This window comes from Taudactylus pleione, unplaced genomic scaffold (genome assembly GCF_031769625.1).
Source record: "Taudactylus pleione unplaced genomic scaffold, aTauple2 ptg000305l, whole genome shotgun sequence".
Lineage (NCBI taxonomy): Eukaryota > Metazoa > Chordata > Amphibia > Anura > Myobatrachidae > Taudactylus > Taudactylus pleione.
The window spans coordinates 7,708,822-7,780,910 of record NW_028284706.1 but is presented as its reverse complement, the minus strand read 5'-3'; the positions used below and the strand labels follow the sequence as shown (position 1 = coordinate 7,780,910).

The following is a 72,089-nucleotide window of genomic DNA, read 5'->3' as shown; positions in this document are numbered from 1 at the left end:
GTTACATTTCTGTGCCTCAGGATCATTTCAAACAACGGTGGGAATAGTGGCGGGCATCTCACAATCCTCCTTTTCCCGGATCCTGAGGGCAGTGATGGAGGCACTTTTCAAGCACCTCCATCATTTTATTAAAATGCCTTTGGATGTGGGTGCCCTTAGTGTGGCCAAGGCCAATTTTTACCAAATAGCTGGCTTCCCACACATCATAGGGTTTGTGGATGGTACTCACATACCACTTCAGCCTCCAGCACAGCTGGAGGCCATATTTCGCAACCGGAAACACTATCACTCCCTGAATGTAATGGTGGTATGTGATGCCTCCCTCCAGATCCTGACCCTGAATGCAAAATTACCAGGAAGTGCACATGACTCCTTCGTCATCCGGCAATCAGGGATATGGCACAAATTAACCAACCTACAAGCTGGTGATGCATGGCTTCTGGGTAAGTGGAGACCTTTAGTACATAACAATGTTAAGCTTGGTACACAGTGATCCTGATGTTGTCTATTCTTTTTCACAGGAGACAATGGCTACCCTTGCACGCCCTGGCTGCTCACTCCTTATTTGGCTCCCACACCAGGGCCACAAAGTGAGTTTAATGCCGCACTTACAGCCACCAGGCAAGTGGTGGAGTGCTGTATTGGCCTTTTAAAAGGCCGATTCAGATGCCTCCACCGCTCTGGTGGCGAGCTCATGTATTTGCCGGATATGGTTTCAAAAATTGTGGATCTGTGTGGGATATTTCACAACATCGCCATAAGGAGTGGTGTCCCAATGCAGCCAGAGGATGCCTTACCTGAGGATGGCCCCCCCGAGGTTGGTCGGAGGTCAGTATGTGGGGGGGCCATACGCGATGATGTGGTGGCCAGATATTTTAGGTAATTATTGTCAAAACAACAGTGTTTAGACCCAATGTGGTACAGTTTGTTTGAGAACATCTAATTAATTGGTTTTTTTTTCTCCATCTTCTGTTTTTTTGCATAATCTCCACTCCAACAATGACTACTTCCTGCTACACTTAAAAAACCTTTATGTGGAAACTTGGGGAATATAATATGGAACCCATATTGCAATGCCATATTTGTGGAATCATGTTGGCATGGTCCTTCATCAACCAGTTCTTGATTTGTTGTGTGTTTTTTTATAGTTTTTGGTATGTGTTGTATTTCTGATTATCACTGTGTGTTTTGTTTGTGAGTGACCACTTTGTTTTTGGAGTTATGTTGTGAATAAATGTCTTGAGAGTGTAATTTTGTTCCTTTTTTTGCACGTAACAAGCAAGTGTAACCAGGTTCACACACGTTACATTTGCCTAAGGGGTAATCCAGTAACGACGCAAGTTGAGCTAAAATTAATATGTTTTCTGGGTCCAAACCAACACCCAAAGGAATCCTGTACAATCAGTTGGCTTCGTAATATCGGCCTAAGCAGCTTGCCCCCCAAATAGGAACATGTAAAATGTAGTAATATATAATTTTGACAACACCAAAAAAGGGAAATGAGATTGTTACTGTTAGGTGTTTTTTGTGCCTGTTTTCCTTAAAAATACAACACAAAATCTTAGTGACAAAAATTGCAAATCCTTGCTGGAAGAGTCTACTTATGTCAGTGTAAACAATCTCTGATTTTGAAACAACGAATGAGACAGAACGTTAAGTTGAAAATATTAATTTATTTACATTTTAAAAACAAAAAACAAAAAACTAGTTCCTAAGGAGGACCGACATATGGTCAAGGACCACCAGCAGACCGATGATGTGTTCCCGCATACGGCCCACACAGCCGGCTAATTCAGCCCTACGCCTCTGTTCCTCTGTGGGTTAGAAAAGTGTGGGGATTAATACATCAATAATGAAACAACATTAAAAAACAGGCCAAAACAAGCAAACCAAAAATGAAAATATTTGTCAACAAAGCATAATTACACCATTAAAACACAGCCCCCCAAAATGGTCTAGGCCAAAAATACAAGTCCAAAAAACAGATTCCGACAGGTGTGATATGTGTATGGTGAAATCAGCAGTAACAGGTAAAGGCAACCCGAAAATTCCCCAAAAGTCTACCAAAAAACACAAAAAAAGGGAACGACACATGATTACATACAAACAGTTTGTGGCGCAAAAAAACCTAAATCAAAAACATACCGTTCGAAAAAACGGCAGCTCCAGAAGGCACTCCCTCGTCCTCCTCGGAGGTGCCTCCATTCCCCAAAGATCTGGGCGGGGTGATTTCTGTTTCCGGGGAGGGGGTAGTTCGAAGAGGGGTGGTTGGAGGAGAGGGGGAATTGGGATGGAGGGGAAGGAGCCCCGAAATATCCACCACAGGGTCTTGGCAGGCTGGGGAGGAGGGGGAAATAGGGGAATTTGGGGTTGTGGAGGGTTGGCTGGGGATTGGGGAGAGTGGGCGTGAGCGCCGCCTTGGATGACGATGACGCCGTAGTCTTCGCTGTGCCCCTAAAAGATGTGAAACAAATTGTGGTTAGTTTCAACCAAAATCCGAGAAAAACACTATTTTATGACCAAAAAAAACAGAAAACATGGCCATGCAGATATGAGTACAATGAATAAATAGGACATACATGAAAACATGGCCATGCAGATATGAGTACAATGAATACATAGGACATACATGAAAACAAGGCCATGCAGATATGAGTACAATGAATAAATAGGACATACATGAAAACATGGCCATGCAGATATGAGTACAATGAATAAATAGGACATACATGAAAACATGGCCATGCAGATATGAGTACAATGAATAAATAGGACATACATGAAAACATGGCCATGCAGATATGAGTACAATGAATACATAGGACATACATGAAAACATGGCCATGCAGATATGAGTACAATGAATACATAGGACATACATGAAAACATGGCCATGCAGATATGAGTACAATGAATAAATAGGACATACATGAAAACATGGCCATGCAGATATGAGTACAATGAATAAATAGGACATACATGAAAACATGGCCATGTAGATATGAGTACAATGAATAAATAGGACATACATGAAAACATGCCCATGCAGATATGAGTACAATGAATAAATAGGACATACATGAAAACATGGCCATGCAGATATAAGTACAATGAATAAATAGGACATACATGAAAACATGGCCATGCAGATATGAGTACAATGAATAAATAGGACATACATGAAAACATGGCCATGCAGATATGAGTACAATGAATACATAGGACATACATGAAAACATGGCCATGCAGATATGAGTACAATGAATAAATAGGACATACATGAAAACATGGCCATGCAGATATGAGTACAATGAATACATAGGACATACATGAAAACATGGCCATGCAGATATGAGTACAATGAATAAATAGGACATACATGAAAACATGGCCATGCAGATATGAGTACAATGAATAAATAGGACATACATGAAAACATGGCCATGCAGATATGAGTACAATGAATACATAGGACATACATGAAAACATGCACACGCAGTTAGGGCCACAAAGATAAACATGAAAACCACAGTCCCTAAAACTTACTTTCAGCGATCTGCATGCGAAAGCATGCCAGCAAGAGGGGTGTCCGCCGTTGCAGGTCCGACCACCTGCGCTCCAGCTGGCCGATCTGGCAGCGTGAGCCGAAGGAGCGCAGGCGGAGACCGTACCTCCGCATATGCGGAACGTTTTTTGCGATTGGTGATGGGTGGAGGCTGGCTGGTGATCCGCCTATCCATCACCTCCGTTAGCACCAGCAGCTCGCGCCTGGTGAATGCCGAGGCTCTCATGATGGCAATGGTGTATTTGTTAAAAATCATTTTTAATAAAGACCAGAAAATAATTTTGATTGGCTAATGTATTTGGGTAATTAACAGGACCAATTCTATTGGTAAGTGTATGAGTCATGTGTTCGACAGGGCCAGAAATCTCTTGAGAGTTATGATAGGCTTGATGCAGTGACATGCGTAAGCAAATTTAAATAAAGAAATGAACCCCGGGAAATATGCGGGGATAAAAACAAATAGAACAATTGTTTAATTGGGGCTAACATGTATTTTGACAAATAAAAGCGAATGTTTAAGCCGTACGTATTCTGCGGGTAAACACAAACACGGACAAGATTAAAGTTTATTGCATTGTGTTAAAAAAAAAAACAATTAAGGTAATTGATATATTGATTGGCATGATACGATTGAGGGAGGTAGGCAGAATAAACGAGCAGTTAATCGAAATCTGTCAGTCCCACTTCCGGTTTGTACTTGTGCGTGCGTTCCCTTCAAGCCATTTCGGGGATGTACGCTCGCTATTTGGCACGCTCGTTAGTTAGAGGAGGGGTCGGTTGAGTTTGGGGAGGATGTTTGTCTGCGTTCGAAAATACGAGCGAGTGCTTGAATTTAGATATTTTTTTACGTACGCCGAACGTACGAACGGCCACTTGCGTCCGGGTCTGAATGAGAGCCTAAGGCCCAAACACAAAAAATAATATTGAGATATAGCAATCCAAGAATGATCAGCTCATATACAAATGAACATATTAGAACAAGCAGATACTTATCATAAGTGTCCATGAATGTTTTCTTTAATCTATGATCCACAAACCTAAACACTGCTGACCATTCCATGGATATTCCATAATTATCTCTTTACATGTAGACTTGAAGGAATTCAGTACTAATGCACCCCAAACTACCATAACATTAAAACCACTGACAGATGAAGTGAATAAAATTATAAAGGCACCTGTCAATGGGTGGATATATTAGGCAGCAAGTGAACAGTCAGTTTTTGAAGTTCTTAAAGTTGATGTGTTGAAAGTAGGAGAAATGGTCAAGCCTGAGGTTCTGTTCAAGTTTAACAAGGGCCAAATTGTGAAACAGTAACTAGGTGACTGGGTCATAGCATCTCCAAAATCACAGGTCTTATTGGGTGTTCCCAGTATGTAGTACTTAGTACTTTCCAGAAGTGGTCCAAGGAAATAAATCCAGTGACAGTGTCATGGGGCCCTAAGGATCATTGATGTGTAGGGGGGAGCAGAGGCTAGCCCTTCTGGTCCAATCCCACAGATGAGCTACTGTAGCACAAATTACTGAAAAAGTTAATGTTAGCTATGATAGAAAGGTGTCAGAACACACAGTACATTGCGGCTTGCTGCATATGGGGCTGTGTAGCAGCAAACTAGTTAGAGTGCTCATGCTGGCCCTTCTCCTTCAGCAATGGGCCTGTGAGCATCAGACCTGGACCTTGGAGCAATGGAAAAAGGTGGCCTGGTCTGATGAATCATATTTTCTTTTGCATCATGTGGACAATTATGTATTATTTACCTGATGGCACCAGGATGCACTATGGGATGAAGGAACTCTGGCAGAGGCAGTGTGATGCTCTGGCCAATATTCTGCTGGGAAACCTTGGGTCCTATCATTCATGTGGATGTCTCTTTGACATGTACCACCTACCTATTGTAAACATTGTTGCACAACAAGTACACCCCTTCATGGCAACAGTATTCCCTGAAGGCAGTGGCCACTTTCAGCAGGTTAATGTGACCTGCCACACTCCACAAATTGTTCATGAATGGTCTGAGGAACCTGACAAAGAGTTCAAGCTGTTGACTTGGTCTACAAATTTTCCATATCTCAATCTGATTGAGCATCTGTGGGATGTGCCGAAAAAGTCAGAGACATGGAGGTCAAACCTTGGAGTTGAAGAATCTGCTGCTAACGTCTTGGTGCAAGATACCACAGGACACTTTCAGAGGTCTTGAGGAGTGCATGCCTCAACAAGTCACGGCTGTTTTGGTGGCTCAAGGTGGATCTACACAATATTAGAGGTAATGTTCTGGCTGAATGGTGTATATATATGTACATAAAAACAGCATTGCGCTCTGCTTATTAGTATAAAAAAAGATTATCTAAAAATATGTCAATATATGAATACTGGCTTTTCAAAGCACATAAAGTGCTTTTTATAGAGTGACTTTATGAAATGTTGGTATTCATGTTTTGACATTCATTTTAAATAAATATTTTTTAAATGCACAGAGGCCCTCATTCAGAGCCACTCGCTATTTGCGGTCGTTCGTTCTAAAACTAGGGGTGGCTATTCAAATGAACCGTTCGCTGTTTGCGGTCTGTTCACGCCTCGAGCGAACAAAACGAGCGAACAAAACTTGCGTTCGCTTTTTGGGAAAATACGCCCCCTGGCCGCTCGCATCCTACGTCATGTCCACTATTTATTAGATTAATCGAGTACATCGACAAGGGTATGAACTGCTCGCTATTCTTGGGGTTGGTGTTTGCTACCACAATTTTGCGAGCAGTTCTGACTATAAAATAACCCAGTGACGTGGTCCATGACGCTGCTGTTTTAAATATGCACACCCATAAAACGCCCGTTTTGACCTTAAAGCACGCCTGCGTTCTGATTTCCACTCCCCATTTTCAAGCACCTTCCCCTGTTACCACCCACATACGCCTCTTTCTGTCACTCAAAATAGCAGGCATTCGCTATTTTGCGAGCACATGAATTTCGGCCGCACTGACTGGTTAGCGCATGCGTATAACGATCCGTACGCATGCGCAGTTGGGCTAACATCGCTCGGAACGAACGAGCGGCCGCTTACGAGCGGCTCTGAATCAGGCCCAGAGTCCGGCACTCCCCACTTGTAAAAAGTGTACATGCTCGGGTGCCCTCCCTAGGAGGTAACTTGGTCCCCAGAGCCATCCCTAGCCAAATTAGTGCCCTAGGCAAGATTTTGGGTGGTGCCCCCCATGGGATCCTGAATAGGGATGTGGCCACAGAAGAGGCATGGGTGGGGCCCTTCTCCCATTGTGCTATGCTCCCAGCACCCCTCTCAAAGCACAGATCACAGCACAGCACCCCTCACCCCTCTCCCAGCACCCCTTTCCCAGCAAGGGTCACAGCACAGCACCCCTCACCTAGCACAGCACAGATCACAGCACCCCTCACCCCTCTCCCAGCACAGCACCCTTCAACCCTCTCCCAGCACCCCTCTCCCAGAACAGCACAGATCACAGCACCAATCACTCTGGCCCTCACCCAGCACATCACCCTCCTCTCCCAGCACAGCATGGTGTCAGCACCCTTCATCAGTCCCAGTACAGTGCCCCCCCATCACCCAGCACAACACCCCTCACCCAACATGCCAGCGCTCACCCAGCACAGCACCCCTCTCCCAGCACAGCACAGATCACAGCACCCATCTCCCCTCTCCCAGCACAGCACCCTGGCCCTCACCTAGCACAGCACCTCCCTCTCCCAGCACAATCTGGTGGCACCCCTCATCTGACCCAGCAACCCTATCTCAAAACAGCACCTCCCCAGCACAACACAGTTCACAGCACTCATCACCCAACACAGCACACCACCCATCACCCCTCTCCCAGCATAGCACAGATCACAGCACCAATCACCCTGGCCTTTACCCAGAACAACACCCTCCTTTCCCAGCACAGCATGGTGTCAGCACCCCTCATCTGACCCAGCACACCTATCCCAGCCCAGCACTCCTCTCCCAGCACAGCACAGATAACAGCACCCATCACCCCTCTCCCAGCACAGCACCTTGGTCCTCACCTAGCACAGCACTTCCCTCTCCCAGCACAGTCTGGTGGCACCCATCCAAAAACAGCACCCCCCACCCAGCACCTGGAGACCACCCAGCACAGCACGGTGTCATCACCCACCCTCACCCAGCACACCTACCCCAGCAGAGCACCCCTCTCCCAGCAGTGAGCAGCACAACACCCCGACCATCTCAGGGGCAAACGCAGGATTTTTAGGGGAGGGGTCCATAATATATATATATAAATAATAAATGTGAGATACACCCCCGTTTTTAGTCATGCTGGGGAGAGCCCAGCACATTGAAAATACAGGCCAGGTCCACATAAAATATACTGAAATAAGCCAGATCCCCATAAAATACACTGAAACGAGTCAGATCCACATAAAATACACTGAAAAAGTAACTTCAGCATAAAATACACTGCAACAAGCCACTTCCACATAAAATACATTGAAAAAGCCACAGCCAAATAAAATGTGTTTTAAAAACCACATCCACATAAAATACATTTTGAAATCCAGAACCACATAAAATACATTGAAAAAGCAAGATTCACATAATACTTCACATACTTCAGTTCCTGCATGTGTCACTCCAGCCCCCTCCCTTGCCATTCCAACTCACATGTTTCATTGCAGCCCCCCCCATGCCACTGCAGCGGCCCCCCATGTGTCACTCCCGCCACCCCCACCCCCCCTGAGTTATCTCAACAGCCCCACTCTGCCCTGATAAGCATGGAAGCAGGCATCATCCACCCAGCTCTCAGGCTGACCCCCCCACTGTCTCTAAGGCAATAGTGCTTATTATGCTCTGACTCCTGTAGTTGTTTCCCATATGCAGTGCCCCCTGTATATGTTGCCTTTATGCAGTGCCCCCTGTATTTGTGCCCCTTATCCAGTGCCCCCTGTAGTTTGCCACTTATCCAGTGCCCCCTGTAGTTGTGTGCTTTATGCAGTGCCCCCTATAGTTTTGCCCACTTATCCAGTCTACCTGTATTTGTGCCCCTTATTAAGTGCCCCCTGTATTTGTGACCCATATGCAGTGCCTCCTGTATTTGTGCCCCATATGCAGTGCCCCCTGAAGTTTTGCCCCATATGCAGGGCCCCCTAAAGTAGTGCCCCTTATGCATGGCCCCCTAAAGTAGTGCCCCATATGCAGGGTCCCTAAAGTAGTGCCCCTTATGCAGTACTCCCTAAAGTAGTGCCCCAGATACAGGGCCCCTAATGTAGGTCCCCTTATGCAGTGTCCCCTAAACTTACCATGCTGGCTCCCGTTGGCTGGCTCACATTCCCGCTGGCTGCTGATCCTGCAGCACTGCTGCCTCTGCTCTGTCTGGATCTTTCTAGATCCAGCAGGCTCCTCAAATCGCTGGTGACGTCATGACAGTGCTTCACTGGGAACGCTGGCCTCTGAAGTGATCGGAGACTTCTTTAGCCTCCAAACACTTCAGAGGCCAGCGTTCACAGCTGCAAGGAACAGCATTAGTAAGCAGGTGTCAGGGTTAGTAAGGGGGGGTTTCCTGGGTACTCAGAAACCCCCCTCTGCATGCGCTACTGCACCTCCCAGTCCAGACTGACTTTAATTGACTGTAGTCGGCAGAAAGGCCCAACTTGAGGTACAGCAATCAACAGGCGGTGGATCCGATTTTCCCGGCTTAGGCTGGCAGGCCACAGCTGTGTGTGATGATTGGTGGAGATGGAACATGGAGTCGTGAGGTGTGACTCACTACTCTGATCTCCGCAAAGTTCCATGGGAGGAGCTGCTTCCCTGGCCATTTACTTATACTTCTGAATGAGCCTCTGCCCTCGCACAGAAGCTCATTTTGATTGTGGTAGCCTATGCCACCATCCGCCAACCCAGTGCTTGCCGCCCCAGAGCTGGTCCGGTGCTAACCACTAGTCGCCATCCAGGTGCCCCACCCCCGCAAACCGCTGCCATCTGTTCCACCGTTGCCCGCTCACTGTTTGCTGTTGCCTGGCCTGATCGGAGCTGTCAGTTGTGCTTCGATCGTGGACGTTGCACAGCGGCAGTAGCAGCTGCCAGAGTTTCTGCCCAGCCAGCATCAGGTGCTCTGGACGTGCCTGTAGCAAACCTCCGCCAGCCCTTATTGGGCTTAGATGCCCCTAGGCATTTGCTTAGTTTGTCTTTGCCTAGGGCCAGCTCTGTTGGTCCCCAATAATTCAGCATACAAATGAGGCAGCACCCACACATGGCAAATGAACGAAAAGCAGTTGACGTTTATTACGATGTTTCGGGGGATCACAGCCCCTTCATCAGGACACACAAAATTAACAACCACATAAGCTCACCTCATATCCCCACCAGGTAATCAGCTCAGGTGTGTAGCTGCAAGGATACCAGTACTGGTATGCACAGACGGGACGATTGACAATGATAACAATATCATTGCTCGATCTCCCGGTTGTGCTGGTTTATTGATATCGATCAACCAGCACACCACCAACTCACCAATGACGATCAACGATTGCGGGTCCCTATAGTAACCTGGTCAATATCGACCAGGTTGAGCTGCATGCACGGTCGATGGACGATATCGTTATCGTCCATATGTACCTGCGCATCGCAGGTTGATGTGCACCAAAAAATGCATGATATGAATGATAACGATATGATTGATATCGTTATTATGCATATTGTCCATTTTAATCGTACGTGTGTACGCACATTACCTCCCAATACATCCCTGAATAACTATCATATCCAGAAATGTCCAAGCTGCACCCTCAATCATGCCCTTAAAACAGTCCCATAGCATTCAGTTTGTGCACAACATTTTGCTCACAGATAGTTAGCTGCTCAGTGCCACTCTATTCAAACTTCCCAGGGACAAAACACTAGAGATGAGCGGGTTTGGGTCTCTGGGAACCGGACCCACCTAAATTTTGGGGATCCGGGGAGATCCGAGACCCAGCTTGGATATCCCTGCCTGCCCCAGATCCCTAATCGAGGCAAAAACCTTGCGATCCCGCTGTCGGATCGTGAGGTTTTGCCTTGAGCGGGCTTAACGCTTATTGGCTGAGAGAGCCGTCTGTCACAGCTCTCATCCAATCAGTGTTAAGACCACTGAGCATGGGCACAGGATGTTTGGAAAATGCTGCCCATCCTCCTTGCCTGACACTGCCGGCACTGCCGGCACTCCCACACTGAGGACACCACTGGCACCCCTGCACTGCCGACACTGTCAGCATTTACTGGGAACACAATGGGCACCCCCACTTTGCTGACACCACCGAAACCCTGCACTAAGGACACTGCCAGCACCCCCACACTACTGCCCCACGTATTGAGGCTGCCATCGGCGACCCCACACTGCCACTTCTCCCACACCAAGGGCATCCCTGCACAGCCGACACTGTCAGCACTCCTGCACTGAGGACACTGCTGGCTCCCCCGCTCTGCCGACACTGCCAGCACTATGACTCAGGACATTGCCAGGACCCCCACTCTGCCAACACCGCCACACTGCCAACACCGCCAGCACTTCAGCATTGAGGACACCACTGGCACTCTCACATTGAGGACACCGTCAGCACCCGCACTACCGACACTACCATCACAGTAAGTGCACTATTGGTGTATCCAACCCACACTGTATAACACACTGTATCCATGTTGGAAGCTGAACTGCCACATGTTAGTGGCGCCCACTGCTGTTGCTTAGCTTAGTTAGCCAGCTATCTATATTGTGAGGTGGTCAAAATTGATTGGAAATTACTGGAAATAAATGTTATTGAGGTTAATAATACTGTAGGAGCTGTATTACGATTTTTTGAAAGAAAAAATACAGATCCCAAACCAAAACCTAAAACAAAACACACAAGGGCGGTTTTGGCAAAACCAAACCAGATCCAATACACGAGGAGATACAGATCAAAAAACAAAACACGGGTGTCAGCACACATCTCTACAAAACACTAATGCCTAGTACACACTAGAATGATATCGGGGGCGACTAGCTGTATTGGAACAACAAATATCATCTAGTGTGTACGCACAATTGCGTGCTCTAGTGGATGACATACGAGATTGTTTGATTGACCGCGTTGCAAACAAAATCGTGTGTGGCAGTGCATTATAATAAACAATGGAACGAGGTATCGCTCCGTTGATCATTAAATCGCGTAGTATGTATCTGCAATCTGTGATGGTCCGGGGTGAAGGGAAATTGCCCCGACCATCTGCACAATTGCTGGTCGTTTTAATATGTACCCACCCTAAGACCAGCGGGATGTATTGCAGTCACCATCCTGGCACAGACAATGCCGATGGACAGAATCAATTATATGGAAAAGGTAAACTATAATTTTGAAAAGCAAAATTTGTACTTCATCACGATCATCTTTGTTCTTTGAATGTATAGTTTATTATGAACTGCGATTTAAGGGTTGCTATTTGAGAGCAGGGCAACTACGCCAGTTTAACCCAATCAATCAAATTATAAATTAATTTAAAAACGTTGTCTATAATGAAATATAATGTACCTCTGTTCTTATTACACTACATATGTAGGTCACCCTAGGAAAAGCTACTGTACATAGCGTAAAAGGCAACATTCCTTCAAGTATAATCAGAAACCTGTTCGTACAGTTTTTCATTTCTTTTTGGGACATAGATCATTTTATATTGTGTCATTCCGCTCTAATAATTCCATATAGCAAAACGTAAAACCCATTACTAGGCATCAAAGCATCAATCTAATTTCCAGTCTGATTTTTTTTAAGATATATTCAAATTGTATATGTTATTTGTAGACATCATTTTACCACTGATATCATGAAGTAACTACTACATATTGAATGGTAACTAGACTACACTAAATGGGCTCACCCAATCATCTGTATGTACTAATATTATAAAATTTGTGTTCCTGTGCCAAATCACTTGAGTTAAAGTTTAGTTTGTACTATATTTAACTTTAAACCAGCTCAAAGTCATGTCCTCTCAATTATCAAAAGAGGTGCTGAAATCTTATAAAAGATACCTTAGTCAAGAATGGCTGCATGCAAAGGTCATTGAATGTCATATTTTGAGGTGTGTTATTGCTCAAAGCATGGTAATATGCATCATGTGTTTGCTATTTGCTTAAATTGGTCATTCCTTCAGGGGCTAATACCTTCTTAGAATAGAACAATGAAGTTAAGCAGGCATTTTGTGTTTTCCATCCTTTAACATTTCTCAAATGTTTTGAGTGCACGGGAAGGGTGTAGTAACAAATGAAATATTAAGCACAACTAGTGTGCGCAGAATAAAAGCTGGGGTAAATTCTATTCAGTAGCACATGCAAAAAATGTTCCAATAGAGACACTAAATTAATGTCACAGAAATAGCCATGTCAAGGACACAAAGTACTAATTATATTTTTTTGTACTAAAGCATGCATTGCGTGAATGTGGTTTCCAAATGTCAGTTGTCAATGTCAGATTGAACGCAATAACCTACTAACAGAATTAACCATTTTTCAGAATTGTCTTGACCTTTGATAGCCTTTGTCTGATTTTAGTTAGTGACATGTGGGTCTAATTAACTAGAAGCTTTGTGTAATATTGCCCATCTTTGTGACTTTGCCCAGTATTTTCATAATATATGTGGTATAGAACTATGGGCCTGATTCAGAGCCAGACGCTCTGAACGAGCGCTCGCTCTGAATCAGGGCGTTTTTTTTTTTTTCTTGTGCGGCCTCCTGGCCACTCTCATAGCAGTGGGTAACCACCCACAGATATTGCGAGCGGCCAAGTTGAAGGTCGCGATGGTCAAGACGATCGCGACCATCGGGCTTGCGACGAGACACTTGTGGTAGGGTCTCATGGCCGCAAGCCCCAGAGAGCTTCTGGCTCTAATAGAGCCTGAAGCTCTCCCACTGACATCACTGGTGATGTCAGTGGGACCGCCCTCAAATGGCAGGCGTTCCTTCGGGAATCCCTCCGTTTGGCCAGCCACCCCCCTGCCCGCCTACCAAATCACCATCGACAGCTCGCCCCCTTTGGTGCGAGACCTGGAGTGACAGAGCACCCATCGCTATCCGGGTCTTGTGCATGCCCAGTGGGAAAACATCGACCTGGTTGCGAGGGCTCAGTGCTTGCGACCGGGTCTGAATCAGGCCCTATGTGTGCACTATTGGCAGTCTTCATATGTTTAATTAACTGAACAGCCTGTTGTTTATTTATAGTTGTGTAATATAGATCTGTATATACAATATATTAGATATGTGTGCTGACCCACGTGTTTTGGTTTTGGTTCTAATTTGTCGCCATGTTTGGTTTTGGATCTTTATTTTTTCAAAATTTGATCAAACAACTAAAATCACATAATTTGGGCCTGTTTTTGTTCTTACAGTATTATTAACCTCAATAACATTAATTTCCAGTCAATTTTGACCACCTCACAGCTCACAATATTGTTTTCATTCAGTTTAGGCTAAAGGTTGGACTGAGTTAGCTGGCTGACTAATATCCCTTCTCCACTAGCCTCAAAATCCTGGGTTATTGTACGTGCATCAACCTGGAATTGTGGTAAGTGGAAATGGCTCCACCCTTCTCCAGTTACCTAGGAAGCCAACACTGCTAGCGAGCTGGGTTATTCCTGGGAAGGACCCGGGTAAGGCTTAGTGTAAATGTGTAACCTGAGTCATCCGACATGGGACCCGTTTACAGCAAAAAGAGATCCACATTCCAGCACAAGGAGATGATGTTACCTTTCAGCGCTGGCACTGACCCATGTGCAGTGTGAACAATGCCGATCCGGGAATAACCCGGATCGGCACCGCAGTGGAAAAGGGATATGTCCTGGGTCTGACCTGGTTTTGAACTATGTTCCAAATCTTGGGTCAGACCCAGGACTCAAGTGGAAAAGTGGTATAAGCTAAGCGACAGCACGAACATGTGGTAGTTCAACTTCAAACATGGCACATCTAGGAAACAGAGTGGCACTGCAGTGGCAGACAGGATGGCAATTTAATGTAAACTATATGATGCTATATGTTTTCATTAATCAAGAACTAGATCAGAGGCCTGAGGGCAGTATAAGTAAATGGAGTATGTAGTGGAAGATAGAGAGATTGATTGATTAATCATTATTTTGTTAGTGCTATAAAAAAACAAAGTGGAAAATTTTATTAAAAACAAGCACCCACAATAGATTAAATGGTGCATTAATTAACTGATTCATTGATTCATTAATTATAATTGATTGATTAAGAAAATTTAATTTAATTCCATAAAATATTACATTGTCAATAGACAAAAATTCCTGACAAGAGTTGAAAGAGAAGGCAAGAAAATTAATAGTTGCTCTGTAGAGCAGCTAACTCCAAATGAGCCTATCTACCCCCCCCCACCCTTGATTGGGTAACACACCCATGCAGTACTTTTATGAGGTGCACCAGAGAGCCTGAGTATGAGGGATAATACACACAAAAAATAGATTTTTATTTTATTTTGCTAATTGTAAGGCAAATAAAAAAACTGGCCACCAACTGCAACACACTATGCAGATATTACGTCTGTGGCCCTTGACCTACTGACCATTAGTGTTTTTAAACACTTCTTTATCATGACCTGAATTTTATAGAATACAACACAAAAAACACAGCGTTTTTATATGTACGTGACCAAACGCACGGGGGAACATTTAGGGTGCGGGGAGGTTAGGTTTAGGCACTAGGGGGAGGTTAAGTTTAGGAACCGGGGAGGGAGGGTTAGGGGTATGGGTAAGACTTACCTTATTTCTTTATGGGTGTCAGGATTCTGACTGTCGGGATGCTGCTGTTGGTATTCTAACCAGCGGCATCCTGATTGCCGGGATTTCATACCCAACCCGATCTGTACACATAAACATATACAGCTGCCAGACATACTGTATTTCTTTCGGGTACTGAGGGGCCAGTGCAAAGAAGCAGAATGAAGATAATCATTAGCAGTACTAGTTGGCTCCTGGTAATTGGCTGCCTCCACTGATAATAATTAATGTGGCTGCTATATTATATGAAGTAGCAGTGGTCTATTTGCATTACTTCATTAATATTTCCATTTGGACTTCAGCGAAACATTCACTATTAAAGTTGAATATAAAATATGTTTATGTTTTTTTATTATACTTTATATTGTACAGTAAATGCTATTTTCACACTAACTGCATTCATGAAATGGTACAGACGTCATTCTCTTTGGTCTATATAACAACTCATTACATTATTATATTAGGTACAAATAGGTTGATGCAATATTAGCATTTACTACTGACATTTCAAGCCACATTCTTATGATACAGTATCCCTACGATTTCATTATGTCATCGTGGGGCATAAGTATGCATTGCATGTTTGTTACGCTTAACATAAACAAAGCAAAGTGGAAGCTGCTTCCACTTTGATTTGTTTGTTGTTTTGAGAGGCATAGATGGAACCAGCATTTGGAGGGCATGCTGGTTCTTATAGTGCTAATTGGAGGTCCCAGGGGTGACTCCCAGGTAAGCTGACTCTCAATTTGGATGTATTTCTGTATGTTCCTTTACCATGATGCTTTACAATAGACAATTACATGGCCCAGAGTTGGTACTGTTACAGTGTAGGGACCGCCAGCAGAATTTCTATTACCATATAATTTTCAAGTATTGTTGCAGGTACAATTTAGTGTGCTGGGGACATCTGGGGGACACCCCCTTTCTGTTTTTTCTGTTTACACTTGACATAAACCTGACATATATGCTTATAATGTACTGCTGGATTCATCTTGAGATGTGCCAGAATATATGCACATAAGACATCCATTGGATTATTGCTAATTAACCGTCTAAAACACCTTCAATTACTTAACACTAAACTTAAACTAATAAGACACAGACACAAAACAGCTTGGCTAAAATGTCACATATTTTATTTTTAAATAATTAACCTAACTGAGGCGGCCAGGAGACTGCAATCTGATTTCTAGCCTTCTATATCCGAAACGACTAAAATGTTCCCCCGTTATCGACGCACTTACGATGCGAAGGACTCACTTCCCTCATGGGCACAGTCCAAACGCTCCGCACAAGAAGCACTGCACAGAGTAGGAGAAACTCGGCATGTAAATAGAGGGCAAGCGCCCTCACAATGCTTTCTTGCACCATATAAAGCCACTGAGATGCAGCAAAAGCAAGTTCCCTAAGGAAAAACTGGCCTGCCACCTATAAAAAAAGAACCGAGTCCCATATAAAAGAACAAATCCTTAATAAATAGGCCTAAACCCAATGTATTAAGATGAACACCATCAGGCCGAAGAAATCTAGAGAGGTTTGGACTAGGGGTGTGCACCGGCCACTTTTCGTGTTTTGTGTTTTGGTTTTGGATCTGGATCTTTCTTCGTGTTTTGGAACTGGATTGGTTTTGCCAAAACCACCCGTCCGTGTTTTGTGTTCTGGGTTTTGTGTTTTGGATCTGTATTTTTTTTTAAAAAAGCATAAAAACAGCTAAAATCACAGAATTTGATGTTTTTTTCTGCACCAATGCTATTATTAACCTCAATAACATTCATTTCCACTCATTTCCTGTCTATTCTGAACACCTCACACCTCACAATAGTGTTTTATGTGGAAAAAAGGTTGCACCGAGGTAGCTGGATGACTATGCTAAGCGACACGAGTGGACGGCCAAACACATGGCCCATCTAGGAGTGACACTGCAGTGGCAGAAAAACTAGGCCCAAAAAACAGTACATAATGCAAAGAAAAAAGAGGTGCAAGATGGAATTGTCCTTGGACCCTCCCACCCACCCTTATGTTGTATAAACAGGATATGCATACTTTAACAAACCAATCATTTCAGTGCCAGGGTCTCCCACACGACTGTGGCTGAAATGATTGGTTCGTTTGGCCCCCCACAAAACAAGCTGGCAATTAATCTGTCCCTGCACAAACTGGCTTTACGTCGGCAAGATGTCGTCCTCATCCTCCTCATCCACCGATTCCTCACCCTCTTCAGTGTTGTGTACATCCTCATCCTCACAGAGTATTAATTCGTCCCCGCTGGAATCCACCACCACAGGTCCCTCTGTACGTTCTGGAGGCTGGTCTCCCTGGAAGAGTTGATAATTCATTTTTATGAAAATCATCTTCTCCACATTTTGTGGAAGCAACCTCCTACGCCTTTCGCTGACAAGGTTCCCGGCTGCACTAAACACTCTTTCGGAGTACACACTCAGGTAAAATAGAGCCAGTTTGTACAGGGGCCTCCAAATTGCCTCTTTTTCCTGCCAGTATAGGTATGGACTGTCTGACATGCCTACTTGGATGCTGTCACCGATGTATTCCTCCACCATTCTGTCAATGGTGACAGTATCATATGTAGTGACAGTAGACATGTCAGAAATTGTTGCCAGGTCTTTCAGTCCGGACCAGATGTCCAAACTTGGTCCTGCCTGCCCTGCATCATAGCCAGTGGGTTGCTTAGGATACCTAAGTTTTTTCCTGGCAGCCCCAGTTGTGGGAGAAAATGAAGAAGGAGCTGTTGACGTGTCACGTTCCATTTCAGCTGACAGTGTTTTCACCAGCAGGTCTTTCCACCTCTGCAGGTGTGTCGGCCGGAAAAAGAGACACCACATAGGCTTTAAACCTAGGATCGAGCATGGTGGCCAAAATGTAGTGGTCTGATTTCAACAGATTGACCACCCTGGAATCCTGGCAAAGCGAATGAAGGGCTTCATCCACAAGTTCCACATGCCGAGCAGAATTGCTCCGTCTTAGCTCCTCCTTCAATTTCTCCAGCTGCTTCTGCAAATGAGGGGAATGACCTGACTCAAGCTGGCAGTGCCTGAACTGACTTCACGTGTGGCAAGTTCGAAGGGCTGGAGAACCTTGCACAACATGGAAATCATTCTCCACTGCGCTTGAGTCAGGTGCATACCCCCCTCCTTTGCCTATGTCATAGGTGGATGTATAGGCTTGAATGCTGCTCCTAAATCCTCTGAAGCATATAGAGGGTTGAGTTCCAGCGCGTCACAACCTCTTGCTTCAGGTGATGGCGGGGCAGGTTCAAGAGTGTTTGCTGATGCTCCAGTCTTCGACACGCAGTCGCTGAATGGCAAAAGTGGGCAGAAATTTTTCGGGCCACCCAAAGTGTCTCCAGCATGCCCCTGTCGCTTTTCAGAAAATTCTGCACCACCAAGTTTATTGCATGAGCAAAACATGGGACGTGCTGGAATTTGCCCAGATGTAATGCCCGCACAATATTGGTGGCATTGTCAGATATCACAAATCCCCAGGAGAGTCTAAGTGGGGTAAGCCACTGGGAGATGATTTCCCTCAGTTTCTCTAAGAGGTTGTCGGCGTTGTGCCTCTTACTGAAACCAGTGATACACAGTGTAGCCTGCCTTGGAGCGAGCTGGCGTTTCTGAGATGCTGCTACTGGTGACGCTGCTGTTGTTGCTGCGTAGGGTGATACATCTACCCAGTGGGCTGTCACAGTCATATAATCCTTAGTCTGCCCTGTTCCACTTGTCCACATGTCCGTGGTTAAGTGGACATTGGGTACTACCGCATTTTTCAGGACACTGAGGACACTTTTTCTGACGTTTCTGTACAGTCTCGGTATCGCCTGCCTAGTGAAGTGGAATCTAGATGGGATTTGGAACTGGGGACACACTACCTCCTTCAATTGTCTAAATCCCACTGCACTAATGGCAGATACCGGATGCATGTCTAACACCAACATAGCAGTCAAGGCCTCAGTTATACATTTTGCTTCAGGATGACTGCTGTCGTACTTCATCCTCTTCACTAAGGACTGTTGGAGTTTCAATTGTTTAGTAAAAGTAGTGGTGTTCCTAATTCCTCTCTGGGATGATGAATGACTCCCAGCAACAACAGCAGCAGCAGTAGCAGTAGGCGTAGCAATGCAGGATCCTCCGGAGGAATCCCGGATAGGAGAGTCAGTCATGCCAGTGACTTGGCCTGCAGGACTACTTCCGATCCTGACTAAGGAGGAAATTGACAAGGAGGGAGTTGACGGTGTGGTTTGCAGGTGCTTGGATACAACAGGACAAAGGGATTTAGGTGTTCCTGGACTGCTTACGGTCTTAGCCAAAGTTTCTGAATTTGACAGTAACTTTTTATGAATGCGCTGCAGGTGACGTATAAGGGAGGATGTTCCTAGGTGGTTAACGTCCCTCCCCCTACTTATTTCACCTTTACATATGGTACATATGGCAAGACAGTTGTTGTCCGGATTTGGATAGAAATATTGCCAGACCAAAGAGGTGGAATGTTTGGTCTTCTGCCCAGGCATGACCGTGATGGGCTTTTTCATCCCACGGACAACAACTGTCTCCCCCGGAGCCTGATTTAAACAAACCACATCACCATCAGAATCCTCCTTGCCAACTTCCTCCTCAGTGCCAGCTACACCAGTATCCTCATCCTGTTGTACTTCAACAGTGACATCTTCAATTTGCATATCAGCAAGTGGACTGTGGGTGCTCCTTTCAGCACTTGCAGAGGGCGTGCAAATGGTGGAAAGAGCCACCTCTTCCTGTCCAGTGCTGGGAAGGTCAGGCATCGCAACCGCCACCACACTTGGACTCTCCTTGGGGATTTGTGATATTTTCTTAGAATGCACAGTTCTTCACTGTGCTTTTGCCAGCTTAACTCGTTTGATTTTTTTAGCGGGATGAGGGCTTCCATCGTCATGTGAAGCTGAACCACTAGTCATGAACATAGGGAAAGACCTTAGCCATTCCTTGCCACTCCGTGTCGTAAATGGCATATTGGCAAGTTTACGTTTCTCTTCAGATGATTTAAATGTTTTTTTTAAGGTCATTTTCCTGAACTTTGTCATTTGGGATTGTATATGCCCTCTACTATGACATTGGGCATCGGCCTTGGCAGACGGCGTTGATGGCATGTTATCGTCTATGTCTTGACTAGTGGCAGCAGCTTCAGCACTAGGAGGAAGTGGTTCCACAGTGCACACAATTCACAAACACAGAAAATCTTTTTTATTTTGTTTGGAGTGCACTTTGGGGGTTACACCACCCTTTAACACATGAGCCAGCCGGCCCTTTACTTATGACACAGGCACATGCTTGGCTCTACTTTGTTGATGCACGTGCGGCCACAGTGCACACAATTCACAAACACAGAAAATAATTTTTTATTTTGTTTGGAGTGCACTTTGGGGGTTTCAGCATCCTTTAACGGTCATGACACAGGCGCATGCTTGACGCTACTTTTTTGATTCACATGCGGCTACTGTGCACACAATTCACAAACATAAAAAAATATATTTTTTTATTTTGTTTGGAGTGTACTTTGGGGGTTACACCACCCTTTAACAGACGAGCCAGCTGGCCCTTTACTAATGACACAGGCGCACGCTTGGCGCTACTTTGTTAATGCACATGTGGCTACTGCGCACACAATTCACAAACACAGAAAATAATTTGTTATTTTGTTTGGAGTGCACTTTGGGGGTTACACCACCCTTTAACAGACGAGCCAGTCAGCCCTTTACTTATGACACAGGCGCACGCTTGGCTCTACTTTGTTGATGCACGTGCAGCCACAGTGCACACAATTCACAAACACAGAAAATATTTTTTTATTTTGTTTGGAGTGCACTTTGGGGGTTACAGCACCCTTTAATGGACAAGCCAGCCGACCCTTTACTTATGGGACACAGGCGCATGCTTTGCGCTGCTCCTTTGTTGATGCATGTGCAGCCACAGTGCACACAATTCTCAAACACAGAAAATATTTTTTTATTTTGTTTGGAGTGCACTTTGGGGGAGCACCCCTGATGCACAGATCACCCCCTGGACAACACTACAACACCCCTCTAGAACTACAGCCTTTATGGGACACTGCACAACACAGTGCAGCCAGCCCCTATAGACTTTGGAGTGGACACAGACCTTATGGACAACTGACTGCACATCACAGCCCAGCCAGCCCCAATGACAGCAGCACAACACAGCCCAGCCAGCCCTAGCTCTCACCCTCTCTCTTCACTGTCCACAGCCAGAGTGAGAAATGGCGCCAATGCAGGGACCTTTTATAGAATCCAAAACCCGTGAGATTCGGAAGGCGGGATGATGACGTTTTGCCTCGATTTCAGTTCCGAGTCAGGCGGGAAAAGTCGAGCCTGAGTCAGATACGACTCGGATCCTGGGGGCTCGGGGGGGTTCGGATTTCAGAAATCCGAACCTGCTCATCCCTAGTTTGGACCTAAAAGGCTATGCCTACTACCAAGCCACCCAATGATATCACATGGTTGCCTAAAGCTTTTTCCTTGCCTTGTCCAAAGCCTTATAATTACGAGCACCCTGCTACACCAAACGGGGAACTATCTTAGACCAAACAATGCGTACATTCGGCCACATCAACCGGACTTCATGCAAAATCTATTGCAGTCTCACAATCCGCTCCAAACCTTTCACCTGACCATTATCATTGCCATCAACATACAACACCAACCAATCAGGAACCCCCCACTGAGCCACAGACAAAACCAACAATTCCAGAAAAGATTCACACCTAAGGCCTTGAACACCTATCCAGTGCACCTGAGTCCCCCAAGCAACAAACTAGCGTGTTGTTCCAAAACATGCTTCACAGCATGTATTGAGAGATTGCAGATACTATAGGCCTGGTGATATGTGATGATGATGTTACCTGCAGAAATATATAGCTTTTTCTGATTGCCTGTTTATCCTACAACATATGTTTTCTTTCTGTGCTCCTGTAGAGGGAGAGGACAAGATGGTGATGGAGGCATGGTGTTGCAGAGCACATTATTTTGGCACGATGTTGCAATATACTACTTTACATAGTAGTGGATGGGGATAGCAGCAGTTTTGGGGCTGGCCAGGGCTGCAAGCTCACACTGACCCAGATTCCATGTGTTGCGCATGCGCAGAAAATTTGGCCAGGGGAAGAAAAAAAAATAGAATCTCATGCACATAAGACTCTTCTTCTGGGGACTGCATTGGGCACAACCTCTAAAAGCCAGGTAATGTGGTGTTCTAGCAGCCAAAGCAGATTCACATTGGAAGCACTTCTGCTAATGGCCATCAGGACTGTCAGTCCCAGGGGGAGAAAGCACTGCCCCTGGGACTGACAATCCAGTTTGTAATTAGCAAATGAAAGGATTTCCAATGTGAAGCCAATGTATGGAATAGAGGCTTTGTGGGAGTGGTGGATTTTACTTAGGGAGGGGGGCTGAAGCCCTACAGTCCCTAGCTGGACAGGTTGCGGGAGGCTTGTCTACTCTCCAAAATGTAGAAGTTTCATGGAAATTGAGTAGGCAAGTATGCTTGGTATGTATTTATCTGTCCAGTTGATAAAAAAAATCATTCTTTGGTAATGCAGCAAAATTATAGCAAGTCATAGTCATCTATTTTGACTATGTATTTCTCATTTTCTTTTGGACTATGGCACGATAAAAAATTAATTTTTGAAATGGTTAAACATTGGATGCAAGCATGCATATTCTTCTTTACTTTTATATTGAAAATATGACTTTATCATTTCAAGACACTCTTCTCTCTTGTGCATAAAACACTTCATTATATTATATTGTGTACAAATAGGGTAATGCAACTTTTGTTTTTACTCCTCCTGTGTATTTTTTATTTTGTGTAAGTATATACATCTGTACAATGGAAATATCCCTCACATAGAAATACATTTGTGTTTTGAGTCAGGCATATCTTGAGGTACATGTGACTCAATATGCTATATATATATATATATATATATATATATATAATTTATGCACTTTGTAGACATGCACATACATGTACTCATAGAACACGTGATGGAGAAAAATAACATGTACCCATATACAAAGTTCCATCGTTCCAATAATTCTTAATTTGTACTTTGCATTATATACACTCTAATATTCCCAACCTTATTACTAGAGATGAGCAGTTCGGTTTCCCTGGAAATGTGTTGCATATAAAAAAATCATCACTATAAGTCAAATCAGTGTGTAACACATAAAGTTAGTAGAAAAAAACAACTCTTACTAAGAGGCAGTCAAAATAAAAAAAATAATAAGTTGAAGAGAATCATTGAATGACTACTGGAAGGTATGGACCCTCCATGAAGAACTCATGTCAAATGAACCACTTCATAATCAAAGTGGAGTTTTATCTTGTTTCCAGAACTGAACAATAGCTGGTTTAGTAGCACTAAGAACATGGCATATAAAATACCTATGGTAAACTGGAACATCATCAGGAAAACTATGTAGGAGTACTGTGGAAGGGGACAAAGTCAATTGTAGGCCAGTAACCTTTAAAAGTAAATCTTCTACCTCAAACCAAAGGACATATGACAGGACACTTTCTAAAAACATGGAAGATCCCTCCTACTTGACCACATGAACGCCAACACAATCTAGATTGGGAAGACCTTATTTTATGTAGTCTTTAGGACACATTCAGATAATAGTGATAGAACAGATTCATATACACTTCAGTATGTGAGATACACTTAGACATCTTGAAAATGGAAAAAATAATAATTGGGACCATACATGAGGTTCTAAACAAATATCCATGTCTTGTTCCCATTTCAAAATGGCTTGGGTCTTATCAGGTTATTCCACTGTCAATAGATGAGAGTACCAAAAAATATTCCTCCTTTGCGAGAATTTGAGGTTATACAGGAGAGTATACATGGGAAGGGACAATACCAGTTGAGCCTACCAGGGGTGGGAAGGATTGGATAAAACGTCTTATTTGAAGAAATTAATAAAAATCTCTGGAGGGTAAAGAAAAATGGGATTGTAAACACACCCAAACTTTGGGATTCTGAGTGTTGGCTCAGGTCTCCCCACCATGTTCGGATGCCAAAATTAGGCAAAATGTCACCTTCCAGGTGTCGGGTCTCACATGTTTTTGATTGCATATAAAAGTACCTGTCTCATGATCTGGTGCCATTTCACACAGGAAAGTAGAGGAAGAGGGTGTGGGACAATTGGCTGGAGCTATGTGTTAAAAAAAATGCTATTAGCAAGCCTTGAGGGAGTCATTATGGTATCATCAGGAGATAGTCAAGTTTAGGTTTAGACTTTAGCGTTTAATAGTAGGTAGATCTGGAGACAGGAGTCAGTGACTGGAAAGTGTGGTTACAGGCATCATTGGAATCTATGTACTATGTACTATGCCTTAGAGAGAGATAAACTGGACGGCAAAATATTACTCACTTATCAGCTTCTAACTGTCAATTTACAGGCTGTGTTTGAAAGAATGACAGTTAAGAGCTGATTGGTTGTTTCATATCTCCGTCCACTTTATCTCTCTCCAAGGCTCAGTACATAGACCCCATTGTCACTTGTCAGTGTATGATTGTTGATTGTTATTTATGTTTCTTAAATTGTACCTGCACCTTTTTTCCCTAGGAAAATTATTACTGCAGTATACTATATTGTTTATCTGTCCATAAAATACTCTACTGTGTTTTAGGTTGCTGCACCCCAAGAATACCTCTATGTTTTGAGTTTTTTCCTAGTTATATATAAGAAAAATTGCAAAAATATATATATTTTTCCTGTTGTCTAAAACAAAAAAATTATTGAATTTAATTGAATTTAAAGTTATATTGTGTATTTCAAGAAGTTGTTGAGATGAGCATATATTACTGGTACTGTTCTATGTGCAGTGGTGTCCCATCCTTAAACTGCACCCCAAAACAATTCTCATGAACACTTGTTCCTTCATGTGCATACAAACAATTGTCAGTCTTGTCTGTGTCTAAAAAACAATGACATTAGAGTAAAAAAATTGCCTTGTGTGTTATCCTTCCAGCGTAAGTGACAGTGTGTGCGGTGGTATCCCCCCATCATCTGCACCCCAAAATAATTCTCACAAAGACCTGTTCTTCCAAGTGCATGAAAATTATTGCAAGTGTTGTCTGTGTCTTAAAAACAAAACCATTAGTGCAAAAAAAATTGCATAGCGTGTTATCGTTCCAGTGTAAGACACAGTGTGTGTGCGGTGCTGTCCCCCTATCATTTGCATCCCAAAGCAATTCTCACAAATATGGCACAATGATGTCTTCTGATTCAGTTTCTCCTGCAAATGTTGTTTCCAGGAAAAAAATTACCTCTCCCAGGAGACCCACTGGGGATGAGGATTGTCAATTGCAGAGTTAAACACCATTATGACATCTGGTCAGGCTTAATAAAATAGCCCAAACTATTGACACTTCTATCATAATTCAGTCTGACACAGTAAGCAGCAATACATTGGTGGAGGATTATGTTAATGACAATGTACAAATTAACATGTCACACAGTCCCTTGAATACTGGGAGAAAAAAAAGGCAATTTGGAGTCCCTTGTACAAATTAGCCTTGCTTTACTTAAGCTACCCACCCTCCAGTGTGTACTCTGAAGCATACTGATGTTTTTTAAAAAAATGAACTACAAATTCTATGAGGAAGTCCTTTGCTACCAATTACAACAAAGTACAGAGACTTCTGTAATGGTGGATTCCAGTGAGGATGAGCCAATATTGTGTTATGATGATATTAACAACACTGATGGTGAGGATGAGAATGACATCTTCCAACTGTAGACATTATTAACAACACTGTTAGCCACCTTAAGCCCATCGGTAGCTCATTTTGTGGGGTCCAAACAAACCAAACACTTCAGCCACAAAAGTGGTAGTCCCTGTCGCTGAAGTGCTTGGTTTGTTAAATTGTGTATGTCCTTTTTAATGCTGCCAAGATTGTGAGTATTTGACAGGCAGTGTACTGTATATTACTGTGCTTTACTGGAACATTCATATTCTTTTGTATCTTGCAATGCTATCCTTTACCAGCTTCTCATTCAAGAGTATAGGCCCCATTTCCTGCAGCTTCTCAGCAGATATACTGTAGACTAGTATAATCAATTCATATTATTAATTAATTATTCAATTTGACTAGGTTGTCAAAAAAAAATGAATCTCATTGAGATTTTGGAGGATTTTTTTGTAGTATATTCTTTTCCATTTCTCAAATTTACTTTTTTGATAGTTAAATTATTAACACTAATCAATTAGTCAATCAATGAATCAACTTCATTGAGATTTTTGATGATTGTTTTTAAGAATGATTTCAATTACTCCACCTCTATTTACCTGTGCTGGCCTCTGGCCTCTGATCTAGCTCTTGAAAAACATTCTATAGCATTGTATAGTTTATATGAAACTGCCATCCTATCTGCCACTGCTGAGCCACTATGTTTCCTAGAATTGCTACTGTATACTTTGTTTTAAAACTGCCATGTGTTTGTGCTGCTGCTGTCACTTAATTTAGCCAGTCAGCTCACTGCAGTCTTTTGACGATATGAGTAAAAACAATATTGTGAGCTGTGAGGTGGTCAAAATTGACTGGAAATCAGTGAAAATTAATGTTATTGAGGGCAATAATACTGTAGGAACATAATGAGGCCTACATTACATGACTTTATCTACTTTTATCAATTTATAAAGAAATCTAGTACAAAAACCAAAACACTTAAGGGTGGTTTTAGCAAAACCAAAACCAAAACACGGGGGTCTGCACACAATCTCTACTTATTACAAGTGCTATGAAAAAAATGTGATGGTACGCAGAAAACAATGACTTTAACTCACCATAAGTTACAAGTTGATACATTGTTTTTCTAAAAAAATGATTTAAGTAATTTTTCCTGTTTCTGGAATTAGTTATAATTATTAAATAAAAGACCAAAAGAAAAAGGTGCTGGTTCTGCATTCCTCTGAGTACCATCATATAAAAATACTGCTTAATACCTATGGGGAATGCCATACAACACCCTTAAAACACTTTTGATAGCTCTTGGGTCTCTTCTGTATATGAATGTCAGTTCTGAAAATTACATGTTTTATAACACAAATAATGAAAAATCTATTCTAATCAAGTGAAAGGTGAAAAGTATGAAATGCCACTAGTGACCTCACTCTATAGAGAGCAGTATGAGTGATGATTTCATTCCTAAATCCATGTTGAAAGGTGGGTGTGAACTTGTATTTCATGGTCAATGGAGATAAATGAGAAAACTATGTGAAAAAGAAAACAAAATGGATCAATGTGTTGTTCTGAAATAGTAATATGCGTATTCTTTTTAAAAATCTGTTATCAGATGAAATAATTCTGTTTTTGTTTGGTAAACCAGCCCCTATGTGTTGATTGGTTATGCGATCACGTCTGTTGTAAACAAAAAGGTTTAATTCCGAACTCTATGAGTACAGAAAGGGACAGGATCATACACAGAGAAAGAGAATTGGATTCAAGACTAAGGTAAAACTTACAAATCAACATTATACAGCCAACATTATAACATTATACTATAACAACATTAAAAAATAACAACATAATATTATTCTGGCACCTGGGCCTTTAAGATCAGATGTGATTGCATAAAGATGTTTTATGTTTTTTAATGCAATACAATCATACTATAGTTATAAGGTACTTATTTTCAGTATTATTATTATTATTATTAATAATAATAATCATATTTTTATTATTACTTTTATTATATAATTTGACAAAAATGGATAGAGATTTTTGCAGAAGTATAAGGGGTAAATAGGTCCCTGTGTTTCAAAGTTTACAATCCAAAGGGATGAAAAAGACATGAGAAACACATTATCTGCTAGTATCTGCTATGTAAATCAATATGGCTTGGTAATTTAATCAGAATATTCTTTAACATAACTGCATGTTGCTTTATTTTAGATCCTTTGTCACTCAAGGTAAAACTCAGAGTAAAGCATGAACTTATTATTATCATTCTCCCTCCTGGCCTTCTGTGTTGGAGCTGCCCACGCTGACAGTAAGTAAAATTACTAAATATATATATATATATATATATATATATTTATATATATATATATATATATATATATATGTTGGTATCTGCATGCACCATGTTGTGATGCTAAGTGTGCAAACACTAGATAGCTTTAATTTTACAAAGCAATTCAGAGTTGAGCTAGGACGCACCTCTGTCCTAAACTAAATCTGTAAACACAATTTAAACCCTTCACTGTGGAGAGCAAGCGGGCTCGACATCCGCATGTATCTTAATACTGTGGATTAAGAGTACCACTCATCCTCCATAGTGAAGGTTCCCCAATATTTTCACCTAATACCTTTGTTAACGCCCATTAATATGATGTGTTAACGGGTGTTAATACACAGAATCACTGATTCATGCGTCAACAGGGTCATGGCATCCATTAACAACCTACAGTAGTTAACGGATATTTTTTTCCCACTGCTTGTGTAGTGGTGAAAAAATATCCCAGATAAGTGCTGCACTAACTGAATTACCCCTTAGTGTATATAAAGATACCAAGTCCCACACGTCCTAAACAGCAAAGGGGTTAAAAAATATCTGTCATAATCAATTTCTTCTTTTTGGACATCTTTTTTATTTATTTAATGTTGTACTATGCCCGAGGCACACCATTTGTGTGGTTTGGGAAATGCTATCTAACCTAAAAGTGAATAAAGAAAAGAATAAACAATACTATAGGTATTCCAGTGTACACTCTTATCCCTTCTCTTCTTCAAATAGCAGAATCAAATTTAGTAAGCTTGTCATGACTGGGGATGTAATGCTGTAGGGGGCATATGTATTAATATTTGTAGTCTGCCCACAATATTAGCTTCCTTGTTATCACCACAAGTTGCAGCAATAAGGAATCTGTAATCCCCTTAATAAATTATTACTGAGTCGACGGGTTAGGGGCTACAATAGGAGCCCATTATGGAGATTAGTAAGAAGTAAAGTGATTCCATATGCAATCTACTTCCTGCATTAGACAGCCCCTGCACTACTGTGCATGTGCTGATATCCTACGGATCTCTCCCCCACTAAATTCTGCAAACTCTAGCCCATAGTGTACTACGGACTAACGCCATGTGGGGGATAACTTCTAGAATGCTTTGCATTCTGGAGCTTAGTACATCTTACAGCATAGAAGCCCCTATAGAAACCCCTGGGGACTGCTTTGCAGTTTGGAATAGAATGGGGTATCTACTGCAGTCCCTCCATGTTAAATCCAGGTGATGCTTAATGTATTTGGCCATCCCCTTCCGAAAACAGGAATTTTAGTGGGGAGTTCAGCAGAAATGTATCTCGGAAATTGTTTTACAAATGTTTTAAAAAATACTTTCAAAACTGCTGAAAATATATGGCAGCTTCGTCAGATTTTTTTATGTGTTGCAACATTTCTTTGTGTCAAAATATATGCTGCATTATATTTTCTAGTGATGTTATCACTGCATTATTTACTAGGAACTAATTTCCAATTAAAATTAATATATGTATTTAAATTATAGGAGTATGGGCCTGAGCCACTACTGATCGCTATTGCGATTGTAGCTGCGATTACGCACGTAGGTCTGCTGCGAACATATGCTAATGACTTCAATTGCAAAGCCAGTACAGAGACACCCAAAGCCAGCATAGAGATGCCTACTACCGCTTTCACACATCCGTAAGACCTTGCAATACTGCGTATACATCAGGAACATCAAATAACATCGCCACGCACACAAAATTACAACAGGTCTAACCTTATTATGAAATTGCTAAGCTCGTGGCACGCAGTGAGTGCTTAAGCTGTGTATGCCATTGCAGAAGCTAATTTATGCATGCCTATGCAACGCCATTCAAACGGACAGGCATGCTTGCATTTCTCCGACCACTCCACTGTCACCACCCCCAAATGCTGATGTCCTGTCCCTCATTCTGCGATGGCTTTGTATCTGCATAAGTGATCACAGTGCGATCACAATGCTAACACTCATACATGTACTGTAGTACGCACCATCGGTTGATCTGCATACGCTGTTGCAGTTGCAATCCATAATGAATCAGGCCCTATATGAAAGTACTCCACCTGTGGTTTTGTGGCTATACCAGAGGTTCCCAGACTTGGGGCCTGATTCAGAGCCGGATAGGGTCTCGCTGCCGCAAGCCCAGGAGTGCTTTTGGCTCTATCAGAGCCAAAAGCACTCCCACTGACATCACTAGTGATGTCAGTGGGGCTGGCCCCAGATGGTAGGCGTTCCCATGGGAACGCCTCCATCTGGGCAGCAACGCCCTCGGCACGCCCTCCAAAGGGGGCGTGCTGTCACTCACCATCGACAGCACGCCCCCTTTTGTGTGAGACCCATAGCGACAGCTTGGCTGTCGCTATGTGGGTCTTGCGCATGCGCACGACGGAGCTCCCTCCATCGTGTGCATTAGCACTAGGGCACCATCGACCCACTTGCGAGCGCTCAGCGCTCGCGAGTGGGTCTGAATCAGGCCCTTGGTCCTCAAGGCACCCTGATAGTCCAGGTTTTAGGACTATCCATGCTTGACCACAGGTAACTTAATTAGTACCTGAATTTGATTTAACCAGCTGTGCTCAACCATGGATATCTCTAAAACCTGAACTGTTGGTGTGCCTTGAAGACCGCATTTGGGAATCTCTGGGTTATGCTGTTGCTAATAGAGAACTGAAGCTGAGACCAATGTTGCATATATACTGGGCCTGATTCTGAGTCAGGTGCATTTCTATAATGGGTGCAGGGTGTGCGGGGCACATGGGCCCACACCGCACACCGGGCACTCATATTTGTAATACTTACCACTCCGCCGCCGGAGTCCAACGTCGGTGCCAATATCAGTGCTGTCAAAATCGTCTGGAAAATGGCTGCTGCAGCCATTTTCCCAGCATTTTTCTCATGGGCAGTAGGGAAAACACTGAGAAAATGGCAGTGGCGCATGCATGGTAGACTCTGGGCACACTCTAGTGCCCAGAGTCTACTGGTGCAGTGCTGCGCTCAGTGCGCAGACGGCCACCAGAGAGAGAGGAGGGGCCCCGAACATAGACTGCACACAGGCCCCCTCCTCTCTTGTAATGCCCCTAATCTGAGTCACACACTATGCTAATATGCACACAGTTGGCCAATGTATTAAGTACTGCGCATGTGCTAGAGTGCCACAATTTTTACAGCACAGAGACACAGGCGTCTAGATTTTAGACGCCTGTCATTTAACCCTAGGCGGGATAGAGGATTCGGGAAGCCGGCGGTAGGGATTGTGGCCGCCGGCTTCCGAAATGTATCCCCATGCATTATACAGAGTGTATACACGAAGGTGCTGTTGTGATCAGGTCAGGCGGTGTCATATGGAATCGGTATCTAATGCCAGCGGCTCAAATACTGACACCAGTAGACCGAAGGCTCTCCATCCCGACTGGGGCTGGTAAGTAGCCTAACCCACCACTGATCCCCCCACCCTAACCTAGCCCTCCCTTAGTGGTGCATAATCCTAACCTCCCCCCGGTGGTGCCTAACCCTAACCTCCAACCGGTGGTGCCTAACCCTAACCTCCAACCGGTGGTGCATAACCCTAACAACCCCCCTTCCCACACCCTAAACCTAACTCTCCTGTGGGGGGTGCTTAACCCTAATCTCCCCCGGGGATCCCTAAGCCTAACCCTCCCCCCGCAGCTAACACTAACCTGTCCCCGCTTACCTTTGTTCGGGATGCCGGCTGTCGGGATCTCATCATCGGGATAGAGATAGGCATCAGTTTTTCGACACCTATCTTTAATCATAAGTCGGGCTTTCCCTGTCGGGATTCTGGTGGCCAGCATTCAGGATGCCATTAACTTGACTACATCCCATATCAGACATAGGGCCTGATTCAGAGCCGAACGCTCTGACCAGAGCGCTCGCTCTGAATCAGTGCCCTCCTCCATGAAAATGGAGCGGCCTCCTGGCCGCTCGCATAGCTGTGGGTGGCCACCCACAGCATATGCGAGCATCCATGATGATGGTCGCGATGGTCTTGACCATCGCGACCATCGGGCTTGTTATGGAGACCCTGTGGTAGGGTCTCGCTGCCGCAAGCCCTGGAGTAATTTTGGCTGTATCAGAGCCAAAATCACTCCCACTGACATCACTAGTGATGTCAGTGGGGCCGGCTTCAGATGGTAGGCGTTCCCACGGGAACGCCTCCGTCTGGCAGGCACGCCCCCTTTGGTGCGAGACCCAGAGCGATGGAGAGCCCGTCGCTCGCCGGGTCTCACGCATGCGCATGACAGAACTCCCTCCATCGTGCGCATGCGCAGTGGGAGAACATTGACCCGCTTGCAAGCGTCCTGCGCTCGCGAGCGGGTCTGAATGACCCCCATAGAGCGGCAAAGTGATGGGTGTTCCTGGGTGGTGGCTGGGAGGTGGCCTGAAGTGAATGCAAAAAAGTCTGTCTTGTTAGTGTGTGATGGGAATGAGAGGACATGTCAGTGACAGCGGCTGCGTTCTAAGCCACACAGCTGCTTCCTATGAGGCCATGGTCAGACAAACTGCACCTGCCATAGGGCAGGTACAAACATCGATGGTGTGTGCAATGGTGTGTCTGTGGTGGTGTGTCAAGAATCACCGGCTGTGTTACAGCATTCAGAAATACTGAATGTGGGCATCTCAGGGCTTGCACATTTAGGTCTCTATTTATTAACATTATTTTTACTAAAATAAAGTGAAAAAGAGTGTTTTCACACCCTTTTCACATTATTTTAGTTTCACCTAAAGTTACTACAGGGCAATTGGATGAGAATTCGTAAACTTCTACTCCAGCCCCTAAGTTTCACTTATTTTTAGTAAACAGATCGCATTTCCCATAATTGTAATGGGAAATGTGATCCGACCAGAGTTACTAAAAATAAATTTAAAAAAAATACCGGGGAAAGCTCTATGATAATAACGCCACCTGAGGGTCGCGTTATCCAGGGTCTCCCCCGGTTACCGGACTCTTGCCCTGCTCTAACGGGGAGAGCAGAGCTGGAAGTCAGCCCCAGTAATCAGCTGTGTGGTCTAAACAGATCACACTCTGATTCACTGTAAAAAAAAAGTAAAAAAAAAATTTACTTACCTGACTCCAGGAACCGGTGGTTGGGGCTCTGGTGATGCCCTCCCTCCAGTCAGCTGGTCTCCCATGCTGCACTGGGGCCCGGTCAACAGGTGTTCGAGTCCCAGTGGAGTATGGGATATCACCTGACCGGAGGACATGGAAGACATCACCGGAGCCAGAATCATGCAGGTAAGTGTAATTAATGGGGGGTCGCATGTGGGGAGGGGGGTCGCGATCACAAGGGCGGGGATTAATGATGGGGCGGGGCTTAGCGCCGGGGGGTAGCTGCGGCGGCCGGTTGGCGCATGCGCGGGGCACTAGTCACTGTATTTTTTTGCGAAAATACCGTGACTAGTGCGCGGAGGGGATTCGCAGAGACAGAGCTTTCCCGCACTATCTGTAACTTGAAAAGTATACCAGTGAGGTTGAGAATTTGTAATCAATCCTGGGCGGCAATCCCCTCCCAAGGATTAACCTGCCCTGGTGGTGGTGGGTGCAGGGTTAATGGGTTAAAATTCAAAATAATATTTTTCTTTACAGTGGGACTACAGGTTCCAGCAAGCCTGCCCTGGCAAGTGGGCACTTGGAGTACCATAAGTGCCAGCAGGCCTGGACAGTAAATGCCCCTGACTTAAAAAAAAACAAAGTACACATACAGTACACTGAATCATTTAATTCTTTATTACACACTCACACACACTCACACTCATACCACATACTTACTGGAGGAGGTAGGTCCAAAAAGTCCTGGTCCCCACGGATATGCTATACTGCACAGTATAATGAATCGAATGATAGAACACACGTGGGTTCCTGCATTAAAGCCATGATTAACTAATGCTGGGTACACATTGACCAATATATTGGCCGTTCAATTGATAGGCCAATATATCTGATGCCCGTCGGCCAGTGTGTACAGATGATATGTCTGTCATTGGTGTCGTTCACAGACATATCGCTTTGGCTGTGCTGCACAGCCAATGGACAGATATGTCTGCAGACATATCTGTCCATTGGCAAGTGTGCATGGGCAGTCTGCTGACTACCCGTACACGAGCAGCGGCAGCCGCAGGGAGGGTGGCGGACCTGCCCCTGACCCGCCCCCCTGCCAGCTGGACCCGTGGCTTCCGTATAGATGATTGTCATTCAGTGTGTATGAACGACCAACATCTACAGATATACAGTATCTGCAGATCACCTTAAAACTAGGGATGTGAGCCGACCCCCGTGTTTTGTTTTTGTTTTCAGTTTTGGATCTGTATCTCCTTTGTGTTTTGGATCTGGATCTGGTTTTGCAAAACCACCCCTGACCGAGGCAGCAGCGATTGACAACACAGGCAGCACTAGGTTGCTGTCTAATAATAAGTGCGGCTAACGAACACACAGAAAAAAAAATACAATTATTATTTTTTTTGTACAGAAATTGGGGCCCGGACACAGCAGATAGCACCAGCCCAGATGGACACAGCAGACATCAGCAGCCCAGATGGACACAGCAGAGAGCACCAGCCCATACCAAGTCAGCAGCGATTGAAGACACAGGCAGCACGCTACCAGCCCAGATGGACACAGCAGACAGCAGCAGCCCAGATGGACACAGCAGACAGCAGCAGCCCAGATGGTCACAGCAGACAGCACCAGCCCAGATGGACACAGCAGACAGCAGCAGCCCAGATGGACACAGCAGAGAGCACCAGCCCAGATGGACACAGCAGATAGCACCAGCCCAGATGGACACAGCAGACAACAGCAGCCCAGATGGACACAGCAGACATCAGCAGCCCAGATGGACACAGCAGAGAGCACCAGCCCAGATGGACACAGCAGATAGCACCAGCCCAGATGGACACAGCAGACAGCAGCAGCCCAGATGGACACAGCAGACAGCACCAGCCCAGATGGTCACAGCAGACAGCACCAGCCCAGATGGACACAGAAGAGAGCACCAGCCCAGATGGTCACAGCAGACAGCACCAGCCCAGATGGACACAGCAGACAGCAGCAGCCCAGATGGACACAGCAGACAGCAAACCTAAAATTATCCCTTAGTAATATACCCCTTAATCACTTTATATAGTATAGCATCTAAACTTAAAGTTTGGAGGTGAAGGAGTAATGCATTGAGCTGTGTGTTTTGCTTTCATAACATAGCCATTTTAAAAAAGGGCAGCAAAATCACCAAAAATTGGCAATCTTAAAAGCCTGCAGCTCAATATATTTATTCTGATGTGGTATTTGGATGCTGGCTCTCTGCTTGCTGGAAAAAGTATTTAATTAAATGCAGTATTCTAAACATGGAATGGAACCACAAACCAGCACTGATATGCCAGTAACATATATGACCAGACTGCACTAGTTTTAGTATTGCTGAACACGGATGATTAATACTTGAGACTTGAGTCTCCCTCCAAATGAAAATGAAAACAGGACTTTGAAATAATAATAATAAAAATAATAATAATAATAATAATAATAGCAATAAAAAAAATCCTGGATCTGTGAAGCTTGAAATGGTCATATCCATTATTGGTTTCTGTTTGCAAAGAACCTTGATCTCATAAAATTAAAATGCATATAAAATCAATTTATAGGCAGAGTGAGACAGAACAGAGAATGACAAAAAATAATAAAAAATTCTATAAAAAGTATCACCCTCTAAAGCAAATAGTATGGAATGTACTAAGTATCACATCCACATTGTGGTACATTCCACCTATCATCGGGTACATACTGCGTTGTTTACTGTGGTATGTACTTTGAAATGTGAAATAAATCACAATGGATAGCTCTCCCGATATGGGCTGTCCTTTCTGATTCCCTGGGATAGAGGGACTTCTGGGTTTAACACATAAATTCCCTCTGGTGTCCTTCTGCGCATGCACAGAAGGACGCCAGTACCATGGTGTGAGATGGAAGGGATCCAGTTGGATCCCTCTCAGGGGGTGCCCCGAAAAGAAGCCCATAGGCTTCTATTGGGTAACGCCACCTGAAAATGGCGTTACCCACAGGGATGCATTTTGCTGCATAGTGCATATGGGAAATGCAGTAAAACCCCTGTAAACTACATTTTCTGGGGTTTTACCACATTTATCACATTATCACTTTTTATCATTTACCACTTTAGTACATCCCGCCCAAAGTCACAAAATATGAAAACATGTACAAAACTACATATAGATTGCATGTACAGTACAGTAAAAAAAAAAATATATATTCTTGTTTCTGTTCTTGCTCTGTCTTTATTTACCTCTTTGTTGGCGGATGCACTATAATCTATTATGCTGTCAAACCCATGGAATGCAGGTTTGACTGCATTTCTCATATGCTCATATGCCGGTGGGCAACGCCATCTTCAGATGACATTGCCCAATAGAAGTCTATGGGCTTCTTTTCGCATTCAGCACTGTGACGCGTGTGGTGTTCTGTGGATGCACAGAGGAACTTATGGCTAATAAACCCGGAAGTCCTTCTATCACAAAGGACAGCTCTTATTGGGAGAGCTGTCCTTTGCAATTTTCTTTATGTATATCTGCGTTATTTATGCTGGTATGCCTGCAATGAGTGGAGGGATGCATCGCAGAAGTGGGTGGGGCTGGAGATGCAATAGGCAGAGCTCGGCAGAGGTGGACATGTGTGGGGGTGCACATCATTGTAGCCCTTTTCTTTCTTGGCATTGTGAAGCAGGTGTGGAGACACAATGACGCGATTCAAAGCAAATTGCATCATCGGCTGCCTGTGATGACCATTTCACTGGGAAAGTGGGCGGCCATGGCCGGGTGGCCCCTGAGAGACTTGTCCACCTTTCTGGGTGGTCAGGAGCACCACATGATTTATGGGAGCCTCCTGTCCATTCTGGGAGGGTAGACAAGTATGCCTTTTGACAATTAAATATTGGGACTGTCCTGTGACCGAGACAATTGTAAGATATTTACATGTTTGTGCAATCCTTACTATTTAAGAACATCTTGTCCATGTTATTCTGTAGTAGAATATAACTACTTTAGTTTGAATACAAAAATATTTGTAGTTTGTACATTAAACATCTGGAACTCAAAGGGAAACTGGTAAGCATTCATCCCCCTTACATCATGTATCCTAATTCCCAAGTAAATATACCAACATGGATTTTAATTGCAGTTCACAGCAAATATAAAGCAGCTTTTAGAAATATATAGCTATAAAAATATTAACATTATAATCAATCTGATTCTTTCTATTAATGAGTGAACTAGTGCTCATAGCAACCAGTCAGCTTCTACCTATCATTTTACATTTTGTACTTCATAAATGCTTGGTTGTTATAGTCAACTTCTCCACTTATCCACTTCTCTACTCATTAGATTAATTTTCCCCATGGTGTTTTTCTTTCTTTTGCTGCTGTATCTGACTTTAGAACACCTGGGGCAGGAGACAGTAATGTGAGAAATGTGGTCAAACCCCAAAAATGCAGTTTTCAGGGGTTTGACAGCATTTCTCATATGCACCAAGCCCCAGACTGTGATGCATTCTGTGGCTTAGATGTGGTGGGTAACACCATCTTCAGATGGCGTTACCCTATAGAAGCCTATGGGCTTCTAATTGCAAAGTGGTGTGAGAGGGATCCCATTGGATCCCTCCCAGCACACCCTGCGGAGTGTTGGGGTGATGAGGCTTTCTACCCCTGGATCATGGTATGAGAAATGCTGCTCCTATATTATTAATTTTCCTTCCAGCCAGCTGGGGAGATGAAAAGAACTCAACACACACTTGTAATGAATCCACTCAGCTCTCAGAGGTACATCCTCTTTGAGCCATCTTTTATAAGTTCAGAAAACTGCGGTCACAAACATTTGCCAAAAATAGTTTGACAGAAAAGAATACATGTGATTGGTTTAACAAGTACATAGGTTGTGTAAATGCATCTTTCAGTTTGTCGTTTCTTCAGTGTCCAAACTTAGTATCCTATTCTGGGATTCTTCAGCTGCTGCTCTCCTTCAGCTGCTCGTTCAATATAATGGTGGTTCAATCTCATGATATTTGTGTAAGGAAAATGGCTTTTTCTCATAAATACTGTATGTTTTAAATAAACACTATAATTTATAATAGACTCTCAAAATCCCCTCTTTTTATTAAAACATACTATATTTCCCTTATTGGAGTCATGGCTTTCATAGTAACTATATTACTTCCATAGTCACCCTATGCAAGTAGATGCAAGCATCATTCATCACCAGAATACCAAGAATCCCAACACATCTTTCCCTAGAAAGAGGGGTTTCTTCCAACATCAGTACTACAGAAAACACATTTCTTCTCAGGTGTGATCAATGTAATTCTTTCACACGCTAAACACTTTTCCCACTCGGAGGCACTCTTCTTATGTGTGACAAAGAGAGTCCCTATCGATGCAGATGCTTTCCATTTTCCTGAAATTATAAGATAGATAGCAATTCCACAAAATGAGCAAAATTAATACAATGATTATAATGATTACTGGGTGAATGAGACCACTAAACATCCTTTTGACTGAAGGTGAGTTACCTGTGAACACATCCCACCAATGGTGCAGTAAATTATCTTTTAATTGTGTGGCTACTTCCACTAATTTCTCTGCTTCTACAATTTGTCTGCATCTGTGCATGATGGGCAGAATAGTTTACTTTCTGTAAATGGTGAACACGTTTTTCTGTATTATTAATGGCATTAATGATACTTTGGAGAGTAACTGTAAGGTTATGGGGAGGTATCTCAGTCACCTGAAATTCAAACTGTACATCTTCTTGTCTCTTCGCATAGAACACATAAGTAGTGTTCTTCAACCTGAGGTGTGTAACGTTAAATAAGCATCCAGAAAAACGATTTGGTAAATTATAGAGGGAAGTTGTATTCATATCATATGTGACTAGGCATACAACCTGAGGCTCTACCTCTATAAACATATCCACCTCTTTATCGTGCAATTCCCAGTTGCATACACTGGTTGGGTATTCTAACTTACAAGGCTCATATAGCTGTGTTTGCTGAGGACATACTAATCCATCATTGGTATCAGTACATAGGGATAAGTCATGTGTCCTATTACTGGTGTCTATGTGTGTACCTCTCATCTGGGGAGTCCACAACTGAGTGCCTCTAGTAGTTGTCCACAAGGGAACTGGTAAGATGAAGTACTTACACATAACCTGTTTCTGTGTGACATTATTTAATGAACTTCACCCGTGCAAAAATTGTCAGTACACAACATCTTCTTTCCCTGAATTTGTATCCATAACAAAGAAGATATATTAAACATCCTTCTGTATACTTGTTCGTTACCTGTCATTAACTGTGTTTGTGCTTTACCCTTTTGCATGTTTTGATGCATGGTTCTGAGAGAACATTCAGTCCAATTAAACTGTTCAGAAACATTTGTTGACAGGTAAAGTGTGTTAAACAATCTGCTATTGAACACCTGTAAATATTCATTATCCCAAGATATACTGGCCTGTAATGGGGTAAATACTGTAGGCATCCATGTAGCTTGCATTGTAACTAATCTCATATCTTCTCCTGCATTACTCATTTTGCTGGCTAAAGTTTCTATATCTATACTATTAAGTAACCCTATACTTGTACCTGATGCCCCTAGCAATCTATCATACCATTCTCTCTTTTGTTTGCTATAGCATTTTGGATCTGGGGGGAAAGAAATATTAAATCTTAATATAGCGGTTTGTCTTTGGGTACCCACATTTACACAAGTGGAGGGAACTTTAACTAGTGAGTCATTCCTTATAGTGGGCTTGCTATTTAGGACATACATCCTTGTCATTATTAGTGAATTATTTGGTAATTGCATGGTATTAGTGCAAACTAGCACTACACCTCTTTCTATAGTTGTTGGGCTTCCTATGGGTATACCAGGGTCTGTACTATTGACACACTGAATACCCTGTTCCATGTTTTCTTAAATCCTTTATAGCCCGTAAACTTATCAGTACAACATGTAATTTTTATTCCACTTATGATAGTAATATTATCATGCTCCCTTGGTGCCCAGTAGCTTTCTATTATATTGTCACAAATTTTTTACATATATCGAACCTCCTGACCAGGATACATTAAATCTGTGTAACTGGTAAGTCTGGTTACCATAGACTACCCGAGAGTACTCTATTTGTCCTCCTGTTGTCCCCTGGTGTGTGTGCAATACCCTTAGACTAAGTATAGCCAACATTATCACACAAAAAGGATTCATGATGGTGGTTCAGTCTTGACCGTCAACTTCTTGCAAAGTGAGGCGTGTATCGATGTGCTCTTTCCTCCAATTTTCACTTAAGTTGGTGTAGTCAACAGAACCTGATATGGACCATCAAATCTTGGCTCCAGAGACTTTCTAACATGTCTCTTAGTGTATACCCAATCGCCCGGTTCCAATGAATGTACACCAGGTACCGCTTCTGGGTCTGGAAGGGAGGAGAAAACTAAAGAATGGATGTTATTCACTTGATTACAAAGAGTAGCTACATAGTCTGTTAAATCTGCATGATTGTGCTGCAACTGTTGGGGGGAACTAACACCCTGTCTTAGGAGGTCTTAAGAATAGTATCTCATAAGGTGACAACTTATGTTTCTTACTGGGGGTGGTTCTAACTGAATATAAAGCTATGGGCAGACAGTCCACCCATGTCTTGCCTGTCTGTGCCATAAACTTTTGTATATTTAGTTTGAGGGTACCATTTAGTATCTACATGCCCACTGGCCAGTTAGAGAACAGGTCTGTACAAATGAGGGCATACTCATATGTCCCCACCCTAGGCAACTGAATATAGTCTATCTGCAGTCTCTGAAATGGGTATAATGGCTTTGGTGTATGTCTTTGTGGCACTTTTACTGTCTGACCTGGATTGTGTTTCCCACACACCTGGCATGATGCTACGTATGCTGTAGCTGCTGCATTAAAGCCTGGTGCTATCCAGTGCTGGAGCACTGTGTTTACCATGGCCTTCTTTGAATTATGCATTGGACCATGGGCCAGCTGGGTCATCAGGGGATATAAGGCCCTTGGGAGGCATCACCTGGTGGCTTTAGCCCAATGCATATTAACACAGGTGGCTCCCTCTTTCTCCCAGCCTCTCTTTTCACCTTTTGTGGCTTGTTCTTGAAACTGGTGTAAAGCCTATAAGTGCAAGGGGTCTTTCTTTGTGTCTGTTTCTATACTATAGAGGGCTGGGATATTTAACAGGGCAGCTTGCTTAGCCACAGCATCTGCTTTGGCATTCCCCTTGGCCTCAGCTGTTTTCTCCTTGGTGTGTGCTTGCACCTTTAAAATGGCTACTCTACTTGGATGCTGTAAGGCTGCAAACAACGATCTAATGAGCTCAGCATGCTTAATGGTTTTACCAGCCGAGCCCATAAAATCCCTACTCTTCCAAATAGGCCCAAAATCATAGGCCACACCCCAGGCGTACCTGGAGTCAGTGTAAATGTTTGCTGTCTGATTTTCAGCCATTATACATACCTCAGTGAGTGCCCTCAACTCTGCTTCCTGTGCTGAGCAGGAAGGAGGGAGTGGTTGCTGAATCAATACCTCATCTAAGGTGGTGACTGCATACCCTGTTCTTAGGGACCCTTCATGATAATATCTAGAGCCATCTACAAACAACTCCCAGTCTGGATTAGATAAGGGAACATCTGTCACATTTTCTAGTTCCTTCATTTCCATTTTCATAAGTTCAAGAAAATCATGGTCAGAAAAATGTTGATTTGTATTTTTATGTGACTGTATTTCCAGTACATTATCCCTCTCATCATCCTCACTGTTGTGTTCCTTATTGCCATTACCTGGTATGTCATCAACAGGTGTATGTATGCCTCCCTCACTATTAACCTCTTTTGAATCCTGCGTTGGAAGCAATGTAGCAGGATTCAATACTGTGCACCTCTTCATTGTCACATTGGTAGGGCTTAGTAGGGCTACCTCATACTTAGTTAACCTGGCTGCAGAAAGATGCTTAGTTCTGGCCTGGTTAAGTATTTCTGTTGCTGAGTGGGGAACCTGTATGATGAATGAGTGGTCCAGCACAAAATCTGCTGGCTTGTCTTTAAGCATAGCTGCAGCTGCTACTGCTCTTATTCAAGAGGGTGCTCCATGGGGAGCTGCATTCTCTTATAACCCCTGTTTTTTGATATGCAGCAATCTGTTGCTCTATGGCCTTCCTGATCTCTGGTCAATGGGTATTGGTTAATTTTTACTGGCACTACACCTGGTTTTAAGGTGAGTGTAACCGGTTGTATATCCAGTAATCCCACATCTGTTTTACCCTTAGACCATAATTTTTCAGGGACTTCTGAAAGCCAGTCAGGGATCATCACTTCTATCTGTGTCTGGTGTTGCAGCAAATATATTGCTGCTGCTAGCTGACATTGAAGATCCTGCCCTGTACTTCCTTTCAATATTACATTACCATCCCTGTACTTAATGGTAGCTTGTAATTCATTAAGGATATCTGCTCCTAACAAATTAACTGGACAGGATGTGGAGGTCAGGAATTCTACAGGGACTTTTAATTTCTTCTGACCCCACAGCAACTTTTATGGGCTTACTAATATGTAAGGATACAGTATGTCCTGTTAGTCCTGTTCCAGGAATTGTCTGAATTGTTACATATTTCTTGGGAACATCTGTCCTTAAAACAGTATGGCTTGCGCCAGTGTCTATTATACAGTCAATTAGTTCCTCCCCAGGTAGTGTCAATTGTATTATTCCCTTGGGACCTGAGGTATTAATAATGGATTGTGGGGGACCTGACACTGGACAGCCTATTTCCTATGGCCTATGTGCTGTTTGAACCCTTACTCCAAATTGCTCCCTTTTCTCTGCCCATTCCTTATATTTCTGACAATCCCTTTTCATGTGCCCTGCTTTATGACAGAAGAAACATAACCCTTTCCTTTTTGCTTCTTCTGGAGATACTTTCCTATTATCTCTGGTCTGTCTAGGGTCTATACTGAATTTGGGTTCTTACTCTTATCATAACTGCTGCATTATGGGGATTTGGTTCAAACACCTCCTGTGTAGTTACAGGATAAGCCTCTACAGATTTGTTTTGGTATGGGAGTGGACATATCCCTTTCTGAAAATACATCTGTTCACCCCCAAAGTGTTCACAGCCACAAGGTTCATCATTATTGCCTGTGGCTTGCTTCTTGCACACCTGTGTCCTGTGTCTGTTTTTATTAAACATCCAAGGCATTAAGGTGCCTGACCACCCTTGTATGGGAATAGAGCTGAAAATTCCTCCTGCATAAGGCAGTGGAGGAGCTGGTGGTGTAACTGGTGATAAGTGTGGAGGTGATGGATAATGAGGTGATCTGGTTAAGCCTTGTTGATAACAGGGTTCCCCTGGCCAGGGCACTTGATTCCCACAAAATGGGCAATTAGTGTTAGCATTAGGTACACATTTACCACATCCTGGGCATTTCCTGCCATCCCTTACTGGTGTGGTAAATGGAGCCAAACTTGGGTATTTTGGGCTTAAATCAGGGGCTGTTAGTGATGCATGTTGATCTACAAAAGGGATAACTGGGACAGGCCTCACAGTATTTGGACCACAATCTCCATAAACTCATTGTCTTGTGTTACCTCCTGTTCTTTATGTATTTCTTTGGCTACCTTTAACCAATCCTGTACTTGATTGCCTTCTTTCTTACAAGCCTTGTTTTCTTTTGCAAAGGTTTCCCATCTTACAGGATCCAGGGAACCTACACTGGGCATCCCTGCTTTCTGTAGTATCTTTTGAATATCTTTTTGTGCACTTTTCCCCTCCCTGGATTTGAATAGAACCGCAGGAGCACATGGTAATTCTTGTACCATGCCTGTACTGCCCTGAGCCCCTATTATGGGTTACCGCTCCTAATTTTTCCTGAATCCCCTGAGGAATCTTTATTTTATTCAAAAGAACATTCACTTATTCCTGCGTTCCTACTGGGTAACTATACAACAAAACCTGTCTTATAAGCTTCAAATGTCTATCAGCTGGCAACCCCCTAATAACTGGACAAGCTACTACTGAACTATCGCTGCACAAATTACTGGGTAGCTAATTTATTAGTCCAGCACAGTCCTTATCTATCCTGGTAGCCAAATATGTTGATACCCTATGAGGCAAGTATATACCACAGAGATCCTCTGATTTATTACAGCTATTAGATCAGGACTTATAAATGATCTGGTTTACTGTAATATCACTACACAAGTACACCCCTCACAGTTTAGTTATATGTGGTTCATATATCAGACTCTGGAGGCCTGTTATCCCTGTCCTTAAAAAGACAATACAGTATTCCCAATGTCACTATAACACTCCCACAGATTATGACCCACCGTTCTAATCCTTCTGGCATGCTACACAGATGAATACCATGTACAACCCTTCAGCCCCAGGCGCCCCTAGGGGTACCAAAGAGGAAACGTGAAGGACCCTATCCCGAATCAATGGGCACCTTTCTCTGTACTCCTAAACACTTTTGCCGTGTTTAGGCGCTAGGTGACATTTTTACAGCTACTATGAGAGCAAGGAGACCAGTGAATGTCTCAACCCAGGGGTCACATTTCTCAAAAGACAGGACAAGGCTTTAGTTGCAGATGAGAAGTGCAGTCTTTGGTTGATTATTTAAAGATCTGGTTCCTTCACATACATCTCATAGTTAGCACACTTACAATCACACTCCATTTACTCATTTCAAGACAAAACAACTTATACTTTAAAAGAGCAGGTTTGTCATACAATATATTCATAGATCCCCAATTAGCCCATCCATACTGAACCCCACAATACTAATTAGGAAGTGCAGAAGAGAGCATTGAAAAGCGCAAATGCACATTTGTGTTTCAATACTCACCGATCGGAATTTGCTTCTGCAGTTCCAAATTTTCAAGTGGAAATTTGTCAGTACAGTACAGGCTGTTGGGGATCCCAGATGAGTCCCCCAGAAATGTTGGGGTGATGAGGCTTCCTACCCCTGGATCATGGTATGAGAAACGCTGCTCCTATATTATTGAGTTTCCTTCCAGCCGGCTGTGGAGATGAGAAAAACTCAACACACACACTTGTGATGAATTCACTCAGCTCTCAGAGGTACATCCTCTGAGCCATCTTTCATAAGTTCAGAAAACTGCTGTCACAAACATTTGGCAAAAATGGTTTGACAGAAAAGAATACATATGATTGGTTTTAACAAGTACATAGGATGTGTCAATGCATATTTCAGTTTGTCGTTTCTTCAGTGTCCAAACTTAGTATCCTATTCTGGGATTCTTCAGCTGCTGCTCTCCTTCAGCTGCTCGTTCAATATAATGGTGGTTCAATCTCATGCTATTTGTGTAAGGAAAATGGCTTTTTCTCATAAATACTGATGAAATACTGATGAATCTTACAGTATGTTTTAAATAAACACTATAATTTATTATAGACTCTCACAGGAGCATGCACAGAAGGTCGCCAGAGGGACTTCTGGGTCAAAGACCCGGAAGTCCCTCATCACAAAGGACAGCACTTATTAGGAGATCTGTTCTTTGTGATTTTCTACATGTATACTGGTGTAAATAATGCCAACATGCATGCGTAGAGTGGCAGGACGCATTGCATCCCAAATGCGATACATCATGCATCCCGCTCCTGGTTCTACTATAGACTCAAAGAAATGTGTTACTCTGTTTGGCACACATGTATCAAAACACATCATCAGTCAAATTTAATCCTATCAATTTGATTGTAGATTTGTTGTTGGTTTAATATTGGAAATATATTTTCTACATTGTCTTAATTTGATTTCGGCCAACAGCATCTGCTTGTGTAACTTTTGTTTTATGTATGTCCTCAAATATGTATTTTCCTAACACTTCATTAGAAAGTTAGTGCTTGTCTAATCCAGTCCCCATGGCCTGATTTCTTCAGGACATAATGAGCGGTATTCAATTCAGCGTGATGCTGAATAGCCCCGGGGTGGGAGCTCCCAGAGCTATTCAATTCAGCACACTACTAATTCGGAGAATGCCGGTTCTCACGACTTAACCTGGTTGTTTAGTCGTGAGGACTGGCATTCTTCAACTAAATTGCCTGCCGTGCGGCTGTTCGTGCCACACTAAGCCAGTAAGCAGCCGCGCTGCAGGCACTTTTGTCAGATTTCTTTCTCCTTGCATCCCAGGAGAGTGCGAGAAGAAATCCTTTAGCCCACCCAAACAACGCATTGAATTAAATAGGTTCGGGAGCTCCCTCCAGGGGATATTCATCATGGCTTTGAATTGAATTCCCCCCAATATATCATCTACAATTTCAGTACAGTTTTTCTACCGAATTAAGGGCCTGATTCAGAGACGGACGCTAATGCAATTGCAGCTGCATTTTCGTACGCTGCACAGCTGTGAAAATATGCTAATGTTTGCAAAGATCACCCAAGCATTAGGATGCCCACTGCTGCCTTCTTACCTGCGTGCGAGGATGCATACATGCGGAAATATCGGTGACATCGATGCACAACGAGAGGCCATCTTGCCCTTGCGCCAGGTCTGACCTGCTGCAGACTTGTCAGCTCTCCTGATATGGGAAATGCATAGGAGATGGCAAGGGCTAATTTATGCATGCTCATGTAATGGCTTTTAAACTGCCAGATACGCCTATGTTTTTCTGACCACCCTCAATTACCACCTCAAACCATACTTGCTGACTTTGTGTCCCCCTCCTCCGGGAGGGGGCAGCCAGGTCGGCAGAGAGGGGGTGTGGTGGCTGGGAAAGTGGGTGGTATGGGGGCGTGGCAGCACAATTGCATCTTTAAGGCCCCACCCCCACTATACAGTGCCGAGAAAATAGGCAATGTATAGTGGGGGGCGGGGCTATGATTACGCAATTCACCCTGAATCGCATCATTGAAACCCCTCTGACTGGCTACTTGTGCTCTTTAAGTGGGTGGCCACAGGAGGATACCCTCGGCTGGAGGGGGGGCTGCGGGGGGTCCGGGCAGTGCGGGAGACTTGACTACTTGTCCTGGTGGCCAGGAGCGCCACCAGATTTTTGGGAGCATCCCGGCCATTTCGCATTTCAGGAGAGTAGGCCCCCAAACACTGACATCCTGTCACTCACTCACGGTGTGATGGGATCCTCTGTGTATCCATAATCACAGTGCAATCACTGCGCAGGTGCAGTGCGGCTTGTATGCATGTGCGATGGCAAATAATCACTCCATCTATGTGCGTATTCCTCATTGTGTCCATCTCTGAATCAGGCCCAAAATCTTAAATGAAGAGTTGTGTTGTCACAGGGCCCAACTGGCTCATGGTACAGTATGCTCTGTAAATATTGCCTTCATTTTACCCTTCTGTAACAATTGTATTATTTTTTTTCCATATAACACAGATGCAAAAACATGTGCTGCTTGCCATGCTAGTGCCGGCCTGTGTGCATCGCAAAATGGCTACGTAACATGTAACTGCATGTCTGGCTATGTTGGAAATGGAGTAAACTGCTCTTCAATTGCCTCATGCACTACAGAAACCTGCTGTTCCAAAGGCTATTACTGGGATAACAGAGTAGGTTATAAGGTCTGTGCAGATATCAATGAATGTACTGATGCAACATTGAACAAGTGTGTCCCTTCATCCACGTGTACAAACAAGAATGGTGTTTATCTATGTGGCAATAACAGAAACATTGCATGCACCAGTAGTACATGTCCATTTGATCAAGATTGTCTGAATGTTGGAGGTGTTGTACAGTGTGCAGACCCATGTTCAAATTACCAGCTAGTGAATGGAACCAATAGATTGTCTACAATCAATTCAACTGGTGTATTCGTCACTGACCGATATAACGTTGGTTGGTATCGCTACAGTGGAAGTGTCGGTTTAAGGATGCAGGAAGGTTGCGTTGGCTCTGTAAAATGTGGATCAGCTGAACCCTTTACATTAAATAGCAGCCAACCAGCTATTGGACAAGGAGTAGTACTCGTGCCTCTCTTATCCAACTCAGTATCTGGATGCACAGCTGGAGGAACCATCCCTGTGAAGGCCTGCTCTGGACAATACTATGTCTATAAGTTTTCTGGAAGCTTAAAGTCTGACGTTTATTGCACAGGTAAGTAAAATCATTGCATTTGTTTTTGTGGTATATGTATATTTCACATAATTCATAACCCTAATATGAATTAAGGAAAGCCAGGGCAAAGAGAAACTACAATTTTATTATACTAGTTTGAAATGCATTGTAGTTGATAGGAAGAAAATGAAACAATACAAAATGTATTTATGCATAGTAGTGTGCTGCATTGTATTATTGATACCAGAATTATCAATGAAAACTACATTGTTATTTCCTTACATTGGACAATACAGTAGTAATAACACTATACAATACCAATAAGGTCTCTATGAGGTGTTTAATGAAATTATTAAATAAGTATTTTTAAATTACATATGCAATTTCCATGCTATAAAAAACAAAAATCTGTGTTTACTGGACCTGATTCAGCAGTGCTCACAAGGGAATCTGCATGTGTGCACAGGGATCGTTCTGTTTATGTGCAGAATGGGTCATGCGCAGGGTCGGACTGGCCCACAGGGGTACAGGGGAAACCCCCGGTGGGCCCCAGTGCCTGAGGGCCCACTCTCTTCTTTAGGGATCAGGTTCCAGACTGTGCACTTGAATTATACTGGACAGGACTATTGTGTATTTTCTACAATGCACTGCTGTTATTAATCTGGTACATTATCATGTATTCACTAGCAGTATTTACTATATAAATGTATATATTTAAAGGGGCCCAAACCCCCTCTGGAGGCTGGCTACGCCCCTAAGTATGGTCCCCTATCACTGCATTCCACCGGTGGGCCCTTCATGCCCGAGTCCGACACTGGTCATGCGTGAATGGATGCAGGCTCTCATATGCCTCTTCCTGATTAACAGGCAGAGCCATTTATGGGGCGGTGCAGGGACGGAGGAAACGTTCTTCACATGCGGTTCACCCCTGTTTTTCCGGAGTGGCAAGACCAGAATCCACGTCCATGGACGCAGTTTCCTGGCCTCGCATGCTGGCCAGCCTACATTAGCTTTGACTTACACAGCTGCCCAGCACCATCAAACATTGAGATGTGATCCCAGGCTGATACCTCGGTAGCTGTGCTGGGATCACAGGTGCAGCAGGAGGTCTCAGACACCTCCTGCTGCATTTGCATTTTAGCAAAGACAGAATTGCAAAGCTGCTTGTGTGTGGCCTTGCAATTTCGTCCTCTGCTGAATCAGTCCCACAGTTCTAATTCATGAAATGTTCAGTACCTAAGTCTTTGATGTGCTTAAACCTGTTTAGACCTACAATATTTATTGTTTATTACTTTTTTACATGTTCATTTTGGATATTATAGCTCAAATGTGGAGATTTTTGGGCTGATGCTGAGATGGAAGTATATTGGGTGTAATTTACACTCAAAAAGCTGCCCATAAAAATAGCTATTTATGCTCATATGTTAAGTTGCGTGCATCACAAGATGCGCCAGCTCTGCCATAGTAGCATATGCTCCAGGTCATGAACTAAGAAAAAAGTATTTGCTATTAGGATTGATATAATACAGCAGATATAATATTTTGGGGCATATTTATCACAATCCTCAGATACAGATGTGATGTGATAAATTTACCCAAAATTGCAATGCGATATTTGAATACATTGCAAAGATGTATCAAATATCGCAAGCAGGGACAGAGCGTGCGAGAAATCTCTATCCCTGCACATCTCTACCCCACACTTCTCAGGTATTTCTCGCATAATATACCCAGAGAGTGAAACCGAGCATGCGCCGCCTCCTAACCCTCCCACGAACACCCCAGTGACCCCCTGTGATCCCACCCTCTCTTTCAATAAGCTAACACAATTCCTGCACTGTGATTGGTGACCCGGTGAGACCCTCTGTGACTCTGGGCAGTTGATAGCCGGGATCTTGCTCTGTGACCCCCTGTGTGCTGTAGGGGGTCACAGAGCAGCATCCCGCCAATTAGCTGACCGGAGTCTCGGAGGAATTCACCGGATCTATGATCACTTATCCCCTGGCTGCAGTTAAGTATTTTTTTTCTTTAAATATTATTTTCTTACTGTAATCAGCTTGTGATCTATTTAGAGACACAAGGCTGATCATAGGTATCGGCTCCCAGTTCTGCTATGCCTATCAGAGCAGAGCAGGATTTGGTGAAACTGGGGAAAGCCCTAATAACCCCATATTATTATTATTATTATTATTATTATTATTATCATTATCATTATCACAAGGCTTCCCCTGTTATTTTTTTACAATTTAAATTTAGTAAACATGAGCAGATCACATTACCCATTACAATTATGGGAAATGCGATCTGCTTACTAAAACAAATGTGATATTTAGGCCTTGGAATATAATTCTGCTAATTCTTCTACAATTTTCTTTTAGCACATTTAGAAGAAACTAAAATAATGTGTTTTTCACAATATTTGAATAAAAATAATATTACTAAATATGCCCATTTGTCTTGTATATGAGTGAAAGACAAGTGACTAGAAGTCCTATAATCTATGCAATGAAAAAGCATCTATAAGCTTATGAGGTGAATTTACAATCATAACATCAGCAACAGTTAGCTAGTGGTGGTGCCCATCAGCATGTTTGCACCAACCCTCAGCCACCCATTATATATACGGCTATTAACAGATGAATCTGCTTCTCTGAGCGGATCTACTGTACGTTACATCTATTTGCAATGATTTTACCTTTACTGTTCTCGGCTAACATTAGATGGCCCCTTCCTTCTCCTACTCTCCCTTCTCCCTGTAACTCTGCATACATGCATATATTTGTGACTTGTTTTGGGGGCATGTGCAGTACAAAATTGCATTTTACCCTGTGCAAACATGCTCATGTCCAACTCAGCATCATGTAATAATTTGTCTCACACATTGCATTGTGTGTTTAAAGCCAACATCAATTTAAATATTTCCAGTCATCATCAACGCTATTGTGGTATTTTAATCCATTATTTTTACTGCACGTAGGACTCATTAATAATATTATCATTGTGTGTTTCTTTCAGATCCCACCACAGATTTTGTTATACCAACTCTGCCCCCGACCACAACCACTACCACTACAACAACTACCACTCCAGCCACTACCACTCCAGCCACTACCACACCAGACACTACCACTCCAGCTACTACCACACCAGACACTACCACTCCAGCTACTACGACTCCAGCTACTACGACTCCAGCTACTACGACTCCAGCCACTACCACACCAGCTACTACCACTCCAGCCACTACCACTCCAGCCACTACCACTCCAGACACTACCATTTTAGACACTACCACTCCAGCTACTACCACTCCAGACACTACAACTCCAGTTACTACAGCCCCAACTACAACATCACCAACAACTGAAGCTCCAACAACTGAAGCTTCAACAACAGCAACTACAACAACATCAGTGCCAACTACCACTCAGCCAGAACAAATTGTCATTGTGACCACATTGAGAAGCAGCACCATAGTGAGTGTCACAGCCACAACTGAAACAGTGAATGGCACAGATGTAACAAGCTTAGAGCTAAATGAGACTACCACTGTCTACATAGAAGTGAAGACCATCAGTCCTACCACTATCAGAACTAACATTAACAACTCAGTCATACCATTTTATTCCAGGATAACGATTGACATGGCTAATCCAGTGACATTTACTGACAAATCTGTTCCTCAGGATACAGGCAGTGAAACAATAGCCCCAAATCAACAAGTTTTCCAGCCCAATCTTTATAGCAGTAAACCAGCTCAAACCAGAACTATAACTGAGACCCTTACAATCAATAATGAGAATGTTACTAGCACCACTACAACAACCACCACTATAACAGAGGAGATTATTGTGATAGAACCACCACTAATTACAACCTCAGCTCCTCTACTTATCTAAATCACTGTTATACTTATATTAATATATTAAATTGTAAACAGGATTTCTTACATAAATATCCGAAGATCATTCAAAACCACACAGCTTGCATGTTACATTCAACACCAGTGCTTTATTTACTTATATAATACCTGCCCAGTCTCCTCCAATATACTCATATTCATTATCACAAATTCTCCCTTGTTGCAATCATCATATTAATTTATTAACCAGTGAGTGGCATTGTGCCTGTGATTAGCAGCTTGTATAGGTTTGCAGTCAATTTGTGCAGGAAATGTTCTTTGAGAGCTAATTGAGGCTATTAGCTGCAATGTTATGTACTCTATGCTGTCTTTCAAGCTTCCCAACTCTTTTTTGTTAAGGGATAATTATGTAATCAAATAAATATACGTATATTGCTCATGTAACTAAGTTTCTCTCATTTTTTTTATAGTTATTGTTTTTTTTACGTAATTTCTTTTGATTTGTGACATAGAAAATAAGAATGAAAATATGAAATTAACATCAGTCAGTCGCATTTGCAGTCAGATGGGAGACTAAAGAACAGATAAACTAAACATACTGTATGGCAACATGAAGGGAAAGACTCAGCTGAATTGAGTGGAGTTTGAACCTGTGGGTGGGGCAGGGAAGGAAGTGATAGGAGAAGGAGAGGAATGAAAGTATTAGTATAGTGAGTGGAGACTGACTCTGTGGGGAGCAGGGAAGGAAGTATTAGGAGAAGGAGAGGAAGGAAAGTGTTAAGGTGCATACACATGGTACGATATCTATGAATGATATGAGCGATAACGATATAGTTCAACGATAAATCGTTCATATCGTTCCTTTTTATGCAGTGAACGACCAACAAGCAACCAACAATGCACGTTCCCGCATGGACGATAATGATATCTATGGTCGTCGGCACATGCAGGCCAACTTGGATGATTTCATCAAGATTTGCATGTTCAGAGATGTGGCAGGATGACTTCACTGAAAGATATCTGTCATGCAGATATTGTTCTGTGTGTATACCCAATATCGTTTGTCCTGCACTTCAGAAAAATCAAGGGAAATCGTTCAGTGATATTGTTGATTGTGCAGATTGTACTGTGTGTATGCAGCATTAGTATAGTGAGTGCAGTTGCGAACCTTGCTGAATCAGGCCCCAAGTTCTTTATCGCTTTGCTTACTCTAAAAAATCTCTTTAATGTTGCTCATTGTAGCTACTTCCTATCTTTTTACAATAGTGGGTCTTGCAAAATTAAAATTTTAGAAATAACTTTTTTAAAACTTTTGTTAAAACTAGCGGCTGGAGAGTTACATTGAAATGCCTAAACCTTCAGTTCTCTATGTTCAGTTCATAGATATTGGCAGTTTCCCTGGGTTAGATGTACTAAGCCTTGGATAAAGATAAAGTGGAGAGTGAAAAGTGCCAACCAATCAGCTCCTAACTGTCATTTTACAGGCTGAGTTTGAAAAATGACAGGAGCTGATTGGTCGGTACTTTATCACTCTACATTTTATCACTCTCTCAGGTTTAATGTATCTGATAGTCATAGAATACCAAAATTGATATTTACTTACTGCACTGAAAATATGTGCGTGTTTTTTCAGGGTTCTCCATAGTTGAAAAGTGCACTTTATAGAAGAAATTGGAATGTGTTAGGTGCACTTACTCTAGTCACACCTAGTGCTTTTTTCTGATGGTACTCACCAGTGTACAGTACAGTACAGCACTGGCACCTTTTTTGGTATAAGTTTTATCTCTTGTATACATGTGTCCACAAACATCTTACCTCCATGCACTACAAGTCACGTTAAACATAACGTGTGAACACTGTGCGTCTTGGTAGGGCCTAGCATCTTTTTGTGTTACTTTTTACCATCAAATGCATTCTATTCACATTGCTTTGTGAATAAGATGCATTTGAAGGTAAAAAGATGCACAAAAAGACATGCTGTGCTACCGAATCACGCCACGGCATGGCGTGATTAGAAGGGCTGTTTAACACGTGTTATGCTCTGAAAGTTTGTACAGTGCTGCACCACTAGCACTAGGTTCAGGTGTGTTTGGAATGCTTCGGTGACTGATTTCCCCATGCTAAGATAGGACACACCGTGACAGAGAGGCAAGCCTGTATTCCCCTTTTGCAGACACAGTGACCAGTCAGAAAGAATGGTACAACGCAATTTTATTATTGCCAAGAAATAAACAACAATTGCCACAGAAAATGTTTACCATAAACAGAATAAATAAATTAATTGACACTTTTCAATAACAAGCTATTTACTTATTACCTCCCTGTCCTCTACCGGTGACCCCAGCTGGCAAGTAAGGGTCAACAAAAAGAAACACAATTTATGCAGAACTTTACTTTCACTAAGAAATGAAAAAAAAAACATGGAACCTACAGGTCAAGCTTGTATCGGTAGTGCACCAGCAGGTTATAGCAATGAGATAAAGTCTGTGCTAATATTCCAACTTTTGCTGAGAAAACGTGAGTAAAACATGCAGACCAAGCTTGTATCAGTAGTGCACCAGCAGGTTATAGCAATGAGATAAAGTCTGTGCTAATATTCCAACTTTTGCTGAGAAAACATGAGTAAAACATGCAGGCCAAGCTTGTATCAGTAGTGCACCATCAGGTCATAACAATAAGGTGAAGTCTCTGTACTAATTTTCCAACTTTTGCTGAAAAGACGTGAGTAAAACATGCAGGCCAAGCTTGTATCAGTAGTGCACCAGCAGGTCATAGCAATAAGGTGAAGTCTGTACTAATATTCCAACATTTGCTGAGAAGACATAAGTAAAACATGCAGGCCAAGCTTGTATCAGTAGTGCACCAGCAGGTTATAGCAATGAGATAAAGTCTGTGCTACTATTCCAACTTTTGCTGAGAAAACGTGAGTAAAACATGCAGGCCAAGCTTGTATCAGTAGTGCACCATCAGATCATAACAATAAGGTGAAGTCTGTACTAATATTCCAACTTTTGCTGAAAAGACGTGAGTAAAACATGCAGGCCAAGCTTGTATCAGTAGTGCACCAGCAGGTCATAGCAATAAGTGAAGTCTGTAATAATATTCCAACTTTTGCTGAGAAGACGTAAGTAAAACATGCAGGCCAAGCTTGTATCAGTAGTGCCAAAAAAGAACAAAGTGATTGGAGCGCAATGTATCAAATTAAAAGCATGTTTAATAAATGGCAGTGTACTCTAAATAGTACCTATAAAACAGCAATAATTGAATAAAAATTATTGACACATAAACAGATCACATTAATAAAACAATGGGTAAGTGCAAATTATTAATGAATAATAGATGAGCAGATGAAATCAGGTAATGAAGAAATGAAAGTCACTTGTAGATTGAGATAAGTCAGCTCTTAATAGACCTCCTGTGGTTATGACCCACATGGTACTTTACCTGAATAATAATAATGGCAGGCGTAAGTATCTGAAAACTGTGTGTCAGGAAAATGTTCAGTGCCTGAAATTGGCATGGTATTGGCTGAAAGACAATGAAAATTATATATCAATATGTATATCTCCTATTGCGTGGCAAGCATAGGTGGCTGAAACCTGTATGTCAGGTAAATGTTTGGTACCTGAGCTCGGCGTGATGTTCGCTGGATGGAGTGGAAGGAAGGCAGTGTCCGGATTGCCTATCTGACAGTAAAAGCTTGCCGCTCTGCTGTGACTGAGTCGAGTGCAGTTTAGTTGTATCCATTTTGTGCATATTCTTTGACTTCCATATGTAAAGTTTACCAATATGTAATTGGTTATGTTCAAGGCATAGGTAGCTAATGTCATAGAGTGAATAGATATATTAAATAAATAAAGACTCGATAATTGATAACTCGTAATAATTGGATAAAAAATATAAATAAAAATAAATAAAAACATTTTTTGAATTTAAGTTCAAAATAATAAAATATAGGTAAAAATAAAGTAAATGAGTAAATGAATCAACAAATATATAAATTGTTAATATTGAAACAGAAACAGAATGCGGTTACATCCACATACAAACATATACATATATACACACATATACATATACACATATATATATATACATATACACATGTGCGTACACGCACACGCACACACACACATATATATATATATATATATATATATATACATATACATATACATACACATGCACACATACAAACTTGTACACATGCATACACACATACTCCATATACACATACATACACACATGTAGACACATACATACATACATACATACATACATACATACATATGTACACACACACATATTCACTGAGTGTACAACCACATTTGTTGTTACAATTCTAAATTGGCTATAATATTTGTAAATTGAGCTATAATAATTGTAGATAGGCTATAATTGGTTATATTTGATTTATTATATTTAGTTGGTGATTACTGTTTTCACTTCATTTTCTATATTCAGACCTTCCGGTTCAAATGTTTTTAAATTGAAGATCCATTTCAGTTCTTCCTTGCAGATTTGGTGTTTGAAATCCCCACCTCTCCAATTGACTTTTATTTGCTTAATCCCTATCACTTTTAATAGACTTGGATTGTTGTTATGTTGTTTTATAAAATGGTTTGAAAGACTGTGGGTTTCGAGGCCTTTACGGATGTTGTACATATGTTCTGCCGTTCTTGTTTAAGTTTTCTTATTGTCCTCCCCACATACTGATATCCGCACGGACACTCTGCCAAATAGATTATTCCTTTGCTTTCACACGTTATATGTTCTTCGATTCTGTATTCTTTTTTTGTAGTGTTTGAAATGAATGTCTTGATGCACTTGGTCGTGATATTCATAATTTTGCAACTAGTGCAAATGCCACAATAATAGAAACCATTGGTCGGCTTTACTCCAAATAGTGTGGTTTGTATGGATTCCTTATTCTTAATGTGATTCCTGACTAATTTCTTTTTCAGATCTGGTGCTTTCTTGTAAGTCACTTGTGGTTTCTCTGGTAACACATCATTTAGTAATTCATCTCCCAATAATATGTGCCAGTGCTTTCTCAGAATGGCCTGTAGTTTGAATGCGTCTCTGCTGTATTCTGTGATTAATCTAATTTGATCTCTTTTCTTTAATTGTTAGGATTTGTTGATGTTGACTTGTAGAAGTTTGTCTCTCTCCAATCCAGAGGCTTCCTTTAGTGCTTTTTCTACTTGAGCTTGGTCGTACTGTTTCTCGATAAATTGTATCTTCATTCCTAGAGCTTGTTCTTCAAAATCTGTATATGTGTGTATATATGTATATGTGTGTATATATGTATATGTGTGTATGTTGATGTAACCACATTCTGTTTCTGTTTCAATATTAACAATTTATAAATTTGTTGATTCATTTACTCATTTACTTTATTTTTACCTATATTTTATTATTTTGAATTTAAATTCAAAAAATGTATTTATTTATTTTTATTTATATTTTTTATCCAATTATTACGAGTTATCGAGTCTTTATTTATTTAATATATCTATTCACTCTATGACATTAGCTACCTATGCCTTGAACATAACCAATTACATATTGGTAAACTTTACATATGGAAGTCAAAGAATATGCACAAAATGGATACAACTAAACTGCACTCGAGGTATATTTCACCTTTGGAAGTTTAATATAAATAGAACTGAGAAAACATGGAATTCAAAAACACCGCTGCAAAGAATGTCCCACATAACCTGAACAACGATACGTCACATTACCATGACAACCGGGATCCCCTCCAATTAAGTGACGTCATGTAAGAAGTAGAGATAAATAGAAATCCCTCTAGACACTCCATACTGCATCCCTGAAGAAGGCTTAAGGCCGCTACGCATCGGAACTGCACCATTCCCCCCAAAGACTTGTACCATGCTGTACAGTACCTCAGCCGAGAGGTAATACAGGCGGCCATCTGTAAGACAAACTACATCTTTATCCATTACCGCGAGACCCGCACCCGGAAGTATCGCATACACAGAGTAACCGAGGCTACCGAAGGAAGTACGCCGGAGTGCAGCTCGTCCACGCACTCCAGCATACGGAACCAAGGAGAAGCCAGGACGAGCATCAGTCTACATCCCTCACTACAAATCCCGGGGCTCTGGTTGTGAAAAGTGAGTGAATTATAACATAGCTCATTGGAGGAAACACTGTGGGTAAGTAGGGTACCTGGGGTTACGGGATGCCGCACCTTGAGGCCCTACATACCAGTGGAATTACATATTTTATACCAGTGCATACCTTAACCAGGATCACCATACTAACACTGTACTACATACAGCAATTGAGACATATCTGCATTCTCTTCCGATTTAAAGCTTAACCAGCGGTGACTATCGATACGTCCATTTATATTTTCCCACCAGAGTACTCTTGGTTCCCCCATTTATTTATTTATTTATTTTTTCATTAATTCATTTATTTTCATTGATATATTGATTTGCTCATATATATATTTTGTTCCCAAACTCAGTTCTATTTTTCATTTGCATTTCTCATTGATTTATTCTTACTCATTATTCTCTCTATATATATATAATTTTTTGTGCATTTGATATTTGTTTTTCTATTATTATTTGTGACTATAATCCAAATAATACATATATCACACTAAGCATTTGATTGTACAACTAAGATTTTAATATACAAAGTAAAGCATAAGAAAATCATACTGAGACATAATCTTATTGGTTGACTACATCAATATATCTACAAATATTGTTAGTTGAGCGCGGGTACCCCCCTTTCAGACACCTTACTCCCCACCTAAACAGTCCCCTATTTGGACAGTAAGCAGGATTATATGGCTAGTGGGAAGGATACCCCCTTTTACCCTGGGATATTGGGCCCTGACTGAGGACAGGAGGGGAGCTAAAAGAAAAGTACAGAGGAAGGCCCTATAGCTGGTGACAGGGTATCAATAGTACTCTCACCCCACGCTGTGGCTGTTCAGCCTCCTCACGACATCCAGCAGATGTCAGTACACAGGGATGAATGCACTGTAAATTCCCCTTCTCAGGGCTCTGTCTGGCAGAGAAGTTACTGCAGCCCAGGGTTCCTTGAGCCTTTTCCTTTGGGGTTATCTCTTCCCTTGCACGCTGTCCTCGGGTCATCCCAGCGTAACCTTGCTCCAAGTGGGCATCCCTCCGGTCAGCGCTGGTGGTCCAGTCGCAGTGCGGGCTCCTTCCCCTTGATCCCGCAGGCAGCTCCTTCACTCTGATCTTCCGGATCTTCGGGTACTTCTCCAGGCACCCCACAGCATAAGGGGTCCTACGGGTCTCCCAGCAAGTCCCTGCAGCAACAGTCTTCTCCTAGTGCAGAGGCTGACAGCTACAGGTACAGGTGGTGATTACTCTAGGGGGGTCCTGCCGGGGCAGGCTCAGCAGGGTTCTTTAGCCTCCAGGGTGAGTGTAATTACAGCTCAGGCACTTATAGGGGTTTGGTATGGCAATCCAGTGGGGTACTCATCATCTTCTGCTGCAGAGTGCAGTATTTATAATCCATGGTGAGGCACTTGCAGGGGCTTGGTATAACACTCCAGTGAGTACAGTATTTATAATCCATGGTAAGGCATTTGCAGGGGCTTGGTATAACACTCCAGTGGGTACAGTATTTATAATCCATGGTAAGGCACTTGTAGGGGCTTGGTATAACACTCCAGTGGGGTACTCCTCTCTGTTACGGAGTACAGTAATTGTAATCAAGGGCAACCAAGGGGTGAACACACTCTCCCCATATTCCACAGAACCAAGGGCACTCCACAGAAAGATCCTCACGCCTCACTCTCTCTACTCAGGGATCGCTCTTTTAAAACCATCACATCTCTCTCCTCCCTGTCGGTCCGGCTTCTATGAGTGGACAGGGGACTCCCAGCGACAGGCCACCTACAAGGATCTCTGCCTGGACACCCAGGCTACCAATTAGTGGGCAGGATTTTCCTGCAAAAATGGGTGACTGACCCAGGAGCATTTTCAACCTCCCTGTTTGCACATGCTCAGTATGGTCCAGGGGAAGTAGGGTCAGTGAAAGTTCACTATATCTTTCTATGGGATCCATAGTGCTGTACAAAAAAAAACTGACAGGGGTCTGCAGGGTATTTAAGTCTCCTAATTAGCTAAAGGGGGGACCCCATAACTATGGGGGTACCACACACGCAAAGGAAGTAAGATGTATGTGGACACATCTGTAGCTAGTTTCAGAAAGAGGAAGAATTTAGTGAAAATCATATAAATGAATAAAACAAGCTGAAAACTTGAAACCCAACTATAAACCTTGTATTAATTTGTAACTTTATATTATATACCTTTAGATTGTTTCATACATTGCTGTACTGCCCTGCACTAGGTGTCTGACAAATTTGGAGCAGCCAGCATAACCAATACTCTATCTTCCAATAATCCAGTCAGATGTGATCTGAAGAACTGAGTTTATTATTCGATAGAGGAACTTGCATGGATGTACACAGATCGATGCGTATAAACAAGTGTACACGTGTGTGCGCATATGTGCGATGATAATGAGTGATGATAAGTAATGATAAGTGATGGTAAACTGAAAACAATGAAAAGCAATTACTATATGTACATGGGAATGCAAGGCAAACATATACATAACATGGAATATGCAAACAACATGAAACATACAGTATGCAAAGTATAGACTGTAGTGTCACATAGTACAGCTAACATGCATTACTGACTAAGCAGATCTACAATATGATGGCACAGTTGAAGCTTAGAACTCACCATCGGATGCTGTACCAGGTTGAGCATATGTAATGATGACTGTCTGGAACCATGTGAAAAGGAAAATGACTGCTTACAGCTCCTTTAGCCCAGAATGCATTGCTAGACTGCTATGGAATGTTAAGAAGGACAAAATAGATCAGATTTAAACTGCTGCTGTCCTGACCACTAGGTGGGGCTGCTAATGTGAATTAGTACAACATAACAAACCCTATGCTGAAGGCATGACAATTGCACTAAAGACTAAAGGACATCTCTATTAAATTTAGATTTATCATGGCGATAGCAGTAGATCAATCATATTAAGTAGACCATTGAATAATTATTCATTGTTTATTTTAGTCAACACTTTGCTTGGCGAGCGATTGACAATATGACAATACGTCATAACATATAAAAGGCATTTAGTAGACCTGGAACTAAGGGCCTGATTCAGACCCGGTCGCAAGGCTGCATTCGCACGCAGCCTGTCGAGGTGAAAATATGCTAATGATCCCATACGCAATGTACCTGCAGCACAATAAGTAGACACCCAACACTACATAATGCCGTCTACTTCCCTTCACTTGCGTTCTCGCAAGACAGCGAAAACATCGGTAACATCAGGAACCATCGGACCCACATGAAGTTGTGGTTGTCATAACCCTACCGCAGACATTGCTATTGTTTGTGTGTTTAACTAGACGTTAGGATGCATATGCGTCGCTGGGGCCTAATTGTGCACACCCCAGAAACAGCGTTTAAAAGCCCAGACACACCTGAGTTTCTCTGACCAGCCCCTGTCTCCAACCTCATACGGTCAGGTCCCGTCAATCACTGTGTAAAGGCTCTGCATGCTCGCTGTGGTCAATTCCCAATCACAGTGGATGGTTCGCGCACGTACATTGCGATGTATACGCATGCACAGAATGCAAACATCGACAGGCTGCATGCGAACGGAGCCTTGTGAACGGGTTTCAATCAGGCCCTAAATTTGCCAGAAACTGTCTCAAATGGGTATTTTGGAATCTGACTCTATAGGCAATTCAGAAAACATGTCCAATATCATGTCATTTAAATACATAAAAATTGACTAATGCAAAGTAGCAGTTAGCTAAAGGCATACAGGAAAAAATACATATAAAAAACATGTAAAACATATCTCATACAGTGGTTATAAATGGTCTACACACCCTTATCGATATTGCAATTTTTTTATATGTATAGCTTGATCTTTTTTCACCAAAAATATGCTGCTTTCATAAGTGTGCAAACCCCATAAACTAATACTTTTTGTTTGGTCGCGATGACAATCTCGGGTGAGTTTAGGCATGTTTTTCATCTCGCAAATTTACTAAAGACAAACTTGGGTGAGTCCTTTAATCTCACTTGTAAAACTCAGATGAGATCGCAAACTCGAATCTTCTTACCATCTGGCAAACTCGGAAGTACTTTTCATGAAAAAGATGCAGTTTGCAAATTTACTAAGATTCAGGATTTCAATCCTGGGTGAGATTAGAGCAAACTGGCAGAGAAATTGAAGTTGCAAACATTCACCCTCCTGAGCTGCGAGTTCGCCAGAAACATAGACAGATCATTGTGATTTGGGTATGTTTCTGCATGTGTAGTTAATGTATAGTGTTTATATAAAAAAAAATTACGGGGAACAAAACGAGTAGGGTTCCCCTGTGATTTAGGAACCAGCACCTGGCAGGACCAGTGCTGGTTTTAAATATAGGGGCTAAAAATAGCGTAGGGGTCCCCCTATATTTAAAACCAGAACCGGACCCAAACCGACTGGGATGTAATGCCACAGCCACGAGACCCTATTACTGGGTCTCCATGGCCAAAGCATTCTTACCCCAAGCTGGTCAGACGAAGCCAGGGATCTTAGGGGAGGTGGGGACCCCCACAAGAAGAGGTCCCCCCTCTCCCAAAACCCCAGGCTTGGTCTGAAGACCAGGACTATTCCCTGCACCCCTGGGTGTGAGTACAGGGATAATAATGTGTAAAATAGTAGAAAACTATTGTATTTTACAGTGGAACTACAGGAACCTGCATGCTGGCCCTTTTGCACTTGTGGAACTATAAGTGCCAGCAGGCGGCCAGCACCCGTACCCCCACTTTAAAATAAATAGTTAAAAAATCACAGTACACAAACACCATATACAGTAAAACTGTATTACATACACCTAACCCACTCACACATACCTGTGCCAGCTGGTCTGTCCTCTTGTCCCATGTAGATTCCATGGGTGTACCTGTAAAAAAGATCCCATACTCACGTCCATCCTGGTGCCGCTCTCCGTAGCATCCACGTCCTTGGCAAAATAATAAAACGAGTTACGCGATCTATAAGAACAGATGCAAGAAAATGTTGTGACATAATACTTACACCTCATGATCATCTGTTAGTTAACCACGGGTCGCTAGCTGGCTGGTTACACGTAGGTCCTAGTGATCCAGGAGAAACAGAGGAACAATTTACCATGATGACTGAAATTTTTTTACAACAAAGTTATAAATTAAAAGAGCTATTGATAGCTAGAGAAATAGTCATGACGTTAGACAGAACAGAAATCCTGAAACCCTCATCCAACCAGTGAATAATGGGTTGATTACATGGGTAAAACCAGGGGCTCCGAGATGGGGGGAGGAGCAGGTACAAATTACCCGGGTTTGCTGGAGGGGCCCGGCAAGGGCCCAGGTCCAGCACCCCCCCTCCCTTCTACATCACAGCAAACCCGCATACGCTGCTGTGTCCTAGGCTGCAGTGGGAGACTGTTCGCAGCTACTAAGCAGCAGCTGGAGCAGTCTCCTATGCCTTTGGGGGGTGCGATCAGCGCTCACAGCACCCCCCTCCCAGCGCACAGTGCCGCAAAAAATTGTTTCTGTTTTTTTTCTTAAGGTGGCAGGGCCCCACCTCCCGTGATTTGGCCATGCCCCCTGTCACCCGGACCCCGCGCGGTATTTAACATTAAAAGTAGACATACCACCAAAAGAGCGAAACAACTTTGGCCAGTTGTTATTTCTGGCCCATATCTACCAATGTTGAATGAGGCAAAACTAATGACTAGTTATACCAGAGGATGTAACATAAAATATATGGTTGTCAAATATGATGTGACAGGTACTGTAATGGTCCCTCAACGTAAAAATGGATGTTACCGCTGTGTAGGGTATCAAACATGTAGTTATTTAATTGCAGGAGACAGTTTTGCACATCCATTCTCAGGTAGAATGTTTAGGACAAACCGCCCCTTAACATTTACATCAAAATTTGTGGTCTATTTCCTGTCTTGCCCGTGTGGTATGTACTACGTGGGCAAGACAGAGAGACAATTTAAAGAACACATGACACAATACCGGTTTGCTATAAGGGCAGCTATTAATTCTGGGCACAGTGAACAACCAGTGGCCAAACATTTTGCCCAAGCAAGACATGCAATGGCCACATTAAGATACAGAATGATAGATCAGGTTCCCTATACACTAAGAGGGGGAGACAGGGCTAAAATAACTGTTACACCTGGAGTCAAAAATGGATTTATATATTAGATACCTTGCAACCTAGAGGTTTGAATGAATCCTTGGGACTCAGTTGTTACGTATAACTTGCTTGCTCAAGAGGTCCACTTGTGATTTGTGTATAGCTGTCTCTCATTAACTCTCATTTTAACCAATTGTGTGAAGTCACATTTATTACACTGCTCTGTTTATGTTGCCATGGTCACAAGGATTCCTTCATTACCTCCATCAATGATTCTGACTGCGGGAACCGAAGGAGATGAGGCCGGAAGTGGGGATGCGGTGGATCGGGGGCATTCTGGACCATTAGGTATTTATTTATACTTGCACTGTTTGTACACTTTTTGTCCTGATGATGCACTAAAAGTTGATTTTTTTTTCACTGTATTGAAGTGTCTGAGTACCGCCTCTTTGCATTGGATGTATGTGGATATATGCACCTAAGGAAGGCACCATGAGCAAATATTGATTGATTAATGTCATCTGAGTGCCAGATCCGTTGGTTACATACATATATATTGTGACCACTTGGGATAATTAGCTTGGTAGATTGGTGTCAGTGGTGCAGTGATTAGGTGCAGAATTAGAGTCCACACATGGCATTCCAGTAAAACAAATGAGGTGCTTTACTTCCAGCAGGGAAATCAAGTACAACACAAAGGAACAGAAAATAATAAACAACCTAGCCAATGTTTAGGGTGTCTAACTCACTTCTTGCGCCCTTTCTAACGTGGTGCAGCTAGTCTTCCAACAAAGTCTCTGCCTGCTTCTCTGCAGGTCTATTGCCAGCTATAGCCTGGCTTGGCTTGCTGCCACAGCTACACAAATACAGTCAGTCCTGGTGGCCTTCCCTGTATCCTACAGATATAGGCTCTGGCTCCTAAGCCTGCAGCTTCACTGCTTTCTTGTCACACAGTCTGAGAGTTGGTGGTCCCCCCTTGCCTCCTGCAAGGTCCAGACACAGGCCTCCTGGCCCCCAATGGCTCACTTAGCTTCACTGGGCTCTCTGGCTGCCACAATTCCACATAGATTGTTTCCCACAGCAGCCTGACTGGTCTGCCTTCTCATCAGCCCACACCTGAGCTCTATCCACAAGGCAGCAATTAGGCATCTTCCCACAATGCTTTTCTACTCTGTGTGGGTGGATCTGTCCTGCCCCACACAGAATCAGCTGCTCACCAGTGCCCTATGGTGATACTGCCACTATATATATATATATATATATATATACATCCAATGTCTGCCGGCACTCAATATATAGGAAGCAGCTAGATGTGTTTCCAATCAACATTTTGGGGCATTGGGGTAGTGGTCCCCTTATGCAGTGCTCCCAGTAGTGCCCCATGTACCGTTCTCCCAGTAGTGGTCCCCCTATGCAGTGCCCCAAGTAGTGCCCCTTATACAGTGCCCCTAGAAGTGGTCCCCCATTACAGTGCTGCCAGTAGTAGTCCCCCCTATGCATTGCCTCCAGTATAGTCCCCCCTATGCATTGCCAACAGTAGCAGTCCCCCCTATACAGTTCCCAAGTAGCAGCCACCCCTCTATACAGTGCTCCCAGTAGCACCCCCCCCATACAGTGCCCCTAGTAGTGGCCAACCCGCCTATAAACCCCTCCTATATAGTGCCCTCAGTAATGCCCCCCTATCCTCTAGATCAGAGGCCTGAGGCCAGTACATGTAAAGGGAGGTGGAGTATCTATGTAGTGGAAGCCAGGTAAAACTGCTTGATTACTTAGTTATAACTGTCAATAAAAGTAAATGAAAATGATAGAAATTATTATGAGCTTACAAATTCCCAATGAGATTTTGAAAATGGAAAGGAAACTGAATCCATTCCAAACATAAAATTGCAGCCCAATACTGGCAATACAGGCACAGTCTCAGCTTAGAGACAAACAAAGATAAACAGCGCTCTGTAGTTCCAAAATAGACTAAAGATTTAATAATGATACCGGGTTTATAACCCAAATCACACAATAAATAGCAAAGAAAATAAATGAATAGATAAGTACACAAATCTTGCATATATCTCAGTCAACAACTTCTGGTCACAACTGATTTAAATATCCATGTGCTGAATGCTAGCATTGATGAGTCAATGTCCAGCCAGATAGTTACCCAGTCCAATAGCCACACAGGTAAGGGGTCCATTTGATGAAAGTAGATGTATGGGCAAATACGGATCCCCAAAATTCAATGTGTAGAGGACTTGCTGGGACAGGTCCAGTGTCCTAATATATCAGGGTCCAATTAGCGATGCAGCAATTCACACACTGATGCCCCCAGGGCACAGGTCCAGTAATAGGTTGGTGTAGCACTCGTCATTGATAAGCACAGCAATGGGTGGTAATAGACATGGTGCTGGATCAGAAGAGTATCGCAAGATGTGACAGCCAATTTACTGATGCATTTCACTGTGTCCAACTCACAGCTTTATCAAAGGTGTTGGTTATGTGGCTGCAAAGGCTATTTATACTCATATTCTAAAGATGGCTGCTGATTAGCATCTGCTGCACTTAAGCCTTCTAATTACATGAAAAACATATAAACATCAATATAAAGATAAAACATGATAACATATATCTCTATAGGATGACAGACTTATCCAAATGTGGATTCGAGTAGTTGATATTTGTTTATCTAATGTCAGAAATACAAACACTTACTAGTGACGATCTTCTCCATCCACATGATGTAAACAAAACACACGTGGGTAAGGAGACGGAAAGCCATTGTGTGATAATCTTCCACGGCTATTAGATAATAATATAGTACTCACATGATCTGCTAGCGATCACATGTCGCGGATATTGGAATTCACGGATGTTCCACTCATGTGATCTCTCCGTTTAGCACGTGGTATGGACGTTAGATGCAACTAATCTTCAGAAATATATGGAGCATAAAATCATCCCCAGAGGCTTACATATTGCTAAGCCCTCAATTTTTGGGGATGAACAAGAATTTCAAACTAAATGGGACACAGTACTAGATAAATGCTCTTTTGCATTGATGGAAATAGTTATTGACTATCGTATGGTAAAGGTAAAAGAGTTAGAGGAGAAGATTGATGTATTAAAAAAGAAATTGGAACCTTATGATAAGCTTAAAGAATATGTAGAAAGGGACCAAGCTCTCACTGACAAAATATTGAAATTTGAACAGATGTTAGCCATTACTAAATGTAAGAATTTAAGAGGGACACAGAGGATTATAAGAACGGCAGAGTTAGATCATTCTCAAGAAGAACGCATCCAACTGGACAATCAAGAGACTCTTTTCAGCCCTTTTGGCGCCCAAAAGGGAGATTTAATCTTCCGTCCTCATCTCACAGGGATGATTTCGGGGGACCAGTGAGACGGAGAGACCTCTCTGATCACAGATGTCCCAGGATTTTATCCCATGATTATCATCGGAGGGATGAGACGCAATCTTTATCATCTCACTATCAATCTAAATCAAATAGAAATAAATCACTTAATTCTGTAACAGCAACAAGGAGGGACCCAATATCTAAGGGGGATAAATATGCGATGGACAATTGTCCATTAGAACAACCCTCCAGAGAGGTTTTTTTGGATCAACCTCTACTACAGAACAACAAATATTACCCTGTCAGAAATCGAGAATCAATGATAGGGGTGCCGAAAAGATGCAGAGATCCAAGGTTAGAGGGAGAAGAGGAGGGAAAAAGGAGGTACTTAAGAGATTAAAATCCGGACCTCCTAAAACTAAACTCTCTAATGTATTCAACCTATCTTCTAAAAAATTGTCAGAGGCTGATAAATCCTTACTGTGCAAAGGTTTAAAATTCGCTCCAACCTCTACACTTAACATTTTTAACTTTTTTATAGATCTCAATAGATTTATTAGGGATCTTTGTAGAAAAAGGTACTTTGCTAACAAACAAATCTCAAAACAGCCTGAAGATGCTGTTCCTATTGTATTGGATTCTACTGATACTTCAGCAATTAATATACTTAGTGAATTATGGGAAGAAAATAATACTGATCCAGAAAGTGATGAAATAATAAAGGTATTTGATATCAATAGAGATCAATTTAGATTAAAGTCAGAGTTCTTTCCAATCAAACATAAAAGCCCTAATGTAGAGTGCTTTTATAAGACTACTCTGGATGATTTTCGTATACTTTGTGCAAAAAATAAACAGAACCATAAAAAATCTAATCTGAACAAGTGGTAAGAGAAGGCCCATAAGAAATTAATGAAAGATTCCTCTCTTGTGATAAAAGAGGCCGATAAGGGAGGGGGGATTATTGTTCAGAACAAAACAGATTATGTTTCTGAAGCCCTGAGACAGCTGGGGGATAAATCTTTTTATAAGATACTTTCCCATGATCCCACAAAAAACTTTTTACTTGAATTGTAGTCTCTCCTTGAAGGAGCATGGGAGAAGATGATTATCTCCAAGGAAGAATTTAGTTTTCTTTATGCACCCTTTCCCTCTATCCCTATTTACTATCACTTACCCAAAATACACAAATCCCTCACTTCACCTCCTGGGCATCCCATTATTTCTGGAATTAATTCTTTATTGGCGATTTTATCTTTCTATGTTGATTCCTTCTTATAACCCAGAGTTCAGACTCTTAAATCACATATTCGTGATACAACTAATTTTTTACAATTGATTGAAGAAGTGGAGTGGAGGGACTCCTTTGCATTTTTGACTCTTGATGTACAGAGTCTTTATACGAATATTCCGCATAATGAGGGCTTAAATGTCATCAGGAGATGTCTTTGTAAAGATGGTGACCTCTTGGAACAACATAGAGATTTTTTGATCAACTCTATTTCTTTCATTCTACATCACAATTATTTTCTTTTTGTCAACACTTTTTATTTGCAGATTATGGGGATGGCCATGGGAACTAGGTTCATGCCCAGCTACGCTAACCTATACATGGGTGAGGTGGAGGATGTACATGTGTGGAGCGGCGGGCTGGGCTCGAGCCTAGTTCTCTATGGCCGGTATATTGGTGATCTTTTTATTATTTGGGATGGGTCCCTCACATCAGCACAGTCCTTTATTTCTTCCCTTAATTCCAACAATTACAATCTTCATTTCACGTACATGTTTCACCGCCAACGTAACAATTTTTTAGATGTTTCCTTGGAGATATATCAAAATAGAATTGTTACCAGTAATTTTATTAAAGAAGTAGGGACCAATGCATACTTACACTTTAGAAGTTCTCATCAGATGGCATGGAAATGCAATATTCCTAAGGGCCAACTAATGCGGTTGAGAAGAAATTGTTCAGACCTTATTAGTTTTAGATCACAAGCAGATAATATGATGGAAGCTTTCAAAATGAGGGGCTATCCACCACACCTTATTGAGAAAGCGTACTCTAAAGTATTGTCTATGGATAGAAAATCTCTCCTAAAAACTAAAAAGACAACTAGAAATATGATAAAAACAGAGAGAATATTAGCCTTTATTTCAACTTATAATGATTCTCATAATGAAATAAAAAGTATTATAACCAAGAACTACGGCATTTTAAAACAAGATAGGATCTTAGGTGGGTTGATTCCTCCCAAACCTGTATTTACTTTTAGACAGAACAAATACTTGAAAAATATGCTGGCTCCAAGCTTTTTGAAATCCTCTAATAAAACGAATATGAGTGTCACCTTGCTTCCATCTTGACCATCAGGGTGTTTTAAATGCGGGAGTAACAGATGCAAGACTTGTGAGTACATAACTAACGGTATTAAAAATGTTGATATGCCCAATGGGGAGGAGGCATATACAATTATAGAATTTATCAATTGTAATTCCAAGTTCGTTGTTTATGTACTCACATGTGGTTGCAATCTGAAATACATGGGCAGGACTACTCAGTGCCTTAAAACCAGGTTTATGGTACACCGGAGAAATATTATTAACAGATTACCGTCCCACAGTGTATCCCGACATTTTAATGAATTTCATAATGGAGATCCCTATTCCCTGAAACTTACGGCTATTGAGAAGATCCCTATCACCCCTAGAGGAGGGGATCGTTTTAGAGTACTGTGTAAACAGGAATTATTCTGGATATTTAAAATGGACTCTCTTTATCCGAGAGGTTTGAACGAAATGGTAGAATTGAATTCAACTCCCAGTTAATATCAGACTGCTTGTTTGTATAATTATAAGTATACTAGTTCATGGTTTACCTATATGTGAAGATCCTATTACATCATGAGTTCCTCACTCTTTCCTTGTCTGGCTATTACCATTCAACCCCTTTTTTTTTTAACCTATTTTATATATACAATTTACATTTATTAATTAGTATTAGTACGATTCCTCCCAGTACAATTCCTCTTAGTACAACTTTTCTCCCTATATATACTTTTTACATATTAGTCATAGAGATGGTGATTTATTGTTATTTATCTCAGTTTGACGTATGTACTCACTATTTCTAGTTATTTTATTGACTATGTTTATGCTAGATTGTTGATGTCATGTGACTATCCCCAGTATTGTGCTCCACAATGGTATTGACATCACGTGACAGATGGATTAATCACGTGAACGTAATGTCCACGATTCTCCAATATTTGCAGTATGTGATCACTGTCTCTAATTATTTATAGAGACAGTGTCCCACTGACATTAACTGTATTCGATTTATATACTTACCATCACTGGTTTATCACTTACGTGGAGTAAATACTGAAGGTTGCCATCACATGACCAACCTCAGTACTGTGTCCCACACTGATGTCCATACCACGTGCTAAACGGAGAGATCACGTGAACGGAACGTCAGTGAATTCCAATATCCATGACATGTGATCGCTAGTAGATCACATGAGTACTATTTTATTATCTAATAGCCGCGGAATATTATCACACAATGGCTTTCCATCTCCTTACCCACGTGTGTTTTGTTTACATCATGTGGATGGAGAAGATCGTCACTAGTAAGTGTTTGTATTTCTGACATTAGATAAACAAATAAATCAACTACTCAAATCCACAATTGGATAAGTCTGTCATCCTATAGAGATATATGTTATCATGTTTTATCTTTATATTGATGTTTATATGTTTTTCATGTAATTAGAAGGCTTAAGTGCAGCAGCTGCTAATCAGCAGCCATCTTTAGAATATGAGTATAAATAGCCTTTGCAGCCACATAACCAACACCTTTGATAAAGCTGTGAGTTGGACACAGCAAAATGTTACAGGGAATTGGCTGTCACATCTTGCGATACTCTTCTGATCCAGCACCATGCCTATTACCACCCATTGCTGTGCTTATCAATGATGAGTGCTACACCAACCTATTACTGGACCTGTGCCCTGGGGGCATCAGTGTGCAAATTGCTGCATTGCTAATTGGACCCTGATATATTTGGACACTGGACCTGTCCCATAA

At 42.3% G+C, this 72,089-nt stretch overlaps 1 protein-coding gene across 1 annotated transcript; it reads left to right on the top strand.

Annotated features, from left to right (window-relative positions):
- The first annotated feature begins 27,833 nt into the window (after nucleotides 1-27,833).
- Nucleotides 27,834-52,838, top strand: LOC148511547 (uncharacterized). The gene is made up of 4 exons (XM_088442149.1): nucleotides 27,834-27,877; nucleotides 28,319-28,415; nucleotides 47,867-48,583; nucleotides 51,560-52,838. Exons 2-4 carry the CDS (start codon nucleotides 28,355-28,357, stop codon nucleotides 52,441-52,443), a joined length of 1,662 nt encoding a protein of 553 aa, XP_088298275.1. The 5' UTR covers nucleotides 27,834-27,877; nucleotides 28,319-28,354; the 3' UTR covers nucleotides 52,444-52,838.
- The last annotated feature ends 19,251 nt before the right edge of the window (nucleotides 52,839-72,089 follow it).

Excerpts from the sequence above, each read along its gene's own strand:
- LOC148511547 (XM_088442149.1), top strand. The coding sequence starts at position 28,355 with ATGAACTTATTATTATCATTCTCCCTCCTGGCCTTCTGTGTTGGAGCT. Across the intron at positions 28,416-47,866 it reads TGGAGCTGCCCACGCTGACA|ATGCAAAAACATGTGCTGCT; the intron begins GTAAGTAAAATT and ends CATATAACACAG. Across the intron at positions 48,584-51,559 it reads GTCTGACGTTTATTGCACAG|ATCCCACCACAGATTTTGTT; the intron begins GTAAGTAAAATC and ends TGTTTCTTTCAG.